General features: G+C 47.6%; 3 protein-coding genes across 3 annotated transcripts in view; 1 reads left to right on the top strand and 2 right to left on the bottom strand.

Annotated features, from left to right (window-relative positions):
• HARS1 (histidyl-tRNA synthetase 1) overlaps positions 1 to 27294 on the bottom strand; it is a 28122-nt gene extending 828 nt beyond the window's left edge. Inside the window, exons 1-12 of the mRNA XM_006273416.4 lie at positions 27137 to 27294; positions 26964 to 27053; positions 22897 to 23016; positions 22469 to 22564; positions 21132 to 21257; positions 20751 to 20858; positions 19766 to 19864; positions 7357 to 7450; positions 6897 to 7024; positions 6552 to 6794; positions 3665 to 3781; positions 2221 to 2367 (exon numbers count right to left, since the gene is read on the bottom strand). Of these exons, the coding sequence (XP_006273478.1) occupies positions 2221 to 2367; positions 3665 to 3781; positions 6552 to 6794; positions 6897 to 7024; positions 7357 to 7450; positions 19766 to 19864; positions 20751 to 20858; positions 21132 to 21257; positions 22469 to 22564; positions 22897 to 23016; positions 26964 to 27053; positions 27137 to 27229 (1461 nt within the window). The 5' untranslated portion in view covers positions 27230 to 27294. The remainder of the gene's footprint in view (positions 1 to 2220; positions 2368 to 3664; positions 3782 to 6551; positions 6795 to 6896; positions 7025 to 7356; positions 7451 to 19765; positions 19865 to 20750; positions 20859 to 21131; positions 21258 to 22468; positions 22565 to 22896; positions 23017 to 26963; positions 27054 to 27136) is intronic.
• Positions 27295 to 29914: 2620 nt separating this feature from the next.
• LOC102575007 (histidine--tRNA ligase, cytoplasmic) lies at positions 29915 to 40637 on the bottom strand. Its single transcript, XM_006273415.4, has 13 exons — positions 40416 to 40637; positions 39542 to 39631; positions 39020 to 39139; positions 38575 to 38670; positions 35586 to 35711; positions 34673 to 34780; positions 34348 to 34446; positions 34044 to 34137; positions 33591 to 33718; positions 33245 to 33487; positions 31702 to 31818; positions 31217 to 31363; positions 29915 to 30700 (listed from the first exon to the last, which is right to left on the bottom strand). The coding sequence occupies exons 1-13, from the start codon at positions 40497 to 40499 to the stop codon at positions 30644 to 30646; spliced, it is 1509 nt and encodes a 502-aa protein (XP_006273477.2). The 5' UTR covers positions 40500 to 40637; the 3' UTR covers positions 29915 to 30643.
• Positions 40638 to 40727: 90 nt separating this feature from the next.
• Positions 40728 to 67868, top strand: ZMAT2 (zinc finger matrin-type 2). The gene is made up of 6 exons (XM_006273414.3): positions 40728 to 40830; positions 44999 to 45092; positions 45575 to 45698; positions 49750 to 49823; positions 57601 to 57746; positions 67211 to 67868. Exons 1-6 carry the CDS (start codon positions 40813 to 40815, stop codon positions 67352 to 67354), a joined length of 600 nt encoding a protein of 199 aa, XP_006273476.1. The 5' UTR covers positions 40728 to 40812; the 3' UTR covers positions 67355 to 67868.
• Positions 67869 to 70301: the final 2433 nt, after the last annotated feature.

Below are 70301 nucleotides of genomic sequence, written 5' to 3'. Positions count from 1 at the left end.
CAGGCATGGGAGCTCTCCATATGAACCCTGAGCTAGAGAGGTTGTTACCTTTTCCTTGGGATTCCTAAAGCCCTTTTTTCTAGACTGCTACACAAAGAATGCTCTTACTCCTGTATCAAAAAAAACCTTCTCAAGCTTCCAATGAGCTTTTTAGGAACCAGTTCAAAGGTATCCTCCTGTCACACAGAGAAGGGGCTTTTAAAAGGATCCAGGCTAAATATCACCTATAACAGGTCATTTACTCCCAGCTGATCATAATTAGCATGGGTTGGTAAATTATCAGATTCAGGTGGAAGGAGTGAGATTTCTCTAGAAGACTGGGAAATCATTTCCCATGACCAGGCCTCAAGGGTTTTGGTCCTTCATGCCAAACCAGAAGAGGAAATACAGGAGGAAAAGCCTGGCAAGTTGCAGAACAACCCCACCACCAAGCTGTGGTGCTACCTGATGACTGTGAAACTCAAGCTGAGCTGGACCTACTCACAAAATATTGATGACATTTGCATAATGCAAGATGATGCAAGTTTGTGGCTGGACCTTCTGAAAAGAAATGAGGCATCACTTCCAGGTTATTTTATTATATTTATGATGATTTTAAGCAGGCTCCTATTTGTCTGGTATGGCACTGTGGAAAACATCTACCCTTGATTAATTAGTATAGTTAATATTTCTTCTGCAATTAACTTATATGTAGGAAGAGACATTCTCTGTATGGGCCTTGATAGGTGTCTCCTCCTGATTTACTCTTGTTTTACCTCAGTGGTTTCCTTGATCTTCCAAGGAGGACTCCTCAAAAACCTTGCATTTTTCCTGCTTACTAATCAATTTCCTGATATGTTCCAACTTGGTAGAAATGGATAACCTTTTGTTACTGAAGGTTATTTCAATCAAAATTGGGACTTTCTGATAACCAATAATGAACAGTTTGATTAACAGGATTTTCCTGTTAATTACTGCTTGGGACTCTCTTGATTTACACAACTACGAGAATGCTTTGAAGTTGCTGAGCTAAAGGGTATAAAAGAGGAATGAAGTAGCTAACAGGGCGTGCTTCAAGGATGAGAATCATTCTGACAAAAACTGATACAATGCCCAGCTGATCTTCTAGGTCAGCAGTTCCCAATCTGTGGTAAGCGTACCACCAGTGGCATGCAGACAACCTGTCAGTGGTAACCATTAAAAGATTTATTATAATTACTTTATATGACAAAAATTTGCTGGTGGTACTTAAGGTTTTAAATTGGTGGTGTTCAATCTGTCACAGTTTGAGAACCGCTGTTCCAGGTGAAAGGATCCACACCTTAGAGAAGCTGAAAAGATTGAGACCACCTCTTTGCCTGTATTGGTGAGAAACTATCACTTTACAGCAAAATAGTGGACTTTGCTTTAGGTTCATTTAACAGTGAATACTTGTAGTAAATCAAGCCTTTCTGTAACTCAAACAAGTTGCATCAATCCTTTATACACTAGTCCTGAATCCCATTTCATGACTTAACACTTTGGAACCCAAGGATAAGAGTAGGAGACTACCTGCACTAAAGAGACTGTAAAGCTCCCTGGCTCAGAGGGAACTAGACAGAAACTCAGAAACTGAAGCTGCAGAACTAGACATTAGAAACCTAAACAGGTACTCTTTTGGCATAAAGAGTCAAAACCAATGGTATCGATAAAAAGAACCCAAAATGAGGTGGAATGTTAGCTGAGTATTTTAGCCTGTGAGTTAATTTTTACAAGATTTGGAAGGATATTGAGGTAACACCACAGCATGTCACAAGGGGGCACTACAGAAACCAACACGACCACACTACAGATTTGCTCCAATCTAGGCAAGTGTTGCCACTTAACTCAACAACCTCACGTCCACTCTGGTCCTCATTAGCACCTACCCTACTTCTCTCCCCTTGCTCAGTCTGCCCACTGTTTGGGGGAGAGCTTTTACCTTCCTGTATCTCACTAATTCAGATTAAAGGGCCTAGCTTCTTCGATTTCTCCGTCAAATAACTCTAAGACTTTCCGCGATGCAGCGTGTGTGAATGTGTTACTAGAATACAGCAAAATTCAGCACTAGTACTCAATGAATATATACACATAGGTGGAGAGGCAGGCAACAGTCAGGTCTCTCCTCTATCCTTTCCCATGTATGGTTCATTTAATCTCTGACAAGGCAAACCTGGTTGATTTCCAGCCCAACCCATCCCTAATAGGGTAAGTAATTCTCACCTCCTCCCTGGTAGCTACATCTCTCAGCTTGACAACTCCATCCTTGAGCTCCTGCTCACCTATGATGGCAACAAGAGGGATCCCAGTGTCCTCGCAGTACTGCAGCTGGTTCAGCAGTTTGGGGTTCTTCTTGTATAGCATTTCTGCCTAGAGGGGCCCAGAGCAGAGAAGCATGTTTGTTACATGCTGATTTCTCCAAGCATTCAGGGTTGAGATTCCTACTAATTGGGCTTTCCCTCTGCTCTGCCTTTGAGGAAGCAGGACCAGAACTATCAGTTACCAGGAAGTAAATGTGGCTTCTCTTTCTGAAAATCAGTAAGAGAAGAGAACTTCCAGAGCTGGAACATTACCTTTAACATTAGAAAACATTTAGTCCCATCAGCAATATAAGGACAGCAGAGCTGGAAGACCTTGCCTCTGCCCATTCCTGTGCTGGGGCTGGACAGTGAGGAGCTGCGTTGGTTCTATGCAGCTGGAAGATTTATCCACATTGCTGCCATTTCTCTCTGTCCCCTCAGTGAAGAACTGAGTCAGGGCTGGGCAGCTTCCAGCTATGCCCACACTGTGGGGTTGGGAAGGAGCAGAGAGAAGCAGCAGTAGTGCAGGCAAAGCTTCTAGCTGCCTAGCCCTGGTGCAGCTCCCCCTTCCTGCTGGAAACTAGACTCATGACCCAGCCAAAGCATGGTGGGGGAGGGGAGGGGAGGAGAGGGGAGGGGAGGGAGGCTGGGAAAAGTTGCACTGAGGCAGCACAGTTCCAAGTTGCCTGGCCTCAACACAGGCACAGACAGCTGCCCCCCCCTTGCAGCTGACACACTGCCAAAGCCTCTGGGCCCATGCTGGACTGGATCCAGGTTGTTCCTGCCTGTGGCTTGAAAAGGTTGCTGGCTCCTGAGGTAGGCAGTACAGTTCAAGCTCTCTTTATGCTTTACTGAGGCCCCAGAAAGCCTACCCCTACCAGTGCTGAGGGTGGGCCTGGCAACTAAATCTAGAAAGAAGGCACAATTTTGTCTTGCTGGACAAAATGATGGGGGGAGCTGGACAGCAGGTCTTAGGTCTGAAGAAGAGGCTACAGCTGGAAAATGATGTGGAGCAAGAGATTTAATAAAGGATTTCCTGTACACTCTTGCCCAAGGACACAAGAAAATACCTTTTGGAGCCCCCAGGAAGTAAAGTGATCTGGGTGCGTTTATTAAGCAGATGCCAAGTCCCCTTCTCAGTGACTGGCAGAGGACAAGGAGGAGTGTGTGAACGTAGACATGGAACCTCTGGATAGAACTGAACAGGTAGTAAAATCACAATCAAGACCTCAGAGCTTGTTGCTCAGGTGCAGCATCTCTCCTGAAAGTTCTCCTTGCTCACAGTCCTCCACGCCCAGCACCAGAAAAAGAAGGAATAGATTCAACTGGTCTCTCTCTTTCCTTGCTCAGACATTTTCCAGTCTTACCTTGATCCCAGAATCCCACAGCTCAGAGATGAGCTTCAATCTCTCTTCAAGGAGTTTCTTTTGAGCAGATGCCACAAGCACTTGTGTGTCTGTTGTCCGGATCTTCTCCTCGGAAGCCTGGGAGCAGAGACAGGATGTTAAGAGATCTGTTCAGGACCTACAGAATTATCCTAACAACTAGTGAGCAGAGACTTCACCCACCTCTAGTCCTTCAAGTCAAGAAATACAACCAAATACGTTGGGTCGGTATGTCACCAAGTAGACATCCAGGTGTGATCATATTCCAGCCTGCTTAAGCCCCTGAAAAAAGCTGCTTAAGGCCAAGACAAAGGTACTTGACAAAAGTAGATGTTTCAACACTTTCAGAGATGCAAGCAGTGTGGAATAAGGTTGCACTTACCAATGTAGTTGCCTAACAGATAGAACAGGATCTGGCTTTTGTCTATATAGCAGTGGTGGATCTCAGGAAGAATGGAACCATGTTTGTCATGCCAACCTGAGTCCACGGGCATGCTCTTGAGCCAGTGGTTCAACTGCAAAGTTGCTTCAGACTCATTCCCACCATGCGTTCTAGAGCCCTTAAGTCTTGGCAGTTCTCAGAGCAGGCACTGGGGGTGAGACTGAATCAGCTTCACTAGTTAATTTCCTGCTCAGACAAGCAAGATGTGCTCAGTTCTGTTGCATCTGAAACCCACTGCTGATGCACTATAGACAGGGCCTTAGAGCCCTTTGTAAACTTCAATTAATGGGCAGGGGGAGAACTTGCTCATGTTGTAGAAGGACAAGTGAAGAGCAGCAGTGAAGGAAGATTGCTTGAAAACCCCTGCAAAGGAGAACCAAACCCCATCCTCTGAGGGCTATTTGACCTTCCTGAGAATGTTGGATTTTGTTGAAAATGCAGTTTCTACCTTTTCCTACTGCAACACCACCATATTGGAGCTGCCACTAACCAGCAACTCCACCCACCATCAGCTGAGCAGGCCTTAAATGGGCATTAAGTAGGTGTTTGCAGACTCTAGCTTCTACCTCCTGACAAAGACTTGGCAGAAGAGGACACAGAAAGCTGAGGACCCCATGCCTGAGCTCCAAGGTACAGGGAAGGAAGAGAAAGGAGGTCAGCAACAGCAGCTATGTTGGGGGGGCAATGAAACTGTCAGAATTGCTGGAGAACTATCGTGTTAAATCAGCAGACCCTGCATTCTTCACCTGGAGCTCAGATAGTCCCCTTTCCAGAGTCAAGTGTGCTAAACAATGCGCACATGCAATTTCTCCAGTGACTGCAGGTTCTGTACAGGCAACCCCCGCTTAACGCTGTTTCACTTAGTGCTATTTTGCTATAATGTTCATTTGAAACTGATACCCCATTTCATTTAGCGCTCAGCAAGTTTCGTTATAACACTTGTGGTCACCATCTTGGGTCATTAAAAACAATTGTGGTCGCCATCTTGGGTTTTCAAATACTTTCAGTTTCACTTAACACTTATTTTGCTTAACACTTGGTTTTTCAGGAACCAATTAACAGCGCTAAGCAGGGGTTGCCTGTAATACTTTGACTAGCTCATTGGGGCAGGACTTATGCATTCCACCTTGCTATGTGTGAAGGCAGCAGGTGCCATTACAGTGCATGGAACACAGATACGGCCATAATGCAAACCAAACTGGACAGGGGGCTGGACCCAATGATCTCATGAGGTCCCTTCCAGCCCTAAACTTCTGTGACTCTGTGTGAAACATCAGAGGTCAGTCTTCTCAAGCTGAAGCTAAGAAAACTCCTTTACAAAGTCCTGCCTCCCCTTCTTGGAAGATGGAGCTGGTATTTCTCATCTTTCTAGGGTAAAACCAGCACAAAACCCTTTCCTGGGAAATTCTTTCAAGCCCCTGCTGGTCACCTTTAACCCTTGATAGCCTCCATTTCAACTGGCTAGCCATTCCTTTGTAGCCAGTACAAATGCAGGTGGGGACCCGATTCCTTACAGGCTACAAGAATCTGTCATCCCTAGACCCTTAGAACAGAACATAGCAGAGCAAATGCCTGGCTACCTTCCCTCTACAGCCCCAAGGAGACAAGAAGGGATTTCATAGTGTTTATCTCTTGGTGGGGAATTTTCCTAATGTGAGGATCCACTAAGCAAAACTGTTCAGCCCCCTTCAAGCAAATGCAACATCTTCAAATAGACCACAAAAGCCAATTCTGATGCAACTCTTTCCCATCAGTGGAATCCATCCTGCTTTATATCTATATGGGCAACCAAAGGGGTTGAGCTTAGAAAAGTATGTTTAATTTTTGATGCTCTAATTGCTGTGGTCCAAGAATCTAGAAGTAGCATCTGATTTTGAGTGCCTCATTTTTTAGGTACTCAAACAAAGACCCACTGCATGCAACAAATCAGAGGCATGAGTACTTGGAACTCCTAAATAAATGTGGAGTGAAACGAGACTCAAGGAGTCTCAGAGGCCAGACTTCAAAGTTGGCAGGCTCCTCTGGAAATGTGACTGTTAAATAGAGCCAGTGCCACAATCCATTTCTTAGAGATGGATTTAGTCAGCCACTCCTACACTATTTGCAACATTCCTGGAGTTGACAAATTGCTTGAGGTTAAATGCCTTATGAAAAGTGTAAGTGGGGAGACCAGATGTGATACAGTCCCTAGCTGTACAAATGAGCCAGATGCATGCACAAACCACTGTTGTGCTGAATTAATATTCACATGCCTATAGCTGTGTGATCAGGGAGAGCCACTGCACCTTGTTTCAGGGGAGTAACTAAGCAAGTAACTAGCACACTAGATGAGTTGAAAATCCATGGCTCTGCACTAGCAGGGAGAAGGGGCAAATGCCAGTCTCTCTTCCCTGAGAACATGGGGAAGCAAAGCAGGGCAGCACTTACCTCCATTTTCTGCTCCATGAGGGAGAAGATCCGTTCGATTCCAATGCTAACGCCCACACAGGGAACCTTCTTCCCCTTGGGATCAAACATCCCCACCAGCCCATCATAGCGGCCTCCTCCAGCCACACTGCCAACAGTGGCTGGCTCCTCCACATGGTCATTCTGTTGCTGGAGCAGGACAGCCTCGTAGATCACCCCCGTGTAATAATCCAGACCCCGGGCCAGGCTCAGGTCAAAGGAGATCTGTGCAATAGAAAGGGAATTCCATTACTGGGCACAATTACAAGAGTCCAAGGCCACTCAGCCAAGCCTGCAGCAGCCCTCTTTGCTCCTTGCCCCACTCACCTTATCTGCAATGCCAAATAGCATCAGGTACTCAAACAGCAGCTTCATGTCTGCCAGCCCCTCCCTGGCCAGCTTGTTCTGGGAGAGTTTTGGGTCCTGGAGCAGCTCTTCAACCAGGTCCAGCCCACCTGCAGAAACAGGACTCATGACTGAAACCTACCATACAGGGAGGACGAGGTTACTAGCCAGAGCTCTTAGGGCTCACTCTATGCAGCACAGTCACCTGCTTGCTGCTCCAGCCTTGTGCATCACCATCTCCCATCCACAGGGTACCAACCACACTTAGGTTGGCCTAGGAAGCAGCAGCAGCAGCCTAGGGTCTACAAAATGCTGACCGTCCTTGTGTAGGGGCTGAGCAAGCTGGATTGGTTGCTGGATGGGTGATGTGACCCACAGGGACTCCCTATTGGCCTGGATGCTGAAGGACAGGGGCAAGATTGCAAAGCTCCAAAGAACTTACCGTGGAGTCTAACGTATTCCCCAATGCAATCTGCAGCCTCAGTTGAGAGCCCCTTCTCTCCAACTATCTCGCTCCTCACATCCTCCCACATCACCTGTGGAGGAGATGAGAATGTCATGCACAGCTCTGAGTTTGAAGCTGCTGCTGGGCATTGCTCTCAGTGGAGTCCTCATTACCAGCTCTTCAAGGTTTCCGTCTGTTCTGCTTCAGAGGAAGAGAGCAGCAAACCAAAATCAACACATTAGTCTTTAATGCATCTTTATGCCTCTGAGTTCCAAGACCTACTTAATTCATCTCAGATATGAAAGAATGAACATCATGGATGGAAGCAAGTAGTAGGGGCCATTTTTTCTGTACTAGGAAAAAAAAGATAAGAACTCAGAGAAAGCTAAAGGAAGGCTCGAAAAGGCTGCGAGGGCTAGAGATATGGTGGTCATGGGAAACCTTAACTACCCAGACATATTATGGGAGGAGCAGTCAGCTAGATCTAATTGCTCTCGCAGGTTCTTAACCTGTATTCAGGACCTCCACCTAATGCAGGAGGTAAGGTGTCCCAACAGAGGCAACGCCTTGCTTGATTTGGTGTTGGCCACGGGATGACCTGGTGGGGGACCTGTGGATTCAAGGCAACTTAGGGGACAGTGAATACCAAATGATTAAATTCACTATCCAGCAAAGGGTGGGCATTATATCCAGCAGGGCACGGGTACCAAACTTTAAAAAAGTTGACTTTAATAGACTCAGGGGATTGGTTAGCAGGGTGCTAGGAGCTAAGACCTTGGATGTGTTGAGGGCCCAGGATGGGTGGACATTCCTCAAGGAAACCATTCTTTGGGCTCAGAGTGAGTCAACCCCATGGCAGAGGAAAGGGAGCAAGGGGGGCCAGGAAGCCCCTTTGGCTAACCAGGGGCATCCAAGATACCTTAAGGGCAAAAAAAAAAGAGGTGTACAGGAATTGGAAGCAGGGGGTAGCTAGCAAAGAGGAGTATACTTCCTTGGCCCACACCTGCAGGGAGTCGGTCAGGAAGGCCAAGGCAACTCTAGAACTCAGGCTAGCGTCAGGGATTAAGGACAATACGAAGTCCTTCTTTAGGTACATTGGGAGCAAAAAGAGGGTGCGGGGTAGCATAGGACCCATACAGAATGGGCAGGGGGGCTTAGTGACGGATAGCAGGGACAACACAGAGCTCTTCAATGAGTTTTTTGCTTTTGTTTTCTTAAACGGAAATCTAGATGAACCCTCATAATACATCACAGACACCAACAAAGGGAACATCAGCTGACCAACCGTCAATCCCGACACGGTAAAACGACACTTGGAGGGACCGGATGTATTCAAATCACTGGGACCGGAGGAACTCCACCCACGGGTAATGAAGGAATTAGCGGAGGTCATAACTGATCCACTGGCAAGGATATATGAGTGCTCATGGTGCTTGGGTCAGGTTCCGGAAGACTGGAAGAGGGCAAACGTCGCCCCGATCTTTAAGGGGAAGAAGGTGGACCCAGGGAACTATAGACCAGTCAGCCTTACCTCTATCTCTGGGAAAATCCTAGAAAAAATTATCAATGAGCACATCTGTGTAAGCCTGCTGGCTAATGCGATGTGGAGGGGTAACCAACATGGGTTTTTAGCAGGCAGGTGCTGCCCGACTAACCTAGTTTCCTTTTATGACAAGGCCACCACCAATTGTTTAGATGCAGGAGTCGAGGTGGATGTTATCTATCTGGACTTCAAGAAGGCCTTTGACGAGGTATCCCATACCATTCCTTATAAATAAACTGAGGGGATTACACGGTAGACTGGGTAGCAAACTGGCTCAAGGGTTGCACTCAGAGGATGGTAGTGGATGGATCGGTGTCAACCTGGAAAGATGTGGGCAGTAGAGTCCCTCAGGGCTCAGTTCTGGGGCCAGTGCTGTTCAACATCTTCATCAGTGATCTGGATGAGGGGGAAGGAAGCACCCTGTCCAAATTCACGGATGACACAAAATTATGGGGTGCAGCTAACACCCTGGAGAGGAGGAACCAAATCCAGGCTGACTTAGACAGGCTGGGGAAGTGGGCAGAGAGCAACACGATGCATTTTAATACGGACAAGTGCAAGGTGCTGCATCTAGGGAGGAAGAACTGCCATCATACCTACAGGCTGGGGGGGTGACCTTCTCAGCTCCACTGAAGCAGAAAAAGATCTTGGAGTCACTGTTGACTCCAGGATGAACGCGAGTCACCCATGTGATGAAGCAGTTGGTAGAGCCAATCGCACCTTGTCATGCATCCGTAGGTGCTTCACAAACAGGTCCAGGGAAGTGATTCTCCCCCTCTATGCGGCACTGGTCAGTCCACAGCTGGAGTACCATGTCCAGTTCTGGATGCCGCAGTTCAAGCGGGATGCGGACAACCTGGAGACGGTCTAAAGAAGAGCCACTTGCCTGATTAGAGGCCTGCAGGGAAGGCCCTACGATGAAAGGCTAAGGGACCTTAACCTCTTCAGCCTCTCCAAAAGAAGGCTGAGAGGGGACCTTGTGGCAGCGTACAAATTCATAAGGGGAGAGCAACATGAAGTAGGCAACGATCTGTTCACCAGGGCACCCCCTGGAATGACAAGGAACAATGGCCATAAGTTACTAGAGAGAAGGCTTAGGCTGGACATTAGGAGAAAGTTCTTCATGGTCAGGGTTGCCAGAATCTGGAATGGGCTCCCACGGGAGGTGGTGCTCACCCCATCCTCGGGGGTCTTCAAGAGGAGAGTAGACAGGCATCTGGCTGGGATCACATGACCCCACGGTTGGTGACTTTTCTTGCCTGCCAGGGGCAGGGGGTCAGACTAGATGGCCCACTGAGGTCCCTTCTGACTATGAATCTATGAAGGTGTGGAAAAGAGTAGAAGAAAAAAATACTGTAGAAAAGGAAGAGAGAACACTTGGTACTCCAATGATAATAAACAAGTCTCACGACACTAAGCAAGTCCCTGCTTCTCATGCAGATGCACCCAAGGTACCTTTAAACTTACCTGCTCTGGGTATTGAAAGCTGCAGCTTAAGGCACACAAGACCTGCCATGAAATCTGGGTAATGCTGCTAGTGATACTCCACCTAACTCATGTAAAGCTATCTTAAGAATCTTTACCCAGGCTGCAGCTGCTGCTGTGCAGACAAGCTTAATTAACTCTTCTTACTCAATAGAAGGGAACTGAAGCACAAAGGTTATGAAGGTTTTCCAGAGAGACAGACAGAGCTTGCACCAGAGCAGGGATTAGTTGAATACCTAGACTATCAATCCAGTGCTCAGACTTTTAAAGAAAGCAGCTGTTCTATGCACTGAGCTTTGCTTTTTTGTTCTTGGTGACCCACAACCCTCTGTGGATTTGTATTTGGATGTAGTACATTGGCATTGGAATACTGTGTTCAGTTTTTCTCTCTGCAGCTGAAAAACACTGTTGACAGATTGGAGGTTTCAATGAAGAGCCATAAGAACGACTAAAGAACTGGAAAACATGTCTTTAATAAAAGATGCCATAAGCTCAATTAATTCAGCTTATCAGAAAAAGGTTATGGGATAATTTGATCACAGCCTAATTACCTATATGGGGCACAAAACTGATAACAGGCTCTCAGTTAAGTAAACAAAGAGTACAAAAAAGGTGGCTGGGAGCTGAAGATACAAGTCTCCAACTAAAAATATGATGCTTTTAATAGTGAAGGTAATTAACTACTGGAAGAGCTTTACAAGGTTTGTGGTATATTTGCCATTACTGGAAATCTCTGAAATAAAGACTGAATGTTTTTCTAAATATCCTATAGTTCAAAGAAGAATTAACTCAGAAATCCTCCAGCCTGTTTCAAAAAAGGATATCAGTTTACACCTGCGGTTCCCAAACACTGACAGACTGCATACAACCAATTTAAAATGATACAACCTTAAGTACCACCAGCAAATTTGTCATACACATATGTAAGAGACTATGTAGTAAAACAACATCAAAACCTTTAGCAATCATAAAACATTGTTTTATCAATTACGGTAGCCATATAAAACAATTAAAGTTAAAAAATTTGACCACAATTAGTTGTGCGATTAAAAAAGTTAGTTGCAATTAATTGCGATCTTAATTGCACAGCTAAAAACTCAAAATTGTGCAGGTACTTCATATGGTTGAGGGGTGAGAGAATTTGTGGAGGTGTGGGGGGCTGCGGGGGTGCGTGTGTGTGGGATTTGGAGCCTGGGGCGGCGAGGTCCCTGCATACCCTGGTTGGATGCGGGTTACTGTGGGTCAGGAGTGAGGGGCAGCAGCAGGGTTGGGCAGGCTGCAACTTGGGAGTGACACAGACACATGCAGACACACAGCGCCCAGCAGGTAAGCCTGCGGAGGAAGAGGAGGAGGAGAGGGAAGCGGTGTAGGCGGGTGCAGATCAAGGTTCCCATAGTGAGGGAGGGGGACAGGGGCTGGGGTGAATGGAACCCCGGGGCCGGGTCAAGTCATGGGATGGAGCCACGGAAGGCTCACCCAGGAGGGCTGGGAGGGAGACACAAGGGGCATAGATCCCTGCCATTGCGTGCACCTTGGGGGAGGCATGGGGGACACATCCCCCAGATGTGTTTGTGGGATAGAGGCACGCTGCCCACAGTGTTGGGCTCTCCAGCCCGCTACCGTTGCCTCTGGAGTGGCACGCAAGGCGATGTGCCTTCCGCATGCTGGCTACACCGCATCCCCTGCCCACCTGGTGGTGGAAGGCACATGGCATTATGCACGGCTCCGGAGGCAATGGCAGTGGGACGCAGAGCCCAGTGGGCAGCCTGCTGTTCCCTGGGGATTTTCTCCCCTTGGGCTGGCCTGCCCCATACCCTCAGGAGGGCCAACACAGAAAGACAGGGCCCCTCCTGCTACCCAAGCTGTTCCCATGTTGGTGTGGGCCTTTCCAGGGGGCTGGGGGGGCCTCCTGCTGCTGCATGCATCCCGAGGGAAGCATGGGGGTCATGTGCCCTGTGGATTTGAGCATGGGGAAGAGGCAGGCTGCCTGCTGGACTCTGCGCCCCACTGCATCTAGACCCACGCATGCTGCCATGTGCCTGCTGCTGCCAGGCAGGCAGGGGATGCAGCATAGTCAGTGTGCAGAAGACATATAGCACTGCATGCTGCTCCCAAGGCAATGGCAGCAGGGCACAGAGCCCAGTGCACAGCAACCTGCCCCTGCTCTATGCACAAATCTGGGGAGCACATGCCCCCATGCATCCTCCCCAGAGGGCATGCAGCAGCTGGAGCCTCCCCCATGCCCCTGGATGAGCTGCCCAGGCTCTGACTGTCCCACCACCTGCCCCAGGGCCCCATTCACCCCAGTGCCTGCCCCACTCCCTCCCTTCCTTGCTGTGGGGGCCTCGATCTGTGTCCCTCACCCCACCACCACACTTACCTGCTGGGTGCTGCTCCACACGTGGCCGGGCTGAGTTCTGCTGCGGCTGGGTGTCTGTGTGTCTGTGTCTGCCCCTCCCTGCGGTCTTCCGCATACCACTCACAGGTTGTCTGCATACCACTGGTGGTACATGTGCGACAGTTTGGAACTGCTGGCTTAGACCATTACTTTGGGCCTTATATATGATGTAGGAGCCAAATTTTGGAAGTCTCCACCTGTACAATTTTGTATCCTGTTAGCCCTGGCAAGGGATTCACTTCCAAACAACTAGTACTTCACACACTACCCATTTACATAGCTTTCTCTTTAGGCCATTGTCACTCCGATAGTGTTGCCTTTTGCCCTCCTAAAAAATTCTCAGGTGAGCCAGTTCCTGAGGAACCAAACCACTGTAAAATTCAGGAATTGCAAGGCAAACAAAGCTTTTGTTTTGATCTCAAAATTCAATCAACAGCTGTAAAAACATCTAAGCCTGCCTCAGGCCAGTCTACCCTTTAGCTCCTGCTGCTTCAGGAGTTGTGAATGAATACTACAGCCTTCCAAATGATAGCCGCAGTAGGAAAAAGGTGCATTTATAAGAAGACTGCTAGTATGTTGTAAGACCTTATCACAAAATTGTGCAAGTTGTGTTAGTGGTTCACAGCAGATCCTCACCCAGCAACACCAAATTAAAGCTACTACTTGCCCTGTCTACAGTACAGTACTAATGAGTGATTGCCATCTCTTTCTAAAACCAGAACTTCCGCTCCTTTTCCAAGCATACACAAGGCCTGAGAATGCAGCCAACAAGACTGGACTGGAAATTAAAGGCATGAACTTCATCTTAACAAGGCATCAGCATTACATATTTCATTGCAGACCAGTTTAACATAAGCATCCAGTAGACTTTATTCAATAAAGGAGGGCTCCACAAGAATAAATATAGTGGTCTCCAACCTGTGACCTGGCAGCAACATGCTGTCTCTAAGAGCATCTTTGTGGATGTTGGCAATGCTGAAGTTTTGCTTTCCACACGTACTTGTTTCTTCAGACTGCCTTGGACAGCAAAGTATCAGGTCGTTGGCAGTGTGTTACTTTCTCAGTGTTATCCATTCAAGCAGACACACCGTATTCTGGATTATGCATTATGGAAACTCTCAGGAGAGAGGGGCCCTGGTATGTAGGACTACAAGGGAGGAGGCCAATTAACCCATGCACTATCATTCACCTTCTGCTTTGGACTGCTTTGCCCTGGCCCTGTGCCGAGGGAAGTTTACCAGGGTTTTCTTAACTCTATTTACTCCCACTTTATAGTGGGTTGGTTTGGGCTATGACTCTTTAAAGTGACAGTGTTCTTTTAAGGTTTCCCCCCTCTTTACTTATTAGCAAAGAACTGTAAATTTTTATAGTCCTATCCCCAGCTTCATAAAGCCTGCCTGAGAATTACAGATAAGAGCTTATTCAGATAAGAGCTTATTCAGCAAAGCAAGCACACCACAGCTAGTATGGCTTATGCACCAGTGTAGATGTGCATCAACACAGACAAGCCTGGCAGACAGCTGTCATGCCAACATTCTGGTACACAGAACAGGCTTTCTGAAGCGAGAGAGAGTAGATTTTCACCTTGTAGACTGACTAAATCAGAGATGTATAGCATGAGCTTTTGTAAGTCTGAGCTTAAATGACCTCCAATTTACTTAATTTATAAAAGGTGCAAATCTACTCTGCCTTCTGCCCGATTCAGACTAATACAGCAAAATAATTCTTCTTGAAGCATATCATAGTGGATGGAGTCATGGTACCTGCTGCCTCTGAAGTCCCCTTTGATACTTGCTCCCTTTTCCCATCACACTGAATCCTTTCTGTCAGACACAGCAGCATGATCTGTCCTCACCTGCCATACTCTTCATAGACTCCTTCCACGGGCTCTTCCTGTGCTTCTGCTGCACTTCCCTTTGGCCAGCACTGGGGATGGCTCCCTCACCAGTCCCATCTCCCCAGGCATCCATAACACAGGCAAAGAATGTTTCCAAGTGTTACATCTGCCCATTATCATGGTGGCCTACAGGCACTGCTGTCAGCTACACTAAGCTGCCACAGACTATGCAATTCCTACTTTGACACCAGACACATTACTGCTGAGCTACACAGCACTATCTCCAGGGGCCAGATTTACACAGCCATTGAGAAGACACTTTCTATGGTCCAGGCATTCACAAATTCCCTGTGAGAACCGGATTTTGGGACCTGTACTGTGGCTGACTGGCAAGGCCTTAAAAATCCTGCCTTCTGTTCTCAAGACCCTCTAAAATCCTGCTACAGTTTGACACGCTGAATTCCCTGGACTCCAAGACCCAGGGTTTAGCAAAGTCACTGCCTAGGACATGGCTACATAGTCATCTATATTAGGGCTGTCCAAGTGAGAGCTCACAGGCAACATATGGCTTGCGAGGAGTGCAGCCCAGGGAACCAGGAGACCCTGGTCACTCAGAAGCTAGACAGCCCCAGTCTATATCACAGATCCAAAACAGAGAAAAGCATGTTGTACCAGATTGCCAACAGGATGCATGGGCAGAGTACTAAATGGGCCCCCAAACTAACTTCTGAACACTCCGATGCAGCTGCAGTACTAGATGGCAACTGAGTTGAGTGGTGGGACCACATGCTCCAGGAATACACAGAAAATTAGTAGCATCATAGTGGGTCATACTAATGGTTCATCTGGCCCGGCAGCCAGACTGCAGCCCCTCTCTGACTTTATCTTATTGAGGTTCTGATTGCACTGTTTCCTGCACCTTTTATTTTATACACAACCCATCTGTAGCTCCATAAAGTCCCAAGACCTTCTGGTCAACCTCCTCCTAGTCTTGGCCAAGCTCTTCATGTATCGGACAAGGAAGGAGGTGCTATTGGGAGACTATCTGGGCAACTTTGAGTTCACCATGGGCCTTTTGCTTTCGCTCACCTATGCCCATCTCCAAGCAAATGCCAATGGGCAGCATCCACTTGCTTTCTAGATGCATACAAGGGGCAGTGGGCACTAGCTGGTGTCCATCCTTGTTACCCAAGTTATTAACCTATAACCTGCAGTCCTGTTCCTGTGCTATCATTGGTCATCTCAATAATTTAGTTATTGTACATTCAGTAACCTCTTAGCCACTGACAGTAGGCTTGTAGTTCCTGGTGGGCCCAGACCAAGGGCAGGCGAAATATGACCTGGGGGGCCGGTTTCAGCCCACCAGGCAGTTCCATCTGGTCCCATGGGGCCCCTCTGTAAACTGAAAGAATTATCATGGGCCCTATACCATGCTGCCCCTCTGGTGCCTCCATGCTGGAGGTGCTGCTCTGGTTGCTAAGCAGCCAGCCCACACCCCAGCCTGGCCTGGCCCACTCTGAGCCCCAAACTAGGGGGTACTAGAGACAGGAAGCCTCTGCCTGGCAGAGGCTTTTGCTGGCGACCTTGTGGCTGTTTCCCAGCCCTTGCTTTGTGTGAGACAAGAAATCCAGGTAAGGGCCTCACTGGGCCAGGGACTCCTGTTGGGGGAAAAAGGGGGCTGGAAGTGTGGGGAGCCATGCGCTATGGGTCCAGGCTGTGCTGGCCCTGCACACTGCAGGAGTGCTGCAGCTGCATGCTATGGGGCTGGATTAGGCTGGTTCTGTGCGCTATCACCATCAGGCTGGTTCTGCGCGCTACCACCATGTGCAACTGGGGACATGGGTGGGAGTGCAGAAATGTGTGCTGTGGGGCTGAGCAGGCTGGTCCTGCTCGCTGCCTCCACATGCAGCTCTGGAGACTGGCACACTGCGGAGACTCTGAGGAACCACCCTCCCACATGACCTCACACATGCCCCCCACCCCTCCCATACACATCCCAAACCCTCTCCCCTCCACACCCATACATGCATCCATCCCCATAACCTCCACCCTTCCCCACACCCACCTACACCTCAACACACACTCCCTTCCACAGCATACACCAGTAAGACTATTTTGAACTATTATGTCATTACTTCTATATACAGGCAGTTTGACTTACAATGTTTTGAGTTGCAACGTTTTGCACTTACAACATTTATAAACTGACACCCTGTTTCAACTTTCTGATGTTAGTTTCAACTTTACAGCGCTTGATCTGACGCCACACCACACCACTGAACAAGTTTGCTGCATTGTCCAACTCCCTGGAGGACATCTGTCCAATCTTCCTTGGACACTTTAAGAAGCAGACAAGACTCCAGAAAAACCTGCAGCCAAGACTCTTGAGAAGACTCCAGCCAAGAGCCCTTCAAAAAGTCCGGCAAAGTCACCTCAAAGAAGTCCTTCCAAATCAATATGGTTGCTACTTACAATATAAATACATAAATGTAGCTATATTACTCATCTATAATTGATTGAGTATAAAATTCTGGGTTATTTTTGGTGAAAATAGGGTATTGGGCCTTGGTTCAGGAAACAGTCCCTCATTTATAACATTGTTTCCTATGAGAAAAATCGGTTTCAAGTTACAACGCTTCGACTTAAGATGCAGTTTTCAGGAACCAATCGTGTCGTAAGTCAGAGGACTGCCTGTACACTATGCAAACACACAAATTAGACAAAAATAATATTTAAATAAATTAAAATGTTATAGTAGACATTTGATTTTTTAGTATAGGATTTTTTCCCCCTGGTTCCAAGATGGCACTCCACTCCCCCCGAAAGAAGTACTTCCGGAGCAAGGGGGAGGGGACGGCAATTATTTTGGGTGAAGGGCTGCTTATCCAGTTTTGGCAAGCTGTCGAGGGCTGCATGGGTAGCCCTGCACCTTGACAGGTGCCCTGCCCCCTGGTCACCATCTTGGGACCAATGTCCCAGGGCCAACACTGGTGGGGCCCAAAGTGGGGCACAGGCTGGCAGGGGTCTGTGGAGCCGGGCTGGGCTGCACCAGCAGGGAGAAGGGGGAGCTGGCCCGACTCCAAAGAGCCCCTGCTGGCCAGGAACTGTACTCCTGCTGCCCTGCTCTGGGCCCTGCTGGCACTGGCCCTCGGACACTGGTGCAGGCCCCGTGCTCCTGTTGGCTCCCATGCCTGCTCGCTCCTAGTGTCTCCTCAGCTCCGCGTACAGGTGGGGGTCTGCACACAGCCCTGACCCCCTGCTCACTGGCAGGGAATGAGCTGGTGCTGAGCACAGGGGAAAAGCAGCCCCTCCCCTGACCCGTGGCCAGTGCTCCTTGCTGCCAGCCTGGGCCCTGCACTGGCTCTGGGCTCACCTGTCAGGGCTGCACCACAGCGGCAGCAGCTGTTTGGCATGGAGGAAAGTGGCCCCCCTGCTTGCTGCGCTGCTGCTGCCTGCCTGGAGCTTGCATGCCGGGCAGCACAGAGGCAGTGGTGGCAGCCTCACCACAGCCAGCCAGCGCCCTGTGTTGCAGCCGCTTGCAGCCTGCGTGGGGCTGTTTGTGCCTGCTCAGGACAGCCCTGCACGGGCTGCGAGCGGCTGCAGCAGGGAGCACCGGCCACGGGGAAGGGCCACTTTCCCTCATGCTCAGCACCAGCTCATTCCCTGCCCACGGTCCTCCTCACCCTTCCCCCCACATTCTTACCTGAGTTTCCCATGCCAGTGCAGCTACGAGGAGCCACATGGTCCCAGGCCAGAAGCCCCTGCTACACAGGGGCTTCCAGCTGGGGGGCGGGCCCTTGCTGTTGCAGGAGCCCACCAGGGCTTCCCCCCTGGGTTCTACTGACCCTGTCTCCTGTCATCTTTGACAGGAACCAAAGACAGATAAATATTAATTTTTATAAGTTTTTAGAGGCCCTGCAGGCCAGATAGAATGGCTTAGTGGGCTGTATTTGGCCCATGGGCCATAGTTTGCCCACCCCTGGGTTAGGGACAGGACTTTGAATTCCAAGATTGTGACCAGGGGGCAAGGCACCTGTCAAGGAGCAGGGCTACCCTTGCAGCCCTTGACAGCTCACCAAAACTCATGAAGCAGTCCTCCAGCCGAATATAATTGCCCACACCTGGTATAGACCCACTGCCACTGTGCAACAAACAGGCCCATCTCCAACAGTAGGAGTAACAGACACTCTGCAGAGTGATCCATTCCATGTCATACCCTTCCTGGCATCTACCATAAGTGGCTTAAGGATGTCAGAATATGCATCCCTGACTCTTATAAGAACTAATAGACTTAACATCTGTGAATCCGTCTAATCCATTTTTGAACGTGGCTATACCACCTGCATTTACTACCTCCAATGGCAATAAGTTCCATGACCTAAGCACACTAAATAAAAAAAAGTACATTATTTTGTTTGTTTTAAACCTGTCTTCAGCTAATTTCAGTCAGGGAAAAGCATGTTGTACCAGATTGCCAACAGGACACATAGGCAGAGAGTACTAAATGGGCCCCAAAACTACATACTAGTTCTAGTATTCTGAGGTTTGGTGAATAATAGTTCCACATTCACTTTGTCCACACCCTTCATAACTTCACAGATCTTTATCATATCCCCTCAGCCTTCTCTCCTTTTCAAACTGAAGAGTCCTGCCTTTAAGGTCTCTCTTGGTATGGCAGATATTCCATACTCCAAATTACCTTTGCAAAACCCACAGTTCACACAAGGACCTTAGTGTCATTAGCACCACACTAAGTAACTATGCTAACTGGCCCAGAACACCATGTCCAACTCAGGGAGCTTCCCTGCTCTGGAGATTCATAAGCAACAGCCTCTAGGTCATGTGCTGCTGAATTAAAGAATTACAGATTTAAGATGCCTTTCCCTGTAACCTCCTGCTGACTTACGAAACACTGGGGACCCTAAAGGAAAAGAACAGCACAGGCCGTTTCCTGGAAAACCAAATGCACCATGTAGGCAATGAGCTTATATTAACCACTCCCAACATGGGTGGGAAGCAAAGAAAAATGACTCAGCATTTAGTAACATTCTCCTGTTGGATTCCATGGCCTTAATCTGTCCAATAAGCCTTTGATGCCTGGGAATTCACAGCAGTAACAGCAGCAGGATGCTTAAGCCCTTACTTTGTCTAGTTTGTCCACACTGGAGCAAATGGTCCGGAACTTGTTGTCTGGAACTCCACAAACTGCAAACATCCCATCTAGAATGCGCCGGTCATTGACCTGGGAAGAAGCAGAGTCACCCTGTAAGAACCTGGTGGATGTACTCTATTTACAATGAAAGTTACCCACAGATCTGTGCGGTGCGGGGCAAGCGGCAGCTGTGGGGTGGAGCCAGAGCTGGCACTGCGGGGTGCTTTTCTTGCTGGAGGCCGGGCTCGGAGCGGGTTCCGGCTGCACTCAGAGGAGGCCTACCCCAAATTTTGCTGCAGCTCTGCTCTGTCCCATACTGCCACCCAGCACAGCCCCAGCTTTTCCAGGAGCTTGGGTGGAGGTGGTGCATTCATCTGGGGCTGTGCTGGGTGGCAATACAGGGCTGGGAGCGGAGCTGTGTCAAAATTTGGGGTGGTTGCAGCCTCCTCCCAGTGCCACTGGAGCCTGCTCCGAGCCTAGCCCCCAGCAAGAAAAGCCCCTGCACAGCGTTGGCTCTGGCTCCACACTGCAGGTGCCGCCCGCCCTTAAGATCCAGGGGGCACATGCCCTCCCTGGGGTGCAAGCAGCAACATGACCTGCCCCCACCCCACGAGCCCTGCCCCAGATGGGCAGCATCTGCCCCTGCCCCCTCCCTCATCATGGGGGTCATTGATCTGCCCCCCACACCCCTTCCCTCCCCTCTCCTCTTCCACCACACCAGATTTACCAGCTGATGGCAGCTGTATTAGATCAGTATCAGCCGATATGCCTCCTTAAATATTTGTATTGGCTCCCAAAATCTCTATCTGTGCACCCCTAATAGATACCCAGACACAATGGGTTGTGGATGGAGCTGAAGTATGCATTGTAGAAAGGGCCAGGTCAGGACCTAGAATAAGTAGAAAGGAAAAAAAACCCTCTTTGCTCCATATTCTAGTAGAAAACAAAATGAATCAGCCCCTGGTTCTGCCTTCACCTTAACAAGGAAGTCCCCAAGCTGGAGTGCAGACAGGATCTCATACACTATCTTCAGACACTCAGCATCAGGAATCATGGGGTCAAACTGGCCAGCAATATCAAAATCCTAAGACATAGGAAAAGGCAGTGAGAACAGGCACTACCACCCAGCTGGGGTAGACTTTCAACAACCAAGTTCCTCAGTAAACAAACATCACTGTGCTGCCCCCTCTTTCTTGAACAACAGAAGCCAAGACCCCAGGCTCATACAGAACTCTCTCACTCCTTCTGCTTGGTGAGAAGCCATGATCCCAGACCCACCCACATTCCTTTCCTCTTTCCCCAAGTCCCAAAGAGGAACATTGCCCCAGACACTCAGCTCACCCCTGCAGTTACTCACACACTGGTAGAACTCCCGGTAGCGGCCCCTTGTCATGGCTGGGTTATCCCGTCTGTAAACTTTAGCAATGTGGTAGCGTTTAATGTTCGTGATTTTATTCATGGCCAAATAACGAGCAAAAGGCACCTGAGAATGAAGGGTTAAGGATGGAACCCAGAGAGCATCTTCCATGCTCTACAGCAGGGCTGTCCAACCTTTTTGAATGTGGGGCTGGATTGCGAACTTTTTATCACCATATTCACAGACATCACAGGAAGTGGTATCATATCAGGAAGTGATGTCACGTGACCTTTGACTCTAATGAACTTGCAGGGGTTGACATGGTCATGGTTATGGTTAACCTGGGGCCTGCCCGGCCTGCTGGTGCCATGCCCGGACTGACATGGTACTGCAGGACCTGCCTGGGCAGAACTGGGTTGGCACCAGCCAGGAAAAGCAGCATGCAGCCGAAGCCGGCTTCCCATGTGCTGCTGGGGACGGGAGGAGGCCGGCCAGGTCTGCACCGGCCAGCAGAAGCGACGGCGGAGCCGCGTGCTGCTCGGGACTGACCGGTGCAGGCTCGTCCCGTCCTGAGCAGCACACGGCTCCACCACTGTTCCTCCTCCCGTCTCCAGCAGCACATGAGAAGCGGCCCCCTCAGGGCCTTGCTGTGGGGCTGGGCAGGGCAGGGCAGTGGGGCTAGCTTGAAGCGGGCAGGTGACGAGGCATGCGCGGGCCGGCAGTGCCAGCAGCCGCTGCTTGCCCTTCCACACGGGGCTGCTCCCCTGTGCCCTGCGCAGGTAAGCAGCTCCCCTCCCCGCTGGCTGGGGCCTGCGGCAGCCCCATGCTCCAGATAAAATGGCTTGGCGGGCCACATGGCAGCCCGCAGGCCACATATTGAATAAGCCTGCTCTAGAGCCACCCAGCCATTATCACTCCACATAGAATATGGCTTAATTATTTCTACCCCGATATGATGGCTCAACAGGGTACACACCCATCTCCAGGAGCAAGTTAAGAGGCACTCATGTTCCCTACCAGTCACTGAAGCTGAAAGAAGAGGACAGTCCTATGCCAGCTCCTCAGAGCAATACCAACTAGATATGGAGTTTTCTCCTTTCTTGAAGCCATTAACCCCCATTTAACAGACAATTGAAGGCACAACCAGGAACTCACATCTCCACTCCTCTATGCTGTCCAATCACCCCACCACTAGGACTAGAATAAGAGTTCAAGGCAGAGTGCTAAGACACTGCCATTCCCACTGCCCTCCCTGGACATATGCATGACAGTGCTCACAGTTTGAATGTACCAAGTAAGATGAGAGGGTAGATTCAGCAAAGACACCAGAAGGATACAGTCAGATCGTAGCGAAGAGACAGCAGCTCTCCCCCCTGATCCTTCAGGTCATAGATGAGCTTTGAGTCCTCCCCATACTTCCCAGTCAGGGTTTCCTAGAGAAAACAAGGAAGTGGTATTTCAGGTGAGAAGCAATAAAAACTGAGGGAGAACAAGAGGAAGAAAAGGGTCACAGAGGAAGTAGGATGACTCCATGCAAAGAGACAAGGATAAATCAGTTCCTTCCAGCTTTGCTAGAGGAGGAGTTCAATCTTCATAGGAGCTGCTCAGGCTGAAGCTCTACTCAGCACACCTACCCTTAAGGTCATAATTAATGCAGCTATTGTCTAAGATTTCAATGGGCACAATCCTACTTGCTGGGGCCCCATAAGACCCTCTTACCACAGACTTCCCCTCCCAGATGCCATCATGCCACCCTTATACCTACCTTTAGCTCAAACACAGGGGTGTCAATCACCTCAGCCCCATGACGCTTGAAACAGCTGATGATGGTGCTGAAGACTCTCTCCCGGATGGCCATCTGCTTGGGGCCATAGTCCCGGGTGCCCTGAGAGCCAACCCCAAAGGGAGTGGGTGAAAAACAAGGAGGACAAAACACTAATAGTTTGAACAATTAATGACTCAACCCAGGCTAATATTAAAGTGGTCAGGTAGGTGCATGGTACATGGTAAAGAGAGGAAAGCATCAGTGGGACAGGTGACTTCAGTTAGTATTTATGAAACCAGTGAGATGATGTTCAGAAAACAAAGTGCCAATCACACTTGGTGGAAGGCAAAACCCCCCCCAACCCAAAAGCAAAGCCCTCCCTGACCCAGAGAAGAGAGAACAGGAGATTCCTAGACCAACTCCTGATACACATGAAAGTCAGGGAACACTGTCTGGAAGTGGCCTTGCTAGTCAGATAGCTGCTAGACAGAGATGACAACTAAATGTGAGCCAGAGATTTTTAGGCAGCAGAAAAAAGCATTAGTATTCAGAATACAGAGAATTCAGTATGGGCCCCAATCATTCCCGCTGCATCAACAGCACACTTAGTGCCTTGCAGACAGGTCCCAAGACAAAAAACCCCTGTTGTGAAGAGCTCATAGCTTAGACAAGTACCAGGCAGGGGCTGATTTTTCTGAAACAAAGGCCAAGCTCAGCACTTGGTCCAACAAAACACCTATAGCAGGGGTCAGCAATGTTTTAAGGCTGCAGGCCAGAATGACCCAGTTTGGGTCAGAGGCAAACTGGCATGTGAGTGGGTGGGTGGGCACTAATATGCAGTTGTCACCACTAACTTTTCACCATTATTGGCACAGGGAGAGTGCCCTCCACTGTTGCTTTTCCCTGCACTGGCATGGGCAAAGCACCTGCCCCCACTGCAATTGTTTTTCCCTGCCCCAAGAAAAGAAAAGTGACTGCTACTGAAGCCCCATGTGCACAGACCAAAAGGCTCAGTGGGCTGTAGGTTGACAAGCCCTGACCTAGAGAAGAAAGAAGAGCTTTGGAAAATGAGGAAGAAAGAATCCAGTTTACAAGTATCTTCTAATGACAGAATCCTCTCTCACAGAAAATCTGACATTTTAGAAAATAAGGCCAAGAGGGCTATTTTGCTCTCCAAAGGGATGAGCTCTTATTTCATTTTTAACCTGTTAAGACTCTTCACATCATTCTCATGTTCTTCAGCACCACCCTGTGGCTGACTTAACAAAGTTAATCTTTAATGTGGCATGGCAATTGAATGTCTGCATCTTAAACTGATAGAGTGCAGGGGGAAGAGAAAGTTGACACATTAAATTGAATAATGCTTGAGTTCACAGGCCATGTAATGAAAATTAGCTTTTAGTATTAAGATTACATGGCTGCCAAGTATTGGAAAGCTGGGGCTAAGTTTCCTTTAGTACTCCAGGAGCTGGGAGTTCCTCAAACATTTCAGGGATGAGTGTCACTAGCTGTTTTCATTGTCTGGATCTTATTCACATATTTTTGACTGAAAATATAAGTTCAGGAGGTAGACAGACTAAAGAAACAATTTACCAACCACTTCATCTCCACGTTGCTGGTTCAAATGTAGCCTAATGCAGTAGTGGCCAATATTCATTACTCACTACAGGTTTCTGTGTGGACTGCTTTGTTATTGATACGGACATCTCTCCATAAAAACCACTGGTGCTGATGTCATTGGTAAAAAGAGGGTTTAGTCTCAAAGGCTTGGAGACTAACTAAGCCCCAGAAGGACAGGGACCATCTAGAAGATTAAGATACTGACTGTTGCCAGGTCCTGCTGCTGGCCATTGCCCGTTCTATAGGTAAATTAAAGAATTTAAATAATTTACCCCTTTATGGATTGGGATTGTTGACACACAAAATAGAAAAATCACTGGATAAAGATGCCTCTCCATTTGTAGTGAGTGTGGGAGGACCGTTCACCATATTTGCAGATGTGGTATTGAGTAATTGACCCAGGCCAACCTAACAACTATTAGCATTTCTCCTACCTTGGTCCTATACCAGGCAGATACATGGGGGATAGGAGCCAAGGGTGTGTTAGTGTAGGCTGGCTGCCAGCTTTTAGAGCAGTAAAGACTAACTGTACTGACGATCTTCCTGCTGCCGCAACAAGAGACACTGTGAACACCACTGTACATGTGGTCTTTGAACCTAAACGTCCAACCATTCGTGTTACATTCATCACTGGTATCTGAAGAAAGAATCACTTCAAGTAGTGTTAACGTCTTCATCCACTTTATCTGGTGCTAAATGGAACAAGCCACATTATGATACTTTTACTGTATACATACATGATTCTTTAAACAGAAGATGTCATTCAGAGCTAGTTTACTTGAACCAATACAAATTCCATCAGGTAAGTAGGAACCTATCAAAATCATGATTTCATGGAAATCATGAAATCCAGGATCGCCCATGAAAGTGGACAAGGTCCACAAGAATCTACTGAAAATAAAATGCTGGCTTCCCAGTGGGAGAGCCCACACGAAGGAGAGGCCAAGATGGCTCCCACCCCTTGCCATTGATCTGCTGAGGGCTGCCTGCCGGTGCAGCCCTGCCCCTCTCCACCAATGGATAGCAAGGGGCAGGGCTGCATGACAGGTAGCCCTTGCAACTAAATAGTGGCAAGGGGCAGGGCCACTGGCCGCCTTTGGCCAATCAGAGGTGTGGAAGGGGCAGGTACCACAATCAGCCCTGGGAGATGGTGGGGTAGGCTGCCATTTTCCTGAAAAATCTACCAGCTGCCTCCTTGAGATGGGTAGACCCCAACTGATTCATGGAAACTTAGGGCTACAAGGGACCTTGTGAGGTCATTGGGTCCAGCCCTCCCTGCTCTGGGCAGGAAAGACTGCTGGGGGTCAAATAATCCCAGCAAAGTGTGTGTTCAGTCTCTTTTTGAAGATCTCCAGGGTAGGTGCCTGAACCACCCCTGCTGGGAGTCTGTTCCAGACTCTAGTCACACAAACCGTGAAGAAGTTTTTCTTTATATCCAGTCTGCTAAGCCTCAGCAGTTTGTATTTTGGTGGGGTTGGAGAATGCTGGTGCTCATGTATTATAGACTTTGCTAAGACACTACAAGCAACTTTGTTTACAAATATTTTTAAAAGTACCCCTCACCATGTAGTTGTTGGCTGGTCAGTGCAATCCTGCTCCTTCCAGGTCCTTGGAAACCTGCATCTCTGGGTTTGGTAGTAAGAAGAGCAGTTACTTGTCCCAAATGGTTTACAAAGGATTAGAGGAGTCACAGCCCTGGATCATACCATTAATAGGTACTTCCAAAAAAGGTGCAAGAAAAGCTGAAACAGACTTTTATGGAATAACTTGCCCTCTAGAGAATTTTTTCCTAATTTCAAGCAGTCAGTGTTGTCTTATGCCCTGAACATTATGGAATTATATCCTAACATAGCAGAAAATACTTTTTGGTGTTTGAGGGCACAAGTACACAGATCCTCTTTATACATATTTTTTTTTTTTGATCTCTGAAAGAAGGGGAAGTGGGCCACAACAGAGCACAGGGTAACTGAACTAGGAAGGCAAGTTTGCAGCTTGCAAGTACTGCCATTTAAATAGAGTTTTTCAGTGCAAGGAGCAAGGATTTTGTTTGGTACCGTCGATTACACCAGCTGCGCGTGGACAGAGCTGCTGGACAAGAGTTCAGGCATCAGGTGCTGTGCCCCAGGGACCTCAGGCCAGCGCACACCTGAGAAATCGTGTTTGACAGCCCAAAGCTCGGCCAGAAGCTGTGCCTACTGCACAGCTGGTGCAACGGACAGTACCAGTGTTCTCTCCTCTGCTTCTCGATCAATCACAGCTAGGACAACACCTGGCCCTTCCTCTGCCCCAGGCTCAGGCTGGGACCAGGTCTGTCCGTGACAACAGCGCCACCAGCCCTGCAGCCGGCGCACAGGCCAAGGGCCAAATCCGCAGCGGTGGTGCCACGGCCTCCCGCAGGGGTGGTGGAGATGCATCCTGTTGCCCTGCTCGGCCCAGCCGCGCGTTACCTTGGGGGTCTTGAGCAGGAAGCGGGGCCGTCCGTCATCCACGCCCAGCCGTGCCTTCAGCTCCAGCAACTTGGCCACCTGCTCCGCCACCTACGGGTATGAGACGGGGCCAAATGAGGGGCTGCGTGGGGCCTCCCAGGCGCGGGCCAGCGCCCAACCGTTCACGGCTTCACCTCCTCGGTGCCGGCCCGCTCCTGCTTCAGTCGCCGCACCGTGTCCGCCTGCAGGCGCAGCGCCTCAGCCAACTCCGCTGCCTCAGCCGCCATAGTGTCGCTACTGCCGCCGCTTCCCCGCTGGCGCCTGCGCAAAAGCAAGGCGCAGGCCCCACCCCCACGGCCCGGGACGAGGCTCGCACGTCACCGCTACTGCCCCGCGCCGAGGCCGACGGGAGACTCCTCTGACTTCCGGCCGCGCGGAAACAGGAAGGCGGAGCTGGAGAACTTCCACTTAGTAGGACCAGCCGAGCCGCATCATTAACTGTTGGGGTAGGGGCAGCACTTCCGGTTATTGTTCGTCACCGGAAGAGGAACATGAGCTACAGGAAGTGACCAATGAGCCATGGGCGAGGCTTCTAGTGCTTTCCCTTTCCGCGCTCTGAGCGACCCCTAGGGGCCAGAAGCGCGCTCTGGAAATGCTCTCCGATTGCCATGCCAACACAGCTCAGTCTTCCAGGCAAGCGACCTAGTCTGGCGGCTGCCGCCGCGTCCCGCGGGCCCGGCCCCCGCCGTACCTGGCTCAACCGCGCGCCGGCCCCGGCCCCGGCCCCACCGCGCCCGCACGCGGGAGCCAGGCCGCCTGCTGCCACATGCCGCCTCTTCATTCTACGCCCCGCAGCCGGGCCTGAGTGAAGCACCGACTGCATCATCTACGTGCTGTGACCAGGTCCACGACAGGTGCAGGAAACCGACAACTGCCCTGCAGGGAAGCAGCTGGCGTCCCGCCGCATCCAGCCCGTGTCCTCAGGCCCCAGGGCAGCACCAACCACTGAGATCAGTCACCCACAGTAACTCTTGCCTTGTTTCTCAGGCCTTGAACTTGTTCTTTTTCTGAAATAGGCTTGCAAGCTGCCCCTGCTGGTAGTAGCCTTGCCACTTTCTTCTGTAAAACTCATCACCTGCACCCTCTCACCCTGGATATCCAGCTGTATTCCTGTTCTCCCCCCCTCCCAACAAAGTCCCTAGGGATAGATTCTGGCTGTTGCCCATAACCTTGTTAACCATCTAACTAGCCACCTAGGGGACACACTTGGATTTCTGTGCATAATTTTTCAAGTCTGGGCTCATCCAGTTTTCTCAAGAAGAAAGTGTAACCAGTGTGGTTCTGGTCCAGCTCCTCCCTCACATGCAACTCTCTTTAAACCCCCAGGCAAAGCTTCATATACTTTTCATGTTCCTCATAATGGTCCCACCTTCCTTGGTTATTTTAGTTTATGTTCCAGTTTTTCTTAGAATGGTATATCCTGTCTATGGATGCAGGAACACAAGTATGAAAATGCCCTATGTGGGTATACCTTATTTAGGAATAATTTATAGAAGCAAAGCACCTTTATACTGGTGTAACTACAGCTATACTAGGGACAGCTGTGCTGTTTTCACATGTATAGTTAGAATAGTTTGGTGGTTAGGAATAGACCAACCCTTTTAAGATCTATGGCCTTTTCCCACACTTAAAAAAATAAAAGTTTGTCTAAGGACTCATAGCAGATTAGGGGTGGCCTTTAATAATTTATGGATAACATGTCTTGAATTGGTTATTGGGAAGCTTAGTGCACTCATAGACACAATTAGTTCCATAGGAGGATTTTCAGATAATGTTCACAAGAAGAGGGAGTTGGCTCCACATACCCCTTCTCCCATGAAACCTTAAGCCCTGTCCAAAAATAATGGCAGGGCCATGAGTTTTTCTTTATTTTTGTGGCTAAATCCCAGCCACTGCTGTGGTAGCCAGACTAGGAACCAGGCCATAACAGATCTAATGCTTAAGGGACTATATACACCATTAAATTCTGCTCAAAGACAGAAGGGGGCAGAGTTTTCACTGAACAAAAAGGACCCCAGAATATGCAGAGACAGAAGACAGGGACAGATTTCAGGGAATGTCAGACATCCCAGGGGCCCACGAGGATGAGGCCCCTATATGAACCAGGCATTTTGTTTTAACTTTTTCTGAACTATGTTGTTCCCATGGGCAAACATAATAATTTTAAGGCAGCAGTTAGGGGTTCCCCAAGGAACTGTTTAGGTCTAACTGACTTCAGGTACTTGAGTAAGAACCAGTGGTATCCAACATCATGATGCAGCACTTGGTCTAAGGAAGGGAAAACAGTGATTCCACCCAGAGACCTCAGAGGACACAAGTACACTAGGCCCCAAATCATGGCAGACTGTCTACCTGGGAAAAACTTATGAACAGCAGCATGACCTGTGAACATAACCCCTATGTCTCAATAGATAGTCTTATATAAGAGTGCCTTTTTTGGTTTAGCTTGCATCCCTTGCAGACATACAAGCTAAAGCCACTACTCAGGTTTACTCATTTGAAAATGGTCCTGCTTCTGAAAAGAAACACAGTATTCTGAACTGTAGTCAGCCAGGGAAACTTTCTTTTACAATTGAAAATAAATCCCAGTCAGCTATCCATTCAAGTGCCAGTAAACTCAAGTGCAGCATATTACTATTTCATGACAGATAGAAACAGCTGTCATAGATACTTGACAACCTGGTGTATCTATTTATATCACTTCTCAGTTTGGAAAGAAACACAAGTCTTGGTAACAGTGCAGCACAGCTTCATTCTCATTCACTTTAGAAAGTGCCAGAGATAAGATTGAAGATCATTAAGCTCAAAAGGCAGCTTTGCCCTCTGAGGAGGTATATGGCTATTGTGATGCAAAAAGCCAACAGTCCACACCAAATTGAATCTTGGGCTAAACACAAGGAGATTAAAGAACATCTGAGAAACAGTCATTTAATTGTATTCTGGAAAGCAGTGGCCACCCACTTTCTTCATGTACAAAATTAGCAGGAGCGAGCTAGTTCAGCCCTAAACTGGGGGGTAGCAAAAATACAGACTAGGGAACTAACCTTTGAGTGATTCCGAGGCCCCTTAAAGGTGAAAGGTAATGTATTCATGGAAGTTCCAGATATCTGATAATGCTCACAAGATTACTCTTAAGCACACAAATCAGTACATCATCTTGTAAAGGCATCTGACCATTGTACAGGAATAAGCAGTTGCAAATTCCTTCCGTATTCCTGAACAGCTGGTTAAACCTTTTGTGTCATGGCAAAAATAATTTGTCTGAAAAATTGTAGCATGACTTCTGATGGGACCAATGAGCTTACTATCATGACACTGAATATACATTAAACAGACCCGCTCCTTGGGTTAATTAGCCCAAGAGCATTAACTACATAGTAATATACTTTGTGCCTTTGTCTGTTCTGCACAAGCTGAGATTTCCCAATTCTGTGATTTGGTACAGACAAATTAGTCTCAGCACAATAGAAGGTGGCCAGACTTCTGCCCAGATGGCACGGCTCAGATCCTCAAGGACTTGGCCAGGTGACACTGAGGCCAGGTGACACTGAATCAATTCAGGGATCCAGATGCTCCAATTGCTTGAAAAAAATTAATGCAGCCCCAAAATGCTCCTGTGAGTCAAACTGCTGTGGACAATTCTAGGACTCCAACCTTCTCCTGATCTCCTCAAGAAGCTTCTGTCTTGGGATATCAACCTACAAAGCAAACAGGAAGAAAGTGGTAACAGCGATACATGTATCACAGAGGAGCTGTCCAATGCTCCCAACTCGCTTCAAGAGGTCCAATCTTTCCCACGCAGCCACCCAGGCTTCTCATCTGTTGTCCCTCTAGAGCACTCTGCTCTATGTATTCTTTCTGCCTGTCTAATACTGCCTCCTTACTCTTCCCAAGGACATACTCTACGATCACCAAGGAGAAGGCAGGGAAGGAATTATGCTTAGAGCTTCCTATGCCCTTGGGAAAGGATTAGATTATTCAGAGAGCATCAGTGACACATAACCATGAGGAAAGCTTCCTAAAATCTTCAGACCAACTTGTAAAGCTGATGTATTCATGTCTGGCAGCAGATAAATTAAGATCTGTAGTGCAAGCCAGAACTACCAACTAGACCCTAACAGCCCGAGACAATGTTTAGAACTCTTACAACCAGTGGATTTCTGAAGCATCCTTTGGACTCTCCTAACCCAAATCTGACAAGCAAGTGTCCTCACCTCTTGCCTAGTAGCTACATCTCGCAGCTTGACGACTCCATCCTTCAGCTCCTGCTCACCTATGATGGCAGCAAGAGGGATGCCTGTATCCTCACAGTAATGCAGCTGCTTCAGCAGCTTGGGGTTCTCTCTGTACAGCATCTCTGCCTAGAGGGAAACAAGGGCCAAGTGTTAAATGGGGTATGGGGGTGCATTCAGGAACTTACACAAAGTCCGTTCCTGCTCCTGATAGGACCCAGAAGCAGAACAAGCTTGAAACTCCATGGACTCTCACTTTCCCTTAGCAGTACAGATGTTTCCTGCAGGCTCTGTACCAGCAGTTGCCTGCCTTTTTCATGCCTGCCTCTGGCCCAGACCCAATCATCAACAGATTGGTGGATTTGATCTTGTTGCATCACATCTCTGCAGAGACTCCCTCTCCCAACTCATCATTCAGGACTGACTTTAACAAACCCAACTGGGCCAATCCAACTGCTGACTCATACCTTGATCCCAGCATCCCACAGTTCAGAAATAAGCTTCAATCTTGCAGCAAGGAAGTGCTTCTGTGGAGCTGCCACCAGCACCTGAGTTTCAGTTGTTCGAATCTTTTCTTTGGAAGCCTAAGAGCATGAACAGTTATCAAACTGAATGAGACTAACGGAAACATCTCATACCATACGAAACTAAAGGTTGTGAGGTACCAAAGAGAGGCTTCCCATTTTCTCTTTGACCCATCATTGGAGAATACTACCCCTTTCTTAACACAGTATAAGCAAGGGGGAATATGAGAAAAATCACTTTTCAAAGAATGTTATTGAGCAAAGTCAAGTTCTTGCAAACATGGAAGGGCAAGAGTAAAGATTGCCTATACAACCGTAACTAGGCTGCCTTCTGCACATGTATTATGATGCAATTTTTAAATCTTTTGCTATTTTTATCTAAAGATTCCCAACGTTATCGACTCCATGGGATGGATCTGGCATGAGGATCTGTTCAACAGTTCTTCTGATCATCTCTGTACAATGTCTATGCCTCATACACCATACATCACCCAACCTTTAACATGAATTAATAGTTTCTTTGTAGGTTTCTGTGGCTTTTTGAGAAGCCCATTACAATCTGGGTTTCACAACTCCCAAAGTTTATTTTTACAACACCTAGGAGATAAGTACTTCACAGACAAATGAGCAAAGAAAACTTTATCTAAGCCATAGAATAAGTGACTGGCAGAGCCAGGATAGAAACTCACTGCCTGTTATCCAGTTCTGCTATAGCAGACTCCCGGGAAAACTTTCCAGGTGACTGGTCCAGGGTCACACAAGAAACCTGTGGCTACATCAAGGATAGGATGCTCTTCTTGTGACTGAATGGCTCAAGGGTTTCCCCATGCACTACAGATCTTCCACTTTTTGTAACAAGAGGCAATGGCTTCTTTCACTATTGATTGGTCCCCACTGATCAGGGCTGTGTTTTGAAGGTAGGCAATGCCTCATTTTTTGTAGAACAGTGATTCTCAGCCAGTGTGTCATGGCACTCTGGGGTGCTCTGAGATCCTTTCAAGAGTGCCAGAAGGTGCCATGCAATGTTAGCACTGTTAGATGTACAAACATGATTCACAATATAGATTGAAAGTTTTGAAACAGGAATCTACAATGTCAAAAACTCTGACTTACTCCGGTTTGAGTTATTTGCAACAGAATTGCTCTATTATTTTTCTATAGTCAAAACAAGTGAAAACTAAAGAGCTGGAGTGTTCCGAGGGATACCTCATGTGTACTGAGGGTTTATGAAGGGGTGCCTGAGATCTAAAAACATGGATAACCACAGTTGTAGAAACTGGAAAGTCTGTAGTGGATGTGGAAGGGGATTACAGTAAAAGTAATTAACAGCTTGTGGGAAAATTACTCAGGAGAACAGAACAGCAGCTATAGGCGAGTCAGCAATAAGCTTTCCCATTTAATCATGCACCAGTCAAATGAAAGAAAGTTTTCATAGAAGGTCACTACATTGAATTTTAATTTCCAAGTAAGACACAGCAGCACTTACCTTCACTTTACAGTTCACAATGGAAAAGATCCGCTCGATTCCAATGCTAACGCCCACGCAGGGCACTTTCTGCCTCTTGGAATCAAACATCCCCACCAGCCCATCGTAGCGGCCGCCTCCAGCCACACTGCCAACATCAACCAGCTCCTCCACACGGTCATTCTGCTGCTGGATCAGGACAGCCTCGTAGATCACCCCTGTGTAATAATTAAGACCCCGGGCCAAACTCAGGTCAAAGGAGATCTGTGCAACAGAAAGGGAATTCCATTACTGGGCACAACCAGAAATGCTCAAGGCCACTCAGCCAGGTTCACAGCATCCCTCTTTGCCCCCTGCCTCCACTCACCTTATCTAGGATGCCAAATAACATCAGGTACTCAAACAACAGCTTCATGTCTCTCAGCCCCTCCCCAGCCAGCTTGTTGTGGGAGAGTTTTGGGTCCTGGAGCAGCTGTTCAACCAGGTCCAGCCCACCTGTAAAAACAGGACTCACAACTGAAACCTACCAGGCAGGAAGGGTGAAACTGCCTGGCCACAGCTCCTAGGACTCGCTCTACCCAGGACAGTTCACAGCCACCTGCTCGCTCCTCTAGCCTTATACATCTTCACTTACCCTCAAGAGAGAGCCAGCCACATTCAGATAGGCCTAGGAAGCAGCAACCCAGGGTCTGCAAAACGCTGACCCTCCTTGTGCAGGGGCTGAGCAAGTTTGAGTGGTTGCTGCATGGGTGATATGACCCACAGGGATTCCTGCTGGCCTGGGTGCCCAAGCACTGGGGCAAGATTCCACAAAATTTACCATGGAGTTGAACATATTCCCCAATGAGATCTGCAGCCTCAGGCGCAAGCCCCTTCTCTCCAACCATCTCGTTCTTCACGTCCTCCCATGTCATCTGTGGAGGGAGATAAAAGTTTCAGCCATAGCTCCCAGGCTAAAGCTGTTGCACTTTGTGGCATGCAAAACCCTTTTACAAGCTTCACCATTCCAGGCCTATGTAAGCCACAAATTCAAAAGGCTTTCCTGCAGCAAGACTGGCAGGAATAGGGAGAACACTGTAGTAGGCAGCAGTCAGTGCCTGGCCACTAGGACTGAGGAGCTTTACCTTGTTCAGTTTATCCACGGTAGAGCAAGCAGCTTGTAATTTGCTTTCTGGAACCCCACAAGCTGCAAATACCCCACTCAGAATACGCCGGTCATTGACCTGGAAGAAACAGTCAGTTACTCTCAATAGGAATTTTGTGGAGAATCCCCAGGAAGTTGCAGCTAGTCCAGCTCAACTTCTCAAGCTGGTTATTGGATTCTCCTCACCATTCCTTCATAGGCCCTGTTTTTTCTAGGGCACAGTGCCGAAGGTGATGAATGGTTCTGCAGGTACATTCTGGCCTGGGCAGGACCAGACATACAAAAGCAACCCAGCTCTTCTTTACCTTAATGAGAAAATTGCCAAGTTGGAGGGCAGACAGGATCTCATGTATGATCTTCAGACACTCAGCATCAGGAATCATGGGGTCACACTGGCCAGCAATGTCAAAATCCTGAAGTGGGGAAAAGCAGTGAGAATCCAGGTACTACTACCCAGCTAGGACATCCCCGATGTAATCTGCCCATCCCACACTTGGGAGATCAAGCCTTCAGTGCAGAGGCCTCAGCTCCAAGTTCTCTCACTCAGCCTGTTACATAACTGGTTTATGGGGGAGTTAAAAAAAAAGCCTAGAAAAATTTGAAAAAACACCCTAGTACATACTATCTGGAATCAAGGCTCTAGAAGGACCACAAAGACTGCAAATTTTCTAAGTACTGTCAGGAAAACCAACACAGTCCAGCCAAACTTCTCTCTCTATACAAGGCCAATGCCCAATGCTTTAAAAAAAAAATCTCCTTCCCAAAACAAACAAACAAAAAAACAACCCAAAAGCCAAATAATGTATTCACAGGGAGGAAAAAAAAAGTCCTCTTGGCTTCTACAAGGAATCAGGAGAAACTGACACAATGGATAACCACATACTTCCCACTGAGATAAGCTTCCAATAGAAAATTAAGAAATTTCTAATGGTAGCCACTGGAATGGGTGTAAACCAACAATAACCTGACATACACCTCCAACCAGGCTTAACTGTTTAACATTGTAACAATAAAACAAGGGTTTCATTAACATGTCCTTTTACTGCCTGACATTTTAACATAACATACCCAGACATAAATGGAGCTCTCTTCCTCCCTTCTCTCCCCTGCACTTCATTGAAGGATTAGGAACCCAGATTCACACACAGCCCCTCATTCCTAGATTACTGTAGCAAAGACTGGCTCAAACACCCTGCTCCTCCAGCCATGGCTACTCACACACTGGTAGAACTCCCTGTAGCGGCCCCTCGTCATGACTGGGTTATCCCTCCTGTAAACTTTAGCAATGTGGTAGCGTTTAATGTTGGTGATTTTGTTCATGGCCAAATAACGAGCAAAGGGCACCTGAGAACAAAGGGTTAAGGATGGAAACTGGAGAGCATCTCCCAAGGCCTGCAGCCACCCAGACTTATCGCTTTGTAGGCAACCACCAAGCCAATACAACACAACTTTACAGCAAGTCTCAGGCTAATGTAAAGTACTGCAAAATATTCTTCCGGGCAGGGAAATCAGGGCTTGTGTGACCACTTTCCAATTAATCTCACTAACAATAATGCTGAGAAAACACAGCTCCTCTGCTGGGTCTTTGTGGCTTTTGATGATTTAGTTCCGATACAAACTAGATTAAATAGATAATTGGATGGAATATACTAAGGGTAGACACCTCATGGAATAAAAATACCTTGTTGTGCAATTTGAACAGAGATGGAGAATCAGAGACAGAGGTCCTACATGGAGGACCTATTTAGTACCAGTAAGAAAGACAATGGCTCTTCTAAGAATAGGAAGTTGAATGGAGGGAAAGGAAGGAAGCTAGGGTCAGATGAGTGCAGGGAAGGGGGTCAAGAGAGTAGGAAGAGACAAGGAACAATGTTTATAGGGAATGCTGGAGCAAGCATACAGCTTCTATGAAAAAAAGTGAATTTTGGCTTAGATCTTGAATCAACTGGGGAGCTGCTTTTGAGGCATAGAGTATTCTAAGCACCACTTCTCTCACCCCATTCTCATTAAAATATTAGGCAACTGTGGTGTCGATGCCTACAGTCATATGGGTTGCAAATTGGTTGGAGGGCTGCACCCACAGAGTGGTGGTGGACAGGTCATTTTCGACCTGGAGCGATGTGGCCAGTGGGGTTCCCCAGGGCTCAGTCCTCGAGCCCGCACTGTTCAACATTTTCATCAGCGACTTGGACGAGGGGGTGAAAAACGGATGACACTAAGATGTGGGGAGAAGTGGGCAGGCTAGAGGAGAGGGACAGGCTGCAACTAGATCTCGACAGGTTACAGGGGTGCATGGATGAGAACAGGATGGGTTTCAATACTGACAAGTACAAGGTATTGCACGTGGGGAGGAAGAACCAGCAGCATACCTACAGGCTGGAAAACTCCCTTCTTGTCAGCACAGAGGCAGAAAAGGATCTTGGAGTCATTACTGATTCCAAGATGAATATGGGCCACCAATGTGAGGATGCGGTCAGGAAGGCTGACTGCACCTTGTCATGCATCCACAGATTCATCACGAGCAGATCCAAGGAGGTGATCCTCCTTCTCTATGCGATACTTGTCAGGCCACAGTTGGGAGTACTGTGTCCAGTTCTGGGCAATGCACTTCAGGAGAGATGTGGCCAGCATTGAGAGGGTCCAGAGGAGGGCCACTTGCGTGATCAGGGGGCAGCAAGGCAGGCCCTACGAGGGGAGGCTACGGGACCTGAACCTGTTCAGCCTCCACAAGAGGAGGCTGAGGGGGGATCTGGTGGCAGTGTATAAACTGGCCAAGGGGGACCAGCAGGCAACGGGAGAGTCCCTGTTCCCCCGAGCACTACTGGGAGTAACAAGGAATAATGCCCATAAGTTGACCGAGAGTAGATTCAGGCTAGATATCAGGAGGCACTACTTCACAGTCAGGGCAGCTAGGATCTGGAACCAACTTCCAAGGGAAGTGGTGTTCGCTCCTACCCTGGGGGTCTTCTAAAGGAGGCTAGATAATCACCTAGCCGGGGTCATTTGACCCCAGCACTCTTTCCTGCCCATGTCAGGGGGGTCGGACTTGATGTTCTGCTCAGGTCCCTTCGGACTCTACCAACTATGAAACTTCCCTGCAGATGATTTTGAATAGTGCTACCCCAAAAGGTTTTTAGTAAATGTAAGCTAATTGCTCACAGAATGTGGATGTTAGTGAAAACAAGGAATGGATAAAGGGACGATGCATATTTTAAACATAATTGATGCATATAAATAGACTTAAAATGCATATGAACATAATTAGTTGACATGTAGTATAAGTAATGAGAATAAAAAAAGAGTCAAAAAAGTTTTTTATTAAATGGTATTGTTAAAAAAAAGATATTTGTGATCAGATCTTGTATTTGAAGTGCATTCCAGCACCATGCCAGAGTACACTTTTACTATTGTTTGAGCCATCTGAGTAACCGTGTTTCACTAAAGTGAAACTTTGCTTTCATGACTTATTGTTCTTTGATTTTACAGTAACCATATAGCAGCTTTTAGTGCAAGTTAGAAAATGCTTATTAGACAAATCTCATTGTTTTTTAAGGATTAGTGCTGTTTTTTAAAACTAAGGATTGGCAACCTATGGCTTGTGAAGTGTGATGCAGAGGTCCAATCCAGTACAGTGGATTGGTCTCTCAGAGCTGTGCTGCGCTGCCTCTCGACTTTGCAGTACTCCCCTCAGCTGCAGAACTTGCTGCTCTACAACATTTGAGCTTACTTTGCTGCAGAGGGGCAGAGACTGGGCAATGCTTGTAAGCACTGTCTTGCCCTAGTAAAAGCCTGACAACCCCTGGTCATAAGTCTTTCAGTATCTAAAAAATAAAACTTTTCCTCTGAGCCAAGTCTGGCCAGACACAGTATGATAATTAGGTGTTTATACTTCCATTAAGAATACAAGGAAAATTATGGAGTGGGGCAATAGTGGGGATTGTGCACTTGCCAGAGTGTTAAAGGCTGGGGGCTTGAACTAGTCAGAGACAGGAACTGCAGGAGCACAGATGAAAGGAGACGGTCAGGACAAGGACAAGGTGTGACTGTATACAAAGGTGAAGATGACAAATGCAAGCTCCTTTCTAACTTGCAAAGCAGTATGTAATCATCCTCCTGCCCCGTTTTCCACCCTCCACCAGTGCCTAAAACACCTGCAACTCCCCCCCTGAAATGGTTCTCTCTCACAGTAGAGACTCTGGCAGGATACAGTGAGGTCATAGCGAAGGGAAAGCAGCTCACCCCCCTGATCTTTCAGATCATAAATGAGCTTCGAGTCCTCTCCATACTTCCCAGTCAGAGTTTCCTAGAGAAAAAAAGACAATTGTCTGGTAAGAGAGCCAAGGCCCAGGAGCAGAATCCAGCAGCAAGCTGTTCCCAGAAGCAGAGAATCCCTTGAGCCTGACTTTCCGAGGTCAGATCCAAGCCCTCTCCAGTTTTACTATAGAATGAGTTTTCTTTCCTTGGGCACTACTTATAACTGAGGCATTAGTCAAGGCACCTGTCCCTAAAGTTACAATTAATTCAGCTGCTACCCCTTAATGCACCAAAAATTAAATGGAAACAAAACTACAGAGCCAAGGATCCCACCTAACTTGCATCAGTGATTCACAGTCAAATCCTCCCAGATGTTAACTTGCCATCCCTGCACTCACTGTCAGCTCAAACACAGGGGTGTCAATGACCTCAGCCCCATGACGCTTGAAACAGTTGATGATGGTGCTGAAGACTTTCTCCCGGATGGCCATCTGCTTTGGGCTGAAGTCCTGGGTGCCCTGAGAACCAAACCCAACAAGAAATGGGTGAAGAAGTGTTAAGAAATTGAAGTATCCTAATGTCATAGATTAGCCAACATCCATGCAGCTGCCAGCTGTGGTGGCTATTCAAAACAGTAACAAAAAGTTCATGACAAGGAACAACTAGGCCTTAAAATTGATGATTCTTTGGTGTAAGAGTCAACCACAAAGAAGGAACAGAATGAGAGAAGAGCTTTAAGGCTGAGACACTGGAGCTGAGGATACCCTGCAAGAAACCGCACAATGTAGGTCTAAAAAGGGAAGATCTCTTCCAATGGTGGAAGCACCAATCCAAGTGCAATCAAAGGAAATGAGATAGGATTATTAGGAAAGGAGGCAACTTGGGACAGACCCAGCCCTGTGAAGGAGACAAGCCATTACCTTGGGGGTTTTAAGAATGAAGTTCTTTTTCCCTTCTTCAGTTTCCAGCTGTGCCTTTGTCTGCAGGAGCTTTCCCACAGTTTCTACTATCTGGGAACAGAGACAAGGCTGGTGATAAAAAAGAGCCTGATTCTGACCTACAAGAGCCAGCTGTCACAGCATGGAGAGATGGTAAGATGACAACTCAGCTGGCAGACTGTAGTAAGTTTCCTTACTATTAGAAGCTCCACTGAAATTCAGGTCCTGGCTTTATTAGGTTCTCTCACATGTAGGGTCTTAAATACTATTAAGGCTCCAACATAGTCCTTGCAGCTCAGCTCAGCATAGCACACAAGAATCAGGGAGCAGTTACTATATAACAATTCCATAATAAGGGAGTGTCTTTACTTTGTCTTTTTTGATAGACTAGAAAGTCCCTAAACCAGACCTAGCATTTTCTAACTAGCCAAAATAAATGCCATTAGCATTGTTTGGATTATTGGTGCCCAACCTTTTGGCCCTGTGAGCTGGATGAGCAGTGTGGGGCCAGTCCACAGACAGGGAGGGGAAGGGGATGGATCCAGCCACTAGGTCAAGCCCTACACATCTGGCGCCAGCCTTGAACACAGGCGCTATATAGCACACAGGGGTATTCCATCCAGCTTGCGGACCTCCCCCTGGTCCCGAAATTTGGCAGGAGGGAAGCAACCAGTAACTGTGTCACCACTTCCCTGCCGCCAAATTTCCAGACCTGTGGGGGCCCCGCGGGGCGGATGATACAGGCCTGACGGTGGATGTAGCTCGAGGCCCTGCGCTGTGCTGAAAGCTACCCAGGATTGACGATCCCTGCTCTCGGCCGACATCGCCCTTCAATTGGCAGACCCTCAGCACTCACCCGGTCCCGGGGACGAGCGGAGAAGGCGCGCAGGGCGCGAGGCGGCCCCCAGGCCCGCGCAGCCGCACGGCGGAGCCCGCTCATAGCTCCGCTCGGCCGGGCCCGCGCCGCTCACAGGGGGCTCGGGCCGGGCGGGGCCGCTCACAGCCTGCGGGGACACGAGGCGGCGCGCGGAGCATCACCTCCCGGCCCGGCCCGGCCCGGCCCAGGCTCCCGGGCACCACCGCCTCGCGCCCCTAGCGCAAGCCGCCTCCTCAGCTACACTGGAAACCCAGTCCTGGGCTTGGAGCAGCCACTTCCGCCACCGTCACTTCCGTCACGGAAGCCGACGCCGCGCGTGGCCGGGCTACTCGCCGGCCCTGGAGGACTTCCGCCTCCTTGTTCCCTCGCGGTGGAGATGGCGTCGGGCAGCGGGGTAGGCGGCGCGGGGCGGGCGGGGGCGTCCCGGCTCCTTCTCTCGGGAGGGAAACGCCGCCGCCCCGAGGAGCTGCCTCCGGCCCCGGAAAGGAGTGGGGCGGGCGTCCTGCGCGCATCGCCCGCGCGGTCCGGCCCGGCTCCGGCCGCGCTTTGCTGCTGCTGCCTGCCCGGGAGTGCGGCACAGCCGTGCGCCCCCCCGGAGCCGTGTTCCCGCCTTGCTTTGTCCTCAGTGGCGCCCCGCGCTGTCCCCCGCCCCCGCCCGCGGTTCGCTGCGAGGCGTCGTTTAGGCGTTAGGGCTGCACCTGGGTTTCTCCCGTCCTGTCCCGCGCAGCCGCCGGGCGAGGTCGGCTCCTGCAGGCCTCCGCTGTTGGGATAGGTGCCCCCAGTGGTGCCTGACCTTTCTGCCTCCGTGTCCCAGATCCGGTTGGTGGGTCCAATCTGATCATGCCACTCGGGACTTGGAAATCTGTGGGTGGGGGAAGCAGGAGCAGCTTAATTGCCACTGCTCCCTGCTGTCACATCTCCCAGCCCACCAGGCTGGATTTGGCCCAGAGGCCAAGGGAGAGCACCCTGAATTATACTCTCCACTGATTCTGGATGGCCCGTGGCTGGCGGCTGCCATGGCAGGGTGCAGACTGGGTCGGGATCTGCCTAGGAAATCGGCGGTAACCAGAGAGCCCCAGCAGTGTGGGCACCCTGAGGGAATTGTGCTAAATAGTCCAGTTCCAAAGTGTCCCTCCAGCACACTGGTTTAACACTTGCACAGGAGGGCTTGGCTGGTAAAGATAAATCAGGCATGTTGCTGTCTTGATCATAGGTGTAGAAAAAGGTATCCCCAGTGCATGCAGTAGGTAGGTAGAGTGGGGAAGGGACTCTACTATATTCTGTGAAAGAGCTGTAGGTCAGTGGTTGAAGAGCCACTTGTGGCTCAGGAGCTATGGTCTGATTCTTTCTGCTCTAATGGCTTCTTTACAGCCTAACAAGTTCTGCAGAAGGTTTTCCAATGCTCTTATAACTGCTTTGAAATTCCTTGAAACTGCTTTTATGTAACTTAAGACGTGTGAATTTCTGCTTTGTTTTTCTCTATTAAAACTGTAGTTGTCCCAGAGCTCTTGCTAATGGATCATATTCTGACATTTATCCATGTTGACATGGAAGGCCTATATGTTGCAATACATTTCCAGTACAACATGTTTAAATTGTTCTGTCTGTGTGTATAGAGTTCATCAGTTATCAGCCATTACTGTGAGCCAAAGGCTTTAGAATTATAGTTGATATGTTCACGTTCAATAGTGTGGTGGTGAGGGAGAAAACTAAGAAGAGAGAGAGACAAATCTGAGGTTACTTTTACCTTCCTTCAGTTAGACCCTACAGAAAAATACTTATGGAGAATCAAAATTCTTCTTATATGAGGAGTTTTGAAACATTCTGCTACCTTCTGCTGTAAACCTAGGGAAACTTGCTCCTGAGTCACAAGTAGGAAAGGAGGGACATCTTCACAGAAAATGTACTGGCAGGAGGAAAAATATATATTCAAGTGGGATGCAAGACCTTATATCTGTCAGAAAGATTTGGTGACCTCATCCCCAAACCCACCAAGAGACAAACATTAATGTCCCCAACTTTCTGTGGCCCTTTCTGACTCCTCTCTTCCCTTCCTCTAAACAAAACTTCATACAGAGGTAAGATGGGGAATTTCTCTACAAATTCCAAAGAAATTCTCTGACTCAGAACTAGATGGGGGTTGAGACATATCTCTATTAGGAGCTGCTTGAGGAACATTGCTGTTGTCTCCCCTTGTTCCTGAGCTGCAAGAGGAGTGACTGTGTACAGATGACTCTGGTACTATTGTTATACTGTATGGAGATCTTGAGTGCCCATTGCTCATCTGCTTCTGAGTTAAGAAACCTCATTCCCCTTGATCGTATTCTTTTTGGCTTGCTACTGCCACTAGACTTAGCCCAGGATGCTGTGTAAGCTGCCAAATCCATCCTGTGTCATTGTGAGACTATTCTGCCTGAAAAACCTTTCAGAATGTAGTGTTGAAGTCGAATGAAGAGAGCATGGGATTTAGAAGGGTAAGGCTTCTGGCATTTGTTATAACTGCTTGCCAATTCTAGACCACGTTAACAATCTATAGTAGTACCAAAAAGCCAGCTGTCAGCACCACAGGGACTTGTATATATGTTGTTTCTGCTTTGGCAAATATTTCCATTGTTTGGAGTCAGAGCATGAAAAGTGAGCAGAAAAAAGAATGTTTGAGTGGTTGTGTGGTCTGTCAGCACAGGAGGCCAAATTGGGGCACTGACTTTTGTTCCTGGCTGTAGGGTGTCATGTCCATTTGTCAGAGCAGAAGCCTTGACTTGGGACTCCTGAGTTCTGTTCTGAGCATTGTAGTTGTGTTGCTACATGACATTGAACAAGTCTCTTCAGTTTGTGCCCTGCAATGATTATGAGGCTTTTGTGTACTCCTTTTAGTTCCTATCTGATGTCCTCTATTGGGAGAATATTATTTGTAACCCCTGAGCAGTTATTAGATAAAGATTTAGGGGTTTCCAGCAACCCCTGTCCCCTTTTTGATCAATCTGAAAAAGTTATTTTAGAATTGCTAGCGATGGCCTTTTAACAGCTAGATCAGAAGTTGGGTTTGATTTATTTCACTGTGTTTGGCCTAGGGACACTGGTAAAAGATCTTCAAAAGACAGTATCCTTTTTATTATAAAAAGAGAGTGAGGCAGCAAGTAAATTGCCTTCTCTCCAGGCTCCAACCAACTTTGATTTGTGATAATACTGTTTCTATGTAGGAGAATATAGAGTCTGGAAAATACCCCAAAACATTAATTTACACTTTGTGAATCTCCTTTTCTTCTTGCTTGGGGAAGCTAATAAGAAAATTCTTTGTTATAACATGCTTAAAATGCTTTAGAAGCTCTGGGAATAAATGGTAAGTTTGCTACCTGTCTCCCAGGCATTCTTATTCTCATCAGTAGCTATTCTTTATGTTGGAAGGATTGCCAGGAGGTGGAGATTTTGAATGATTGCACTGCTGCTGTAGTCTTAAATGAAGTTTTTTATTTTCTTTGGAGCTTGACTGGATTCTTGGTTTGATTAACCAAGGGGGGAGGATACATTTTACTCCAGCACATGCTATCTATCCCCTTTCCCCCCAGACATGAGCAAAGAGATTTCCACAGGAAGACTTTCCTTTTTATCAATTTTCAAAAATTAAAAACATGAAGAGGATTTTAAATATTGATACTTCTGTTACTGTTAAATAAAATTAAGAGAAGTCTGTTTTATTCTAACCACTCATATATATATTTAAATGTCTTTAAAGTGGGTTTCTGTGCAAAAAGTCTGCACCAGAAATGTTTCCTTTTTTCTTGCTGCTTTTTCTTTCTGAAAGTCAGGAAAGGAGAGTTAGTCGTGGACTAGCTGACTGTGAATCTTGTGCAATTGGTCATCTGAGATCTCAATGTCTTGGCTTTACAATAAGAGGGACATGAAAATATCTGACTAGAGAAAATGGAGGGTTTTTTTTAAAGTTTATTTTGTGTACGTCTTGCCTAGTGTATAGAGGTTTTATCAGTATTAGGTTGGATACTTGGATCTAATAACTGACTTGTTGCTTTGTTTCTTTTATTTCCTAGCCATGCCTATAAAAGCTCTTTAATCCTTCATGCACAGTTTGTGTCTGTGCATGTATGTACATCTCTACACATTAAGACTCTCAAGAGTTTATTGTTGCCTTATCTGGCTTCCTAACGGTCTCTTTTGGATTCACATTTAACTGGCTTAATCAAGAAAACTTAAAATTTTCACTTTGTGCTTGGAAACCCTGTTTCCAAACAGACAAAAGTAATCCGTGTATTTGTGCCTGTTTGAAAGACAGGGATGAGTATTTTGTGAAACTTGGAAAATTTAATTTGGTATTTGGTTCAGTCCTTGCAGAACCTCTTGACAGGTTTTTTACGCCTGCATAGCAGTATCTTTCTGTGCTAGAGCCCCTGTTTCTGGCTGTGGGTAGGTGGGGGTCACTGGAATTGAGTGATCTTTATTTGTCAGTGTGGCCCAGCACACCAAATCATTCAAGCTCTCTTCAGGTTCGGTCTCTTATTGCTGAGCGTAGAATGTGATATATCCTAATTCATTTGGTTCTCTCACAGACTAAGAACTTGGACTTCCGCCGAAAGTGGGACAAAGATGAATATGAGAAACTTGCAGAGAAGAGGCTCACAGAAGAGAGAGAGAAGAAAGATGGTGGGTAACACGTTGAATCCAAACAATCTCTCCTCATTTTGCAATGAGTAACCTAACTTTTGAATGTGTAAAGGGAAAGCTGCTAGAAGAAAAATGCCAAATGGAAGCAATTGGAATTTAGGGCTGGCTCATTCTGTTCCTTTTTCTCTGCTTGCCATAGAATACAGTCCAAGGCAGAAACACTTACTAAGAACCGTATTCCTTTCCTTTCCTTTCTTCTTCTATATGGAGGTGGAGGAAGTGGAAAATTCTCAGTCTTAAACTGTGATTCTTTAGCAATCTCCCTGTTCTAATCTGTTGCTAACACCCTTCCCTTCCTTACAATGCAGGTAAAGATGATTCTTTACTTAAATCTCAACATGAACTGTACAATTTGATAGCTCCCCCTAGTTTGCCACTGAGAGAGGTCAATTAGAGATCCTACGTTCTAAGTTCCCAACCACTCCTGAAAAATTCTTTTGTTTGCATTTGTTTATTTTTAGGCAAACCAGCCCAGCCTGTCAAAAGGGAGCTTTTGCGGCACCGAGACTATAAGGTGGATTTGGAATCCAAGCTGGGGAAGACCATTGTCATCACCAAAACTACTCCTCAGTCGGAGATGGGAGGGTAAGCCACCTTGAATTCTTCCAGTTTTATCTCAAGTTTTGATTTTAACACAGATGCTCAAGATAATGTTTCATGGAACCATGGGCCAGTGAGGAATGCTTACATAGCGCTAGTCTCCTTACCTCTGTGATAGTAGAGGAGGAAAACTTTTTTGATTACAGAGGTGAAAATTCCAGACTGAACTAGATATAGAAAATTTAATCTTCTGGAAGATATTCATAGAAATAATAGTTATGTGAATTTTCTTCACCTTTCCCATCTCGTGTCATTTTTTTCTCATCCACACTAGAAACATGAGCCCTAAGCCATTACTATGATCAGTTCAGTCTTTGGTGTCTTTGCCGAGACCAGCAATAAATTACTGTACATTGGGTGATGTTATGTGACACATATCTGCCCACTAGGAATTGAGGCAAGAACACTGTTTCCTCCATAGAAGTCCCTGAAGGCTAGGTCTGTAGCAGTTATTTTTGGTCACTATTGATGTGACCTGGATTTGAACAGGGGAAGGAATCCTTAACCTATCTGCAGTCCCTTGAGCTATCAGGTCTCTGAAAGAGGGGCTTTAAAGTTGGGCCCAATGAGAGTAAGCATTTCAAGGCCCAGTTGTCAAAACAAGGTAGTAAAAAGAGCCAAGAGAAATTGGACAGGTAGAGGAGTTTCCCTTTAAGAATGGGCTGATTGGAAAGAGGAATAAAGACGTTTTATTACCACAGTGATGGGCTAACTTCTTTTTCTTTGTTTTTTACCATGCTCTCCACTACTAAAGTGTTGTAGTAATTAAGACTGGAAGTTATAACTGTATAAATTATGATCCTGTAAGCTCGCTTTGGCCACGTCCAGATTAGCGCAGCTGTGCAGTATGTGGTGCCGCAGACACATTTGCAGCACCACATAGTGCATGTTCAGTTGTTCTTAGTGCTGCAACAGAGCAGTGTGGGGGTGTTTTTTGACTCCTGGGTAACTTGCTGTGTGCCAGAGGGCACATAGCACAGGCATTCCCTGGGGACAACTAGTGGTGGCGTAAATTGTGCTGCTGCTAGTTGTCCCCAGGGAACCAAAGGTCCACACATGTGTGGATGTGGCCTTTTTTTGAGAAAGTTATTTTCAATGCAGCTTGAATAGAAGAACTATAATTCCAGAGGAAACCCTGCGTCTCCAATATTTCCTGAAGTGGGACAGTTGAAATGCTTCTATACAATGCTAGACTTAGGGTTGCTATTAGGGGTGTACTGCTTTAGAGATTCATGGATTGTAAGGCTGGAAGAGACCTCAGAAGATCATCGTGTCCAGCCCCCCTGCATTAGGCTGGAGAGACAGCTGGGGGTCAGGTGACCCCAGCAAGGTGACTATCCAGTCTCCTCTTCGAAGATTTCCAGGGTAGGTGATTGCGCCACCTCTGGAGGGAGCCTGTTTTGCAGTCTGGACCCCTTAACTGAAGAAATTTTTCCTAATGTTGAGCCAGAAACAGTCTTTCAGGAGTCTGTGACCATTACTCCTGGTTTTCCCCAAGGGTGCCCTGGTGAACAGTTGTTCACTGAACCCTTGATGTAGTGGTAAGCTGCTACCAAGTCCCCTCTTAGCCATCTCTCGTAGGCTGAAGAGTTCCAGGTTCTTCAGCCTTTCCTCGTAGGCTTGCTTTGCAAGTCTCTGATCATACGGGTGGCTCTTCTCTGGACTCTCTGAAGCTTTTCCACATCCTTGTTAAAGTGCGGTGCCCAGAACTGGGTGCAGTACTCCAGCTGAGGTCTCCCCGATGCCGAGTAAAGCGGAAGAATCACTTTCTTGGTTTTGCTTGAGATGCATCGATTGATGCATGCCAGGGTATTATTTGCCTTTTTGGCTACAGCATTGCACTGACAGCTCATGTTCATGCTGTGGTCTATTATTACCCCTAGGTCCCTTTCATTTGTGGTGCTGGTCACTTTGGTGCTGCCAATCCTGTAGGTGTGTTAGGGGATTGTTCGTCCCCAGGTGGAGCACTTTACATTTCTTGACGTTGAACTTCATGTGGTTCCAATCTGCCCAACTTGCTAGCCTGTTTAGGTCCGCCTGTATCTGCAGCCTATCTTCAAGCATGACCACGCTTCCCCGTAACTTGGTGTCATCCGTGAACTTGGCCAGTGAGCTCTTCACCCCCACATCCAAATCATTGATAAAGATGTTGAAAAGCACTGGACCAAGCAGCAACCCCTGAGGGTCACAGATCCGTTCATTGGAACTCTCTGGGTCCTACCTCACATCCAGCTTTCTACTCACCTAACTGTCATGCAGTTAAGCCCACAATCCTCCAATTTTCTCATGAGAACATTGTGGGATACTAGATCAAAGGCCTTTTGGAAGTCAAGGTATACAGTGTCAACCTCCTCCCTCTTATCCAGGTGGCGAGTTACCTGATCGTAGAAGGAGATGAGGTTGGTAAGACGAGACCTGCCCACGACAAAGCCATGCTGGCTGTCATTCAGAATCCTGCCTTCTGAAAGCCTATCACACGTAGACTCTTTAATGAATTTTTCCAGGATTTTCCCTGGGATACAAGTTAGGCTGATTGGCCTGTAGTTACCCGAATCCTCTCTCCTCCCCTTCTTGACGATGGGCACAACGTTGGCCCACTTCCAGTCCTCAGGGACATCTCCAGACTGCCACGAATTTTGGAAGAGTTTCACCAGGACTTTCTCGATGACTTCGCCCAGTTCCTTCAGCACTGTCAGATGAAGTTCATTCAGTCCTGCTAACTTATATATGTCTAATTTTTTTAATTGATCACGCACCAGTTCTACAGCAATAGTAGTAAGGCAGTCATTCCTACCATGCCCATTCTGTACCCTACCTGGCATGATTTTCCCCTTGGCCTGGTGAAATACTGAAGCAAAGTAGTCATTTGGGAGTTCAGTTTTCTCCTGAGTGCTGGTAACCAGCTGTTCTGAGTTGTTGAACAGTGGCCCTATGCTCCCATTTGTTTTCCTTCTGTTCTTTATGTACCTAAAGAAGGACTTCTTGTTGCTCTTGATTTCCGTTGCTAATTTAAGTTCAGATTTTGGGGGCCAATACTGATAGCCAGTTTTTAAGGAGGCGTATTGGCTGATACTGATCCAATTTTCAATACAGCTACGTGCAGCTGGTAAGTCCATTGTGGTAAAAAGGGAGTGAGGAGGGAAAGGGTATGGGAGGGAGGGGGGGGAGATCAACACCCCCACAGTGAGGGAGGGGTGGGGGCTGGGGCTGGGCCTGGGGAAGGGCACGGGATGAAGCCAAGGGGGGGGGGGGGGTGTTGGGGAGGTGGCTTCTGCTGCTGCTCCCGCCACTCATCTGGGAGGGCACTGGGTGGGGCGTGTGCCCCTGCATCTGCACAGGGCAGGCTGCAGCTGTGGGCTTGGCCCCCCCCCCCGACAAGTGGCAAGAGCTGCTGGACAAGTGACCTGTGTGCAGTGGCAGGAGCCGCCGTCCATCTCCTGCTATGCCCCCTGGATGAGCTGCAGCTGTGTCCTGTTCCTGCCCCATTCTGGCTGGGCAACACCTAACCCAGCCTGATCCCCACTCCCTCCCTTACTGTGAGGGAGTGATTGCTCTGCCTCCCCACGGCCCTTCCCTCCCCACATCCCTTCCACTACAACAGACTTACCAGCTGCATGCAGCTTTCCAAGCTGCCAGGCTGTGGTCCTTGCTGCCTGTGTGCTGTGCTGTGGCTGTGCATGGACACGGGCATTTATTAGCCAAATTAGCAGCCGCTTCAGGCTGATTTCTGATGCAGTCAATTTTCTTTATATCAGTGCCAATCCAATGTTGGACCGATGTATCAGTACTGTATTTCTGAGCACTTAATAGTACTAACTACGATTCTAGCTTTGTCTCTCTGAGGGATGGGGTTTTGGTTTGGGAATGGGGAGGGGGTTGAGTTGTTTTTTTTTTAACCTTAGAGCTGCTCCTTGGAATTGCCCTAGAAAATCCAGGTGGATTTTTTTTTCCTCTGCTTGGCTTGAAACAGAAATTCTGGTAGGATCATTTTAGTCTTGTGCTTTGGATCTAACCCATTTCTTCTTTTCTTCCCCAGATATTACTGCAATGTATGTGACTGTGTGGTAAAAGACTCTATCAACTTCTTGGATCACATCAATGGCAAAAAGCGTAAGGATATTTTGTTTTCAATTCGTTATGCTGGGTAGTAAATAGAACACCTGTAGCATGAGCCTTTCCACTATGAAATTTGCTTCCTCCAATGTGTCTAGAACCCACACTATTTGGCACATACAGTAATAGGCTTTTCTGAGATCAGAATATATACTCAATGTTTGCTGTTAAGGGCTAGAGAAAGAGCAGCTTGTGTTTTCTCATGACTTCTCCATGGTACTAGACAAGACAGAGGTGAAATAAATTTAGTAGATATAGTAATAATTGTGGGTTTTTTGGTAAGGAGAGCCTTGGGAAAATATTTTGGAGTTTTTCTAATGAGAGAACCCCACTGTCAGCAAGCAGTGCAGCTTCCCTGGGAATATAAGGAGTTATGTGATAGATGTCATTGGGGTTTGGGCATTGTAAAGGAATTCTGAAGACTATGGATGGATATGTCGGTTCTCCCATCATTCTTGGATCCCTTTCTTAGAGGAATGTGGTTTGAACTTAGAGAATTTGATTTTCCTCTATCATCTTTCAACCAGACTTCTTCTGTAGTTTGGAGCAGGGTGCTTGAACTCTGTCTGTTTTCATGTTTCCGCAATGTTTTACCAGGATATTTTGTTAGACTCATTACTTATTATATTCCTTGAAGATGGAAAGAGAGAACAGCTACAAAGAAGTCTCTACTTGATTTTCAGTGTCATAATATGCATGCTGTGTGCTGGGCTCTGACTGATAGCAATTCAGCTGCACAGGAAGTACTTAAACCTAGTCAGGATCAAAGTTCCAGGACCCTAGAGTAGGGATGGCTAACCTGTAGCACACATGCTACAAGTAGCGTGGCCAGCATGTGTGTGGCACATGGCAACCCAGAGAAAGAACAAGCAGCACAGTACAGGTAGGACAGGGAGTAGAAAGCTGGCCAGGGGATTAGTGTGGTACTCAGGGAGGGTGTGGGGCTAATTTGTGGTACGCCTGCCAAAAAGGTTGGCCTCCACTGCCCTAGAGTAGGCACACATTTTTGTTTTCTTTTTTAACTTTTTTTTTGTGCAGCTGGGAACTCCTCTTCCTCAAACTCATCTCATGGTTATTTTACATTTATTTAAGCTTTTCTATTGTGTAGTAGAACATAGTTCTGGTTTTTAATTTTTAAAATAGAATTGTAGTTTGCTCTGTTTTATGTTTTGTTTTGGAAGTATGGCTGACCTGGAATGAGAGGCCATGTTCATAAAACTTGTTTCTTACCGAGTTTACTGTCAAGTGCCACTCAGTGTGCTGGTGTGAGTAATGCTTATAAGAGAAATATTTTCCCATTAGGTGTTCATCCTGTGTAGCCTTGTGTCTCTGGAGAATAGTAGGGCAGAGGGAAATTATCTTAATGGACGAAGACTTGAGTCCTTGTCCTTGCTCTTCAAAACTGAACAGTTCATCAGTGTCTGAGTTCAAAGGTATGAGTGTGTATGTTTTATCTTCATGGTCAGCATTATGCAGATGTTATTGGAACAGAAACTGTCATCTTATAATTTGGCATGGACACTGGATCCAAAGGAGGGGGGGGCAGGATCTGTCATACTAGGTCAGAATTGAGGGAAGGCAGGATGATACCAAGAACCTATTTTTCTCCATAGTAACAGATGGAGAAAAGAAGTGGAATGGGAAGTCTCAAGAATCTAGTTCAGAATGATCAATGAAGGAGTTCAAATGGGAGCATAAATGCCAACAGAGTTTGTTCATCTGTTTGGAGGAAGTTAGCAGTAGGAGTTTCCATCAGTCCTTGAAAAATGTGACAATGTGGTTCCTCAGAATAGTTACCACTTAGACCAGGAGTGGGCAAAATATGGCCTGCAGGTTGTATTCAGCCTGCAAAGGGACTTTGTCCGGCCCACTGCAGGTCCCTTGGTCCCACCTGGCCCAGGTGCTGTTATGCCCATGGTGTGTCTTGCTGCCCCCACGTGTGCAGCGGGGCTGGGGCAGCTTGGCAGTTGGATTATATTTCTAGGCAGCCCAGAAAGTGGCAGCTCCTTCTGGCTGCCACTGCCACTGGCCCCAACCCTATGGTACTGGTGGGGATCCATGCACACACCCCTGGCCTGGGTCCAGCCCTCCCTGCCCTTTGCCCACTCCAGACCTGCCCCAACTGGAGTGGACCAGCTGGGACCCATGTGCACAGCCCCAACCCTGGCTCAACCCACACCTGCTCCAGACCTCCCACTTACAATAAGTGGCGGCAGTGACCAGGCAGAAGCTGCTGGTCGGCTCAGGGGAAAAGCAGCTGCCTTCCCATCGCTGCTACTGGGCCCTTCTTGTTGCAGCCTTCTGAAGCCTGTGCCTTGATTGCCCTGCAGCTCTCTTCACTGCCACTGCTGCCCTGCTGGGTGGCCAAGAGGTGGCGGTGACAGTGGCCAAGAGGAGCTGCAGGGCAGCCCAGGCATGGGCTCCAGGAGGCTGCAGCAAGAATAGTCCAGCAGCAGCGAGAGCAAGGCAGCCAATTTTCCCCCATACCCAGCAGCAGCTTCTGCTTGGCCACTGCCGCTGTTCATTGTGGGCGGGCCAGCTTGGAGTGGGCTGGGGTTGGGGCTGTGCACGCAGGTCTCGACTAGTCTGGATGTTGTTTGCTCTGGCCAGGGTGAGTCTGGAGTGGGTACGGGGCAGTCCAAAGCTGGGACTGTGTGCTCAGCTGCTGCTGGGTGCTAGTTTCAGTGGCAGGGAGGAGCCGCAGGGTGTGCAGGGTCTGGGGCTGTTTGGGGGAGGCGGGCTGCTGACCGGCCCACAACAGTTCCCCAAAACTGCCTATGTAGCTTGTCGGCCCAAATAATTGCCCGCTCCTGACTTAAACTGTAACCTCTTTAAGTAATTAAGTCTCTCATTTAAATTTCCTCCCTGATCTAGCTTCCTATTCTGCAGCAGTCAAGTTTTTACAGAGCCTAAAGGCAGAAATTTTAGACAATGTGAACTACTGTACTCTAAGTCAAGATGTCTTGATCTGTCCTTGTCACCTGAATGAGGAGTTAAGGTTATGAAGGGGTTGGTCCCATTTGACTCTGCCATGGAGCTTAGGTACACAGAGAAAGAAAGCTGGTTTAATTCAGGTAAACAGCAACTTCCTTTTACAGACAGTTCCTTGAACAGTGGCAAAACTGGCACTTCTTCCAGAAGTCCCCTGCCATGTGTGTTTGCGTGTGTTTGTTTTTTGTCTTTAAATCTGGTACATTGTAATCCAAGATATAACAGATAGTTCCTTCTTAGGATACTCTGGCAACTTGGGGAAGCTGTGTGGTGCCCATCTTTAACTTCCTTTTGAGTAGTTTAGCGAGAAGGTCCTTTAATGAGTGATTCTGTGTCTAAATCCTTTTCTTCAAGTTCCCTTACTAAGAAGGATGAATATAGGAAGAAAATGAATTCCTCCAAGCAAGGTGCCATATTCAGTGTTGCTGCAAAAAGCTTTCAAGCCTTTCCTTGAGATTGTAGTCCAAACAGCCAAGGCTCTGGATCTTGTTATAGCCCCAAAGAAAAATCTCAGAACTAGAGGTGCACCAATACATTGGTACTGATATAAAGAAACTGCTGTATTGGGTATCGGCTCAGTGAGGCTGATAATTTGGCTGATAAATGCTCGTGCTGCGCGCAGCCTCAGCGCAGCACTTGGGCAGCCAGAAGCACAGCCAGCAGTGTGGAGAGCTGCCTCCAGCTGGTTGGTCCGTTATGGTAGAAGGGGAGGGAAGGAGTGTTCAGGGGCAGATCAATGCCCCTTGTGGTGAGGGAGGGGGCAGGGGTAGGCACTGCCCAGCCCAGAGCAGCACGGGGTGGGCTGCAGCCAGGGCTGCGTGGGGCTCTTCTTGGTGGGGGCTGGGCTTGGAGTGGGCACCAGCGGTGCTGGAAGGCTGCTGCATGCACCCTAAATTCCGCTGCAGCTCAGCTCCCAGCACTGCTGCTGCCAGCCTCCTGGTGCTGCCCTGGCTCTTCCTGGCGCGTGCGTAGAGGCAGGGCGTTGAGCCAGATCAGCAGCTGGTGCTGCATGGGGCACTTCTCCATGGAGGCTGGGCTCAGAGCGGGCACCTGCGGCACTGGGAGGATGCTGTATCCACCCTAAACTGGGAGCTGAGTTGCTGTGAAATTTGGGGTGGATGCAGCATCCTCCCAGCGCTGCCGGCGCCCGCTCTGAGCCCAGCCCCTGCTGAGAAGAGCCCCACGCAGCTTCAGCTGCATCCTGCCCTGAATGTGCCCTCCTGGGGTGCAAGCAGCAGAACCCCCTTCCCCTGTCTGGGCAGCACCTGTCCCCTCCCTCACCACAGGGGGCATTGATCTACCCCCCCCATGCCCCTCCTCTCCCTCTTCCCCTTCCACCACACCAGACCTAGCAGCTAGAGGCAGCTGTATCAGAAATCGGATCGGTATCAGCCAATATGCCTCCTTAAATATTGGCATCAGCCCCAACAATCTCTATCGGTGCACCCCTACTCGGAACATTTCTTACATCAGAACTGGAGTTCCTAGATAAGGAAGCTAAATCTCTCCATATTGGTAGAATGCAAAGGTGCTGTGATGATGGAACTCTGAGTGGCAACCATCGATCCTCCTGGATCATGGTGTATGTCATAGATGTTAGGGTCAGAAGGGACCTCAATAGATTGTCGAGTCCGACCCCCAATGTATAGGGGCCACCCAGACCTTTGATACATATGCCTGTGCGGGAATTTTTGGAGGGGTGGAGGCTGTCCAGATCTTCCATCCTCCCTTTAGGCCACTGAGATGGAATCCAAAGACCAGACTGAATCCAGATGTTTGGTGCCTCCAGGGCTGTAGTTGTATAAGTGTCTGGGAATCGAACCATTGTGGTAGACAAGGATTCTACCACTGAAACACAGGGGACTCCTGTAACTCTGAATAGAAGCATATAAATGGATTTCCTCTTCCTCGTTTCAAAAATCCAAGTAACAGCTGTTTTTCTCCTCTCTTTCCCACTCTCTCCTATGTCTTAGCTCTAATGTGTCTTGCACACAATTTCATTGAAAAGAAGTTGCATTATGAGCCCTTTTTAAGCCTGTTTCATAGACCAGGGGTTGTCAGCCAGGGGTATGTGTACCCCTGGGGGTACTCTGAAAGGTCCTGGAGGTATGCGGGGGTGGGCAGGGATGGAGCACTGCCACCCTGCACCGTGGCCTCACAGGAACAGAGCCGGGTTGGGGTGAGAGCAGGGCCGCCCTGACGCTGTTTGCCACCTTCTGCCTCAGGCTGCTTGCTACCCCACCCCAGATTACACTTACTAAAAATGGAGCTGCTGGGGTACACACGTCTTAAAAAAGGTTGAAAACACTTGTTATAGACCATTTGCTATTTTAAAGTCTTCATATTTTTGTAGATTTTGTGGTGTCATTTTCTTTCCTCATGTCTTTTCTTTTTTTGGGCATAGACTTTGATGTTTCTTTTTTTCTTTAATGTCTGGCTGATGGGTGGTAGGCATGTTTGAAAAGGGCTATTTGTTCATATTTCTTTTTTTTTTTCTTTAGCAGTCCTTCTCAAAAGAAGAAAAATATCCATCCATTTTAAAGATGTATGCTATGGAAATAGTTGCTTGCATTCTAGAGCAAAGGCTTCTATTCCTCATATTTTTCTCTTTAATCCTTGAAACCACGGTGAAGGCGTTTGTCTTCACTCTGTTGTAAAGCTAACCAAACCCATTATGAATAAGGTTTTTCTGCTTCTTGTCAAGTATTTCTTCCTTCAGAAGACTGATTTAATGCTTTCTATCTCAGACATGTTTTCACGTTTCTATGAAGAAAACTCCAAAATGTGTTTCCTTGGAGTATTACTGGTATGAAATAACAGGAAGCTGTGGAAAATTCTGTGATGACAGCTAAAACTGCCATTAGGCAATTGCCTGAGAAGTGGTCTCAATTTGAGTTTCTGAGACTGTGTAAATAGAGAGAGATTGGTACTGGAGCCTAGTTGAACTCTGACTTTGTAGAATCTAGACTTCAGGAAGGGAACTGGTTTTTCTGTTTCTTAATGGATCTAGAGAGAGTTAAGCAGTTGGGGGGCAGCTGAATACCAACTTGATCTTTCCTAATGGTGTGGATAATGGGAGCTGTGTGCATTCTAAACTCCATGTGTAAGATTGTGAATGCCATCCTTTTATTTTGGTCCAGATCTGCATGATTTGAACAGGACTTTATGTAAGTTGAGGCCTGTTCAACTCTCCTTCCCTATGATGTTGCTTGTTAATTTGTCTGTAATGTGTGGTTTGAAATGTACCAGATTCCTACTAAACAGCCATCCTCTCTCTTCCTTAGACTCCTCTTGGGATAGTTTGAGACTAAAAGCAGCTGAGTACAGATTCTGGGGTGGGATTCCTATATGCAATTCTCTTCTGGAAACGTTGAAACTTGTCTGCCTTCTTCCTAACTAGGCACTCCAGTTCTATACTGGATGGCTCACTGAAAATCTCTGAATTTAGAGATCTCTAATTCTCTTTTATAGACCATGATAGGTTCTTCAGTATCCTATAAACATCCAAGCTTCCTTCACGTTGGGTAAAGTTAAGAGAGAAAAAATGAGGTAGTCCTGCTGTCCTGCCAGAGTACATCCCAGACAAGCAGTGGATTATCTGGCAGTATGCACGCAGAAAGCTGTCAGTAGGGCATCTGACCCACTAAGCAAATGTGCTTGAAAAGAGTGCTATGTGGAAATTCACTGGCAACAGATTCCACTTAATAGAAAACTTGGAAATGGCTCTGTGTAGGCTCTGAACCAGTTGTTTACTTGGTGTTTCATGGCAGAAATATCTCTTTAATCTTGGTGCCTCCATTTTACCTGTAGCTAGAAATCTTGTTTACAGAATGCCACTCTTCTCACTTACTTGACCCATCCGTATTAAAAAGTGCTACTGTGTGGTAGAACTTAATTCTCAGACTTGCATGTGCATTTTACATCCTTTCAGTATGTGGGATTCATAGATATTAGGGTCGGAAGGGACCTCAGCAGATCATCGAGTCCAACCCCCTGCCCCTGAGTAGGTTTTCTATTCGGAACAACTCCAGAGTGTCACAGCTGGAATAGGAGGAGAGCTAACTTTTGCACAATCTTAAAGAAATAGGATACTCTTAAAAAATCATACTTGTATGTAAATATTTTGCCTGCTTTTACAGCAAATAGCATGGTAGCTGAGAGTTGGACATCTTTCCCTCCTGTCCCAATACATGAAAGCTAGCCTGCATTAGCTTAGGTCTCAGTGAATGAAGATTGAGCTACTATAAGTTAAGAGCTAGCACATGGTCACTTGCCATGAAAGAGCCGAAACACAGCAAAGTCCCACCCTTCTTTCTTTACAATGATTTGTACACCAGTACATCTATGTATAATGGCACAGAACTCCACCAGCAGATCAATTGAGGAAGAACATCCCGTTAATGTGGCACTCATTCTCTGCCAAAGTTTCATACATTGTGAGTTAGGTTCACTATAGCTCTGCCCCTTGAGTAGTCATTTTCTTCCACTTTCCACTGGGAGAAAGTGCTGTTAAAATAGTGATGCATTTTACTTCTTTACATTGTTGCAAATGACTCCCTAGAACTTGAGAGCAATAGTGAATTGGGTCCCATGGTGGCACTGCAAGTTTTTGGAAGACACTGGTGTAAGTGGATGTGCCCAGGGTGGTCTTGGAATTGGAAGAGAAGAAACTGACATGGAAAAATGACTTCCATTTTGGGCTCATGGGGTAGGCTGTATGTAACTGTCTAGTTGTAACTAATCTGCAACCAACATGGCTGCTGTCCATTTCCATCTTCTACAGATCAAAGGAATCTGGGCATGTCTATGAGGGTGGAGCGCTCCACACTGGATCAAGTGAAGAAACGCTTTGAAGTGAACAAGAAGAAGATGGAGGAGAAGCAGAAGGATTATGACTTTGAGGAGAGGATGAAGGAGCTTAGAGAGGAGGTAAGGTGTTGGGCACATGCTGCCTGCTCTGCATAACCTGAAAGAAATGACAAATTCCTTAAAGAAAGCAGCCATTAGCCCCCTCAAATAAATAAGGTGCCCCAGAGTAAAGGGATATTTTATAACAAATACCCTTAATACACCCGCATCACTCTGGGGCTAACAAAATGACTTCTCTTATTCTACATTTTTCTCGGAAACCCTTATCCTTTCATCTGAATTGTTATAGCAGTTATTTTCAAACACAGTAATGGTTTTCAAGGTACCAGACAGTGAGAGGGACTAGAAAATACAACCTTCAGTATAGCTGATAGAATTTGAACAAGTAGATGAAAAGCTTATGCCTCTCCGGATGAGATGGTCTCTAAGGTGCTGCCTTGCCCTGCCTTCAGCATATTTGACTTTCATAAAATGCATCTGATCCCAGAATTCAAACTGATGATTAAAACTGGTGCTGTTTGTTTTCTTTAATGGCTGCCTTAACACTAGTGTGGCCTGGGGTGCTGATGTGGGATGAGAACTTTTCTCACATAGTTTATTGCAGCTGTGCAACCCCCACGTGTGCCTTGGGAAACTTCCACTGGAGCACAATGTGTGTGTACACAAGCTCTGGGGGAAAAAAATCAAATACCCCATGACATTTTTTCCTCTTAGGCTTTGTAACAAGTGTTCCTCCCAGGTGTGGTTGCAATGGCCCGTGGTGGCTGCTCAGTTCTTGTGACTCTTCTTGGGCAATCTCCCCTTCCCTTGCCTGCCTTGGTGTTACTAACTTTTAAGTAAAAGGAGGCTTCCCAAGCCAGGTCTCGCTCATGACCACAGGTGTCTATGGTCATTGTCTTAAGGGCCAATTATGTGGCCTCTATCCTCTCTAATACCCACTCCCATGCCTTGCAGATGATACTCTTTCCTGATGTCCTGTGCCCTAGGGCTGTGTGAAGTTTGCCGGCTGTTTCATTTTGATGCTGTTTTGATTCATTTCCAGCTCAAAACAGTGAAATTGAAATGAAATGAAGGGCTTCGAAACAGCCTTAAAACGAAACGAGGGCAGCTGAAATGTTTTGCATTTCGAAGCTGAAGCTGGGCTTGCCTGCAGGGAAATGGAAAGTAAGGAGAGGGAGGGGGAAGAGTGGGGAAGGACTGCTCTGACATTGACTGTGTAGCTGATCAGTGACTGTGACCTTTCCCTGAGGTCCCTTACAATCCCAGTGCTCTGGGGAAGGGATGAAAAAACAGCATAAAAAGCAGCATTGTTTAAACTAGCCTCCTTTCTGCTTTCGGGTCAGTTACTGAGCTATCTTCCAGAAGCTCAGGAGCATTAGACAGCAAAGGCTACTACTACCATTGATTTCCTACTTGCTAGCCTAGCAAGTGGGATTCCGCAATACCTTTTGCTTTCTTTCTAAACCCTTTTATTATTGTATTAATCGATTGATTCTTTTCAATTTCATAATTATATTGCATATTATACTATAGAATTTATATAAGAAGATACACATGTACATTTATATATTTTTATAAAGACCAGACACTATGAAACACACCATAAAGCGTGCTGGAAAGGCATCTGGCAAGCCTTCAGAGAGGGGCGGAAGAGGGGGTAGAGGGAGAGGTGTAAGTCATGTCCATCCCCTCCCTCTCCTTCCCCCCCCCTCCCCCCCCCCAGAAAAAAAAACCAAAAAAAACCCAAACAAACCACAAAACAAAACAAAACTGAGACACAGCCTCTTTGCTGCAGCAAGCAGGCATGAGGCTTCCACTAGTACAGGCAGCAAAGAGAGACTTCCAGCAGGAGGGTGGTGCCCTCCTTGTATGAGTCGTGCAGGGAATACTTGGGGGAGGAGCTGTGCAAGGCAGATTCACAGGTGGCCTTACACTTCATCTCAGATATCTGGAATAGGTGGGGTGGAGATTGCCTGTCTCTCCCTCACAGGGCACTGGTGCGACCAGTCAGGCTTTCGGTGGGCTCTTCTTTAAGCTGACGTGATGGATGAGTCCCACACGACAACAGAGCTCATGGGGGCCATGAACCGCTTGATGTAGGGGTGGCTTGTTGAGCAGGGCAAGCTCACCTGCGGGTTCATGGCCACTGACAATGGGGCCAATATGGTCAAGGTGGTCTGTGATGCCAGCTTTGTTGGCATGTACTGTGTGGCACACAAGTTCCACCTCATAGTCTTGGATGCCTTGGAGTGGGTCAGGGCTGCTGGTGATGCCGCTAGTACCACCAGCAAGCTCATTTCCAAATGCAGGAAGGTGGCAGGCTACTTCCACCCAAGCACAAGCAGAGCTGAAAGCCAAAAAGGAGGTGTACACCCAGTGGAAGGGAGGGGCTATCAGCTGAGAGGAGTATACCTCCATTGCTTGGGTCTGTAGGGGGGCTGTTAGGAAAGCTAAGGCAGATATGGAACTAGGGCTAGCATCAAGGATCAAGGACAACAAAAATTCCTTTTTTAAATACATAGGGAGTATGAAGAAGGCACCAGGTAACGTGGGGCCCCTGCAGGATACACTCGGCAATCTGGTAGTTGCACCAGAGGAAAAGGCAGACCGTTTTAACAATTTCTTTGCCTTAATTTTTTTGTGCAGGGACTGGGACTCCCTCACCGAAATTCAGGATAGACTCAGGAGAGACTCCGCCAGGCCTAGGGTCAGGGAGGACCAAGTTAGGGAACTTCTGGAGGGGCTGGATGTATTCAAATCAGCAGGTCCAGATGCTCTCCACCCCAGGGTTCTGAGGGAATTGGCAAGGGTTATCAAGGGGCCCCTGGCACGGCTTTACGAGCGTTCATGGTGCCCCAGCCAGGTGCCAGACGACTGGAAGAAGGCCAGTGTGGTCCCCACTTTCAAAAAAGGGAGGAGAGAGGACCCGGGCAACTATAGGTCTGTTAGTCTTACTTTGATCCTGGGGAAGTTCTTTGAGAAAATTATCCAGGAGCTCATCTGGGAAGGACCAGCAGGCAGGATGATGCTCAGGGGCAACCAGCATGGGTTCATTAGGGGCAGGTCCTGTCAGACCAACCTGATTGCCTTCTATGACCAGGTCACAAAATCATTGGACACAGGTGTCGCGGTGGATGTAGTCTTTCTGGACTTCAGGAAGGCCTTTGATACCATCTCCCACCCCATTCTCATTAAAAAGCTAGGTGACTGTGGCATTGATGCCTACATGGTCAGATGGGTCGCAAATTGGCTGAGGGGCCACACCCAGGGAGTGGTGGTGGACAGGTCATATTCGACCTGGAGGGATATGGGCAGTGGAGTCCCCCCCAGGGCTCGATCCTCGGGCCTGCACTGTTCAATTTCTTTATTAGGGACTTGGACGAGGGGATGAAAAGCACCCTGTTTAAATTTGCTGACGACACCAAGTTACGGGGTTATGGGGTGGGCAAATGAGAATAGGATGGGATTCGGTACTGACAAGTGCAGGGTACTGCACTTGGGCAGTAAGAACCAGCAGCATACCCATAGGCTGGGGAACTCCCTTCTTGAAAGCACAGTGGCAGAAAGAGATCCTGGAGTCATTATCGATTCCAAAATGAACATGGGCTGCTAACGTGGTCAGTAAGGCTAAATGCACCTTGTCCTGCATCCACAGATGCAAGCAGGGCCAAGGAGGTGATCCTCCCCCTTCTATGCGACGCTGGTCAGGCCTCTTAGAGTACTGTGTCCAGGCCACATTTGGAGTTCTGGGCTCCACACTTTAGGAGGGACGTGGCCAGCATTGAGAGCGTCCACAGGAGGGCCACTTGCATGATCCGGGAACAGCAGGGCAGACCCTATGAGGAGAGGCTACGGAACCTGCACCTGTTCAGCCTTCACAAGAGAAGGCTGAGAGGAGATCTGGTGGTCATCTATAAACTTACCAGGAGGACCAATGGGGAATGGGAAAGACCCTGTTCCCCCAAGCACCTCCTGAAGTAACAAGGAATAATGGCCGTAAGCTGTTTGAGAGTAGGTTTAGGCTGAACATTAGAAGACACTACTTCACAGTCAGGGCAGCCAGGATCTGGAACCTACCAGCTTCCAAGGGAAGTGATGCTGGCTCCTACCTTGGGGGTCTTTAAGAAGAGGCTGGATACTTACCTAGCTGGGGTCATTTGAGCCCAGTATTCTCTCCTGCCCAGGGCAGGGGGTTGGACTTGAACCTAAGATCTACTTGGGTCCCTTCCGACCCTACATCTATGAATCTGAACAGCACAAAATCATGTAGGATGTGGAGAGTCAGTGGAACTCCACATACCTGATGCTCGAGAAGCTGGTGGAGTAACAGAACATCCATGTGATGGCCTTGCTTGGGGAGATTGGGATCAGCAGCCCCCTGAACAGAACTGAGTGGGATACCATCTCCCGGATCTTGGTGGTCCTCAAGCCCTTCCTCGAGGCCACGAGACCCTCAGTGCTGGCGATGCCCTACTTAGCCAAGTGGTCCCTGTAGTGAGGGAACTTCAGAGCCAAATAGAGAGCTTCCAGGGGATCACTGTTTCTGGCTGGGGCAAGCTGCTGTCACCAGACATGCAGGCACTGGTGAAGCAGCTGAAGGGGGGCATCAGGAAACAGCTTGATCCCTTGCGGTCCAGTATGGTCCACACACTGGCTGCCACGTGTGACCTGATGGTGAAGGGCAGCATATGCAGCAGCCAAAGCCTGAATCAGTGGATGGAAGTACTGGTGAAGAGAGTCAGGGAGGCAGAACAGCAGAGGCAGGGGGACATGGAAGAGGGGGATCCACTGTCTCATGCTGGCACACCATCCACCAGCCAGTCTCCTCCTCCACCACAGGTGCTGCCAGTGTGGGCCAAGGGCATGGCTTTCATGGTGGGGTCCAGAGGCACCAGACCCCACCATCAGGCAGGTAGCACTCAGGCCTTGGTGGCTGCCTATCTCTCTGCGGATGTGCAGGTACTGCTGTGCGACCACTTGGCCTACTGGGCAATCCAGAGCCAGATGTGTCTGGATCTGGCCATGGTTGCTTAGGAACATCTGTCCTGTCCATTTACCAATGTTCTAAGTGAGAGGGTGTTCAGCATTGCTGGGGATGTAGTGACATCCCACTGCACCTGCTTGGATCCTGGTTTGGTGGAGCAGCTGGTGTTCTTCAAAGTGAACTTCCCGCTGCTGGGGTTCTCCTAGCTCTAGGTGCAGATGGAGTGAATGCCACCATCCTCACTCGTCCGTACCTATTTCCTTTTTAAATTTTTAAAAAATATTTAATGCTCTGCTCTCAGAGCTGGAGGGGGCACTCACTGCATCACCAGTCAGCAGGGTAAGAACATGTCCCTGCTGAGCTTCTGTGCCATGATGAAATTGGAGGTATGGATTGGGGCTTTGGGGAAGGAGGAGGCCCCAGGTCCTGGGCATGACCATTAAAACTGTGCTCTGCCAGGATTGGGAGGCCTGGTGGGACTGCTGGTGGCTCAGCGGCCTGAGGAAATGCCAGAACTGAGGATCCCCCTGGTGAAAGGTGGGTAGGAGGTGCCATAAACTCCAGCCACTGCACATACGTTCACAGTCCTGGCTGGGGAAAGCCCAGACCTGTCACATCTTTGACAGGCCTCAGGCTTGCTGGTTGCAGTGGAGTTATGAGGCTCCAGGTAAGCTCAGCTTAGCTGCCTGGGATGCCAGCTTTCGGGTTGAAAAACCCTTTGTCAGGCTGAGGAAGCAGCTGCAGCTGGTGTGTGTGCGCTCTTCCTGGATGGAAGGAATAGTAAAGAAGCCAGATGCTGGCATGCAATGCAGGCAAGAAAGCAAGTCAGTGAAAATGGAAATGGAGGCATCAGAGGCTGAGGGACAGGCTGGAGTGTAGGGGGAAGAAGGGGAATGTAGCAGGACAGGTAAAAGTGGAGAGGTGCCTGGGGAGTCGGATGTCTGGCAGGTTGTAGCATGTCAGAATTCCAAAGTCTATATTGAGTCCATGAGTTTCTGTACCTAGGAAGTTGATGAAGTGCAGTTCATAGGCTCATCTGTGAAAAGTGGTTTGTAAATTCCCTTTGAGGATCAGGCCTGAGAGATTGGAGACAGGTGGTGTTCTGTTGTTGTCTTTGATAGATTTTTGGTGTGCACTCATTCTGGTGCGCAGTTGTTGCTTGGTGTCTCCACGTATTTTCCGTCAAGGCACTTGGTGCCTTGATGGAGATATGTTTTGTATTGTGAAGGTATCTTCATACTGGAAATGTTGGGAGGTTTTGTGTCTTGTCATGGCATGGCCTGGATCTATTCAGTGTGTTTTGGGCAATAGGAAGTTGACTTCTGATGATGAGGTTAGCGAGGTTCAGTGCTTGTTTGAATTTGCAAACCACTTTTCACAGATGAGCCTATGAACTACATTTCATCAACCTCTTAGGTAGCAGGTACAGAAACTGGTGGACTCAATATAGACATTGGAATTCTGACATGCTACAACCTGCCAGACATCTGACTCCCCAGGTTCATCTGCACTTTTTCCTGTGCTGCTACAAACCCCCTTCCCCCCCACCCCAGCCTGTCCCTCACCCCCTGATGCCTCCATTTCAATTTTCACTGACTGGCTTTCTTGCCTGCATTGCATGACAGTCTCTGGCTTCTTTACTATTCCTTCCATCCTGGAACAGCGCACACACCAACTGCAGGTGCTTCCTAAGCCTGACAAGGGTTTTTTCAACCTGAACCCTTGCTAAGATATATTTCTATAACTATACAGTTGGTCTGCTAAAAGATACCAGATTAGATTGACCCAAAGAACCTTGTCTACTAGTGCCATGTCCTTAGACCAAAACCCCTAGCACCTGAGTGGAAGGATGCAGGGCCCTGGGCACATCTAAGCCCCAGCCCTGGGGCTTAGGAGAGTGCTCTGGCAACTGCTGGAAAAGAAGCTCCTGGAGGAGCAGAAGAGAGGCTCTGTCACAGTTTGGCTCCCTGAGATTCTGCTGGTGCTACTGTGCTGCTCACTAAGTTATTATTACCAGTTGTTATTTGAAGTGGTGGATTGTACTGAGGCTGTAGGGGAGGAGGAGACCTCATTGGGGCACACTACTGTGTCATGTACAGGTGTCAGTGAGGGTGTGCACGCACGCACACACACACACATGCACACCTCCCCTCCCCCATGAGTTTTGCTTGTCAGCATCCTGAGGTGCAGTTTCCCAGAAACCCCTGTACCTATCTCCTTGAAACTTGCCAGGTGTTGTGGCCCCAGCAGGGGCTGCCATGCCTGCTGTTTTCATCCAAATCTGCCACAGAGTGACAAGGTTATAGGCAGTTTTGTGCTTCCCTATTATAGCTTATGGGCGAAACGTCAAAACAGTGAAACAATTTCAACAAAATGAAATGGAGCAGAACAGTGCTTACAAAACTAAATGAAACTTGAAACACTGTCCTGTTGAAATGGCAAAACGGAAGTCAAAATGAAATGGTACCATTTCACACGGCTCTAATTTGTCCCTCCTGGGCTCTTATGGGCTACAGGCTCCTTGCCCCCCATGGTCTCTGGCTGTGGTCCCTGACCTTTGGTCTCCTTAGAACCTGGCTGCACTCCTAAGCTAGTTGGGATCTCTGAGCTACTTGGCCCCAGCAGTCTTTGGCAGTGGTCCTCGATTTTCACTAGACCCTGGCCCAACTCCTAGGCCAGTAAGACCTTTGGGCCCCCAGGCCCTACTGACAACTTACAGCCCCTCCTGGGCTCCAGGCTCTCAGACCTCAGTTCTTGCCCCTCCTGGACTATAGGCTCCTTGGTCCACTTGGTCTCTGGCTGTGGTCCCTTACCTTCGGTCTCGCCAGACCTTGGCCCTGCTCCTAGGGCAGTTGAGACTTGGGCTCCCTTGGCCCTGCTAATACTTGCCACACTTGGGCTCCAGACCTCTGGGCCCCAGCCCCTCACTTCCTCTGGCCCCTTTCCTTTGCTGGGCTTCAGGCACCCTAGCCCTCTGTTCTCTGCCACCCCTGTCAAGGCTGTGGGCTCACTCGCCCCTGTTCTCAGGTTTATGTATTCCAAGGCCTGCCTGTCTAGGCTCTGGGTTCACCTGCCCCTGTTCTCAGGCCTGTCTATTCCAAGGCCTCTGTCTGGCTTACCCAAGCCCCGCTGTTGTGATAGGAGCCCTGTTTCCAGCAGTTTCACTCTCTGGCCCCTGGGGCTAGACTGCCTGACCAGCTTAGGCGCTGAGTTTATCTGTCTCAAGCCTGGCCCCCTTCTGGTCAGATGACTTCCTAGTGGGGGTAGGGGCTGCTCCCTAAGCAGCCTTTTTTCTCTTATAGTGACAGGTGTGCCAAGCACTGTGTTAATATAGGCTTGTATTTAAACTGTAGAATCAAATCCTTGTAGTGAATATTTACCTCAGATTCCATTTAAAAATAACCAGCAAAGCTCTACTGATAGCTGAAAAGCATTGTGTATAAGCTCTGGTCCCTTTTTAATGCTTTTATTTCTGTATCAGTAGCTATTACAAATAAATACAGTCACTAAATTGGTGCTGTTTGAGGCTCCCCTGTCGCCTTGGGCACCTAGACTGAGTTTCATTTGATAGTAGGAATTATCCACAGGGGAACAGAGTCCTAAGATGTGGCTGACAGTTGCCCTTTCCTCAGATTGGCTGAGTTGCTATAAAGCTGATCAACTATAGGTTTTGTTGCTGCTAGAATGCAAGTAATTTGTATTAATATATTTAGGGGAGAAAAAACAAATGCGGAGTCACCAGTAGTGTGAGCTACTGCTTCAGATTTAAAAACTGCTGTAAATCTAATATATTACACACAAATAAGCAGCAGCCTTTGGTATAGCATACTTTTCAGTAGGGCTGTCTTGGAATAAACCACTGCACAGAGCTATAAGGCATGGAAGTGGTGGGTAGTGATAGCAACAGCAGGAACTGTTGCTGAGTTGGGAGCTGGAGTCACACTTCTGAATCCCCCAGTACAAGTCTGGCGTCATTCCAAGGCCTGTGATCCTTGTAGAATGAAACACTTTGATTAGAGCAGTGAAAACACTTTGATGCCAAAACCCCCCAAAGCCACTCAGAACTCAGCTTATGTTCCACTGAGCAGCTGTCACTCTTCTGCACCAAAAGCCAACAGAGAGTGACATTGTCTGTAGCCATCATTCCTCACCACTGCTAGAACAGGGCATCAATAAAAGATAAATGTCTCTTCCTTTAAAAACAACTTTCCTCGTGCCCTTGTGTTTGTTTGTTTGTTGTTTTTTGACAAGGTTTTTAGCATTTGTATGTTGGCAGATGCTGATAATTGCATGACTCTACAGTCAAGTCACAGGTAGCTTCTCTTGTTGAGGGTCTCAAACCTGTGATCTTTTCTTCTGGTACACCACATTCCTTCCATGTCCACTGTTTTTACTCCCATCCATTGTATGCTTTTAAGAAGCCTGTTCCCTTTTTCTAGTGAAGGGAATTAGATTAAATTGTAAGTGTCCCATCTTCCTCTCTCAAGGGTCCAATTGTATAAGGAATTAGAATCATTCTGCTTCTTTCCTTATACTGCAGGAGGAAAAAGCCAAAGCATACAAGAAGGAAAAACAACGAGAAAAGAAGAGGAGGGCCGAGGAAGACTTGACATTTGAAGAGGATGATGAAATGGCAGCTGTGATGGGTTTTTCTGGCTTTGGCTCAACCAAGAAAAGTCACTGATCAGCCCTGGACTTTCCTCTTTCTTGATACAGATTTCTTTATACCTAGGGGACTGTGGAAAATTCTTTAAAGACTTGACAGAACTTGTATGTAATTATCCCAGTAGAAGCTGGCTGGAGCAGCTGAGAAATGATTCTACACTGAACCTGCGCTACAGAACAAGTTGTGCGCCTTTCGTTAGTGCCCCACTGCCTGCAGAGCCTGACTGGCAAACTTGTAAATTTTAAATAAAGAGACCTTTAAATTAGTCTTTTCTCCAAAAAATCCCCCTGTCACACTCTGTAGTAAATTCTACAGAGTTGTCATGGTATTTGGCTTTGATTCTTTTAATCTATTGTATAGAGTCTGCAAGCTGAATGTTTCTTCTGGAAACCCTATGGCCTTTGGCCATCTCATTCTTTGTACTAGTTCTGGCTGCTTGTCACTTGGTGTTCTTTGGCCTTGTGCGTGCGGGAAATATTCTGCTGGGTACTTTTTTGTGCTAATAAATTAATAAAAACCTGTACAGACAGTATCATTCAGGAATCATTCTATCTGTAAAATGGGTATAATTTTTGTTTCCTTGAGATGTAGGTGGTAATTCTAACTTTTTTTTTTTAACCATGCAACCAAAGGAGTTGCACTTGAATGAGTGTTTATTCTGGTTTGTATAGGTTGACATTTTGATTTCTTGTTTTAAGCAGAGCTTGAGGCTGTTTGGACTCTGAACATATTGAAACTTTCTTTTATACTTTATCTGTAGGAGTAATGAATTCTACTTTCGTAGATGTTTCTTAAATTCATTGACATAACCACAGTTTCACTAGCATGGGTAAGAAATACCTCTCTGGGATTTACCTAGGTAAATTTACCTAAGGATTTACCTAAGGAACCCCCCCCCCCCCCCCAATATTGCACATTATTTGCCAAAAACAAAAAAAATTTGAAAACTGAGTTTTGTAGAGATTTTAAGTGAGAGTTGAGGTTCTGTTAAATTTAGTAGGTGAAAACTCTTGTGGCATATATAACTTTGGTGAAGGGGCATATTTGGAAGTCTGGTGTATGCATGTATTTTATAGGGAATCCCAGGCTGGCATTTTTTGTCAGAGGTATAAGTGACCTGTAGTTTTTTAATGACCACTTATATTCACTCCTACATTAATCTAAGCTTGTTTAGGGGCTTTCTCTTTCCCATCTTGTGTCTGACTGGGGGAACTGCTTTCTGAGTCACTTCAGCTTTGCTGGTTCCCCAAGTCCTTTTCATTGCTCCCTTTTATTTACTTTAGTCAAATCCTCTGTGACTCATCTGCTTTACTGGTTAGAAGGATTTACATCTCCTGCAGCTGATTTTTTTATAGTGTTGTCTCCTTTTATATTGATGGGATCGTTGTTCTTGCCCTTCTCTGTACCTTTATGAAATTTCAGACCTAAGGAAGGGCTGCAATGTATTTAGTCATCTTTTTTTCTAATACATGTAGAATAAATCCTATAATGCTTTGCTGCTGTTTTAATTCCTTAATCTTAGACTGCTGACAGCTTCATTGCCTCGGACATTTCCACTTCAATTCAGATTATAATCCCCATTGAAGATGCTATTGAAATGATATACAGCCAGTAGCATTGCCAGTTGAGATACAACTGTCCTTGGTGATTTGCCCCTTTAAACTCAAAAAATCTTTTTAGTTTAGCTCAAACTCCCTAGTGCAGAAAATGGAAAAATTAATTTCATTCCAACCACATACCTTCCCCTGTTCAAACCAAACCACAAGACTCTCATTTGAATGTCTGAGAGAAAAGCTGTCTATGATTTGTACCCTTTTGAGTGTAGGGGGAAAAGGGATTATACTACCATAGAGCTGTTTCATGTGAATTAAAAGTTTATGATGTTTTGGATATCATTTTTAGACCAGCCGTTTTTACCCTGGTTAGCAGCATTGCAGCCAGCCCTGGACCCTTTCCTTCCCCTTGCCTCCTCTTTGGTCAGACACATTTGCAAACAGTTCATTGCTGCAGACTCAGATAATTAAGTTTGGTTGATGTTAATGAGAGGCAGCATGGTCCACTGGATGATGGGGAGTAATGGGGCACCAGGACCTCCTGCATCTTGGCTCTGCTCTTGAGGGCTGCATGACTGAGAGTAATTAGCTGAGTTCTTCAATACACTATATGAGTATTAAATGCTAAATTACTCCAGGACACAAGATAAATTCACTCTCACTTTGCTGGCAAACAGGTTGGGGTGGGTGTTGTTTCTGATGGAATAATGTGAAATTCAGTTAAGCAAGATTTTAGCCCCTTGCAGCTGTGTTAAGGTTAAGATGAGACCATTCATACCTAGATCTAGATACGTTTTTGATGCTCTTTGGTTAGGTGTGCAGCATTACCAATAAAGTATTATCAGTGGGAGAAGGTAGACCCTAGTATCCCCTAACTATCTTGGAGTGTGTATTTTGCTTGCAGGGATGGATACAAATTGTCTCCAAGGTCTCCTGGAAAAGGGGAAGATACCTCTGCAGAATAGTGGGTGGGAGATGTTTTCTGTTTGCTTGATTTCCTCCCCAGTCTGCATTAAAAGCTTTTTACCTAAACCCAAGCCTGAGGGCATCTCCCTCAGCTGGGCCTAAGCATCCGCCTACACAAACCAGTATCTTTGCCTACTTCATCCCAGGGCTGGGTCTGTGCTCTCGAGGGGGAGGCTCTTTGTCTTGGTTACTTGCTGGGAGCAGTGGAGTGTGCAGTAGCAGAGATACAGGCTCTTGCTAGATTCCCAGCAGCAGGAGCTGCCTCTAGCCAAGGATGAAAAGCCAGTTTCATGGGAGGAAATAATATTTAGAAAAGAGAAAAAGATAACATTCTCCTGCACAGAGCTTTAACCCTCTACTCCCTGCTGCCTGCACTGAGAATAATAACCCTTCATTCACCTTCTTTTCAGCTCCTCTGCATAGGGCATTAACCCTTCATTCACTAT

The sequence above is a fragment of the Alligator mississippiensis genome, chromosome 9, assembly GCF_030867095.1.
Source record: "Alligator mississippiensis isolate rAllMis1 chromosome 9, rAllMis1, whole genome shotgun sequence".
Lineage (NCBI taxonomy): Eukaryota > Metazoa > Chordata > Crocodylia > Alligatoridae > Alligator > Alligator mississippiensis.
Note: the sequence above shows the minus strand (reverse complement) of the source record. Positions and strands in the feature narration are given on the sequence as shown.

Bases quoted from the DNA above. Each gene is read 5' to 3' on its own strand.
- LOC102575007 (XM_006273415.4), bottom strand. From the start codon at position 40,499: ATGAGCGGGCTCCGCCGTGCGGCTGCGCGGGCCTGGGGGCCGCCTCGC. The intron at 39,140-39,541 runs GTAATGGCTTGT...TTTGGTTCTCAG, and splicing joins TCATTCTTAAAACCCCCAAG to GGCACCCAGGACTTCAGCCC. The intron at 35,712-38,574 runs GTATCCTGCCAG...CTTTGTTCTCAG, and splicing joins CCCTTCGCTATGACCTCACT to GTGCCCTTTGCTCGTTATTT.
- ZMAT2 (XM_006273414.3), top strand. The intron at 49,824-57,600 runs GTAAGGATATTT...CATCTTCTACAG, and splicing joins TCACATCAATGGCAAAAAGC to ATCAAAGGAATCTGGGCATG. The intron at 57,747-67,210 runs GTAAGGTGTTGG...CTTATACTGCAG, and splicing joins TGAAGGAGCTTAGAGAGGAG to GAGGAAAAAGCCAAAGCATA.